Here is a 72,089-nt window from a genome sequence, read left to right on the forward strand (position 1 = left end):
TATTATATATATATATATTTGATTTAATATTTTATTAATATATACATATAATAAGTATTTATTTATTTTTATGAAATTATAAAATATTAGGACCAATAAATAATTTAGGTACATATATAATAGAAACTATGTTAAAAAGTAAATAAATATATATTATTTACATATATGTATTTTCAAATATATATGTATATACATATATATATAGGATATTGTGAGATGAAAAGAAAATTATAAATATTTAATGTATTAAAGTTTGATATTATTATACTAAATTAATTACAAGATCATGTTAGAGATAAATTGAAAACTTTGTGTATTTTTTGTCAAACTATAAAGTCATGTTATATTGCGATTAAATTGAAAATTGATGTATTTTCTGGTCAAATTATAAAGTCATGTTATAAACCAGAAAATTGACAAACTACATGTATTTTCCGACAATAACCCCAATATTAAAACACAATTAAAATATAAGCAAGTGTAATTTAAAAATAAAATACATCAATCACTTGGTAAAGAACACAATATGAAAACACATAATTTTCCAACTTTATAGTATAAAACATAAAGAAAATTGACATACACATTAATTAATATATATATATAAAAGCTGAACATCCATGTTTGGCCAATTTCCTGCCAACACAGACTCATGTTTTGTTCATCATGTAATGCAATGTATCAAGTTAATATTTGTCCAATGTGTAACTCAAAAAGTGAAATCTGATTTACAAAAATCTATTACGACTTGGAGCCCAAGCTTAGCATCCAAACAATCTACTGGGTAAATAGCTTAGCATCCAAACAATCTATTGGGTAAACAGATAATTTGATGGTGAATACTAAATACTACTCCCTCCTCCGTCCAAAGATTATGGCACAATTACTATATCGGGCGTCCGCCAAGATTATGTTACTTTCCTTTTATGGCAATGGTCCCACCATTTACTTTTATATTTTATCATTACAAACACTCTTTATTTACAAAAAACCCACCTTAAATTCAATCTCAACCACACATCTCATAAAAGTGGTGGGACCCTTCCCCCACTACATCAAAATCATCATTAATTTTATTAAATGTCGTGCCCAAACAATTTGTCATAATCTTAGCGGACGGAGGGAGTAAGATCTAGAACTTGGATCCCAAATTTGACTAGATGCTTAGCCTCCAAGTTTTGCTCCTATAAATATTAATGTTGTCTCACCCCTACCTTTCAAACTTCCATAAGCTATTTCACAAACACATCCCCATTTGAATTTCTTCTTCTACATCGGCTTGACGCGCTGCCGAAAAGAGGTTTGTGATTTACCTGTAGTTGGCCGTTGGGCTAGGGGCGGCTTTGGCATATGCTGCTTCAACGGAGGTGCCGAGGCCGAAAGTGTAGTAGGGTGGCGCAGGCTACTGTCGAGGAGATTCTGAATTGAAGCGGGACGAGCAACGAGCGACGGGAAACAGAGAGAGGTTGCAGGCGAGACAGAGAGCGAGAGCGAGAGCGTGAGAAAAAGAAGGAAATGAGTGTTTTAGAGTTGAGTAAAGAAACGATGACGAAAACAGGAAAAGATGAGAAAGGAGAAGCAACGACACAGTGTCTGTAGTGACCCGCTCTTTTATATATTTTAAATCCAGTAATGAGTGTTTATTTTTGTTCATCAGTGAATGAAAACGGTTTTTATCCTAATATGAATTCAGCTTATGATCCTGAATTTATATTGTTAAAGCAGTTAATGATATTATTTCAGAGTTATAACTGACTTAGCAAAGTCACGTTATTTATTTAAGCGAGATGAAATTTGATTTTATTTTTACTCAGATCGTGAATTATTTCCGACTCAGGAAGTTAATTAAATCTGCGGATTTAATTTAGATATCAGAACAACGAACGAATTAAATCTACGGATTTAATTTAGATTCATTTTATAATTTATCGGTTTTAGTGAGAAATCACATGTCGAAATACGAGATTTATTTAAATAAACAGTATCAAGCATATACGAGCACACGATCCATCTTACAGTTACAGAATCACCGAGACAGAGAAAATACATCAATAATTCTCCTCTACATTTTTTTTTCCTTTCTTTTTCTTCTCTTTTTCTTTCCATTAATTTTGTTCCCCACTCCATCAACTCCACTACCCTATGCTCCCCACCATCTCCACTACCTTTGCTCCCCATCAACTCCAACACTTCACCCATTCCTTCCATTTCGCACCAGCAATCACAAAGAGAAGGAAGACTTGGCTTAACTACTTTGCCAAGATTTCAAGCTGCTCCAGTCCAGTAGTACCCCAACACTCGAAGCTAGAGTTTATTGGGTGAAAAACCGTGCATGAGGTAAGGCAGCGAATCTGCCATAAGCACACTGCTCCGGCAGTGTTTTGCAAGGCGATTCCAGCCATCCAAACGGTTCCCAAAAATTCCCAAATTAATTGTGTATCATCTTTCATACATTTTCTATATTTTGGTAAAATTTCAGAATATTTAGAGCTCGCATGATTTATTTATGAATTTGTAAACATCACTGCCCATCTGGAATACATTTTTGGTAAACAATCTTTGGGAGATCATAAGTAAAGTTTCACTCGGTGAAAACCTTTGAAACTTGAATATGTCACTCTAGACTCCCGTATCTTTCTTTTGACATCGGCCTCACCATTTTTGAGTAAGGGAAACAACCGGTATAAATTCTTGAAATCTAGTTCTTATTCCATGTACCATCCAGTAGATTTTACAAACCTACGACTTTGAGGTGGAAAAGGCCGACTTAAATATTTGATTCTCAAGCCTATCTTTCTACTGAATATTCACTGACATGTTGGGAACTTACTTGTTCAGTTTTAGAATTTTTGGTGAAGCTTAAAGTGGTTTTTCCGATTTATGTTCTGAATCTGCCAAACTTGAACTCTTTTTGTGCACTGAACTTTAGATAGTCATATCTTCTAAACCATGAAGGTTCTTAGAGTAAATCCAACTGGAGAGTGTTATGATCTCTTCCCTAGTTTCCAGATTGACCTTTGGGGTTCCCAGTGGAGTTTTGTAAAGGGAGATATGAATTTTTAAAGAAAGCCCACTGACTTGGTTGTAATCTGGAAATATGAAATTTACAGATTTTTGCTTGTTAAATACCCATCTTTGAGAGGGCATATCTTGCTCGTTTGAATTGTTTTTCATTCGATTCAAATTGGAGAATGATCCTTGAAATGTCTAGTTTCCAGAATGTCTTTTGGAGCCTCATTTGGAGATCCGAGGTAGATTTGGTGTCTGTTGTAAAACAACCCCTTAAGAGCTCAAGTTGTTGAATTATTTTCTATGTATCAAAGTTTATTTTAAAGGATGTTTCGTGAAAGATTTAGTATATGTGCGTAACAAGTTTGGGACTATTTATTTTAAATGAGATCCGTTCTTTATTTAAATTAGGATGGACTTTTAATGAATGTTTTTGGGATTAAACTATTATTTCTTGATTTATATAAATTATTTTTAAGGACTTATAAATATGAATTTCGTAGGCCTACTGACCTACTGTGATCGACGGTTTGTCGATGTCTAACAGCTTTGAAAATTTTATAGCAAGTCCCTACATGAGTCTTGAGTACCCTGGTAAAATTTCAAGCCATTCCAACTTCGTATGATACTTCTTTAAAATGTAAAACCTAAACTGCACATTACTACTGAGAATTTCAGAGAACAGAGAAAAGAGTCATTTATTTCAGTAGCTTCCTGGGTGATCTAGCTTTCCAAATTTTTATGGTATTAACCTTATTGTGTTATTTAGATATCCACCAAAGTTGAGCCCAGTTTGACAACGTTTACTATTTTTCAAAAATACAAGTTTTCGATTGTTCAAAACTGCCGAACATGGTAGATCGTGGTAAAAACGTCATATCTCTCAAACCACTTGGAGTTTTCGACTCTATTTTTTTTATATGAAACTAGACTCGAAGATCTTTCTTTCGGTATGAGTCTCGAGTCCAGGAGATGTCGGAGTCAGAACAGATTAAATTTTGAAGTTGAGTCAGTGTAAAAGCAGAGCATGTTTTGATGATGTTTGATTGTGATTCTTATGTGCCTTATGTTGAGCCTTTTTATTTTATTTTTTTTTTTAATTTTATAACATTACTTGTTCTTATTTATTAAGCCCGATTAATTATGAGATTATAAAGCGAATAAGTTGAAGTATTTATTTTCTATTGACTACGAGGAGCGGGGTTTATTTAATTGACGGATTAGAACACCCCGAAGAGAACGGATTAATTTTTGTTAATTATCCGGCTTCATGAGACGAGACTTAGCTTTTGTTTAAATCCGATAGCCTGGATTAACAATAGAAATTCCCTGATTATTATCTCAGAATAATAGTTCATGCATACGAGATTCATGCATAGTTTAATTACGCATTCTCATTTAATTGAGAATTTTCCCTCGATTTAAAGTCTTACGTTATTTTCTCGGATTAAAGGTCGAGCGCAAGAATAAGAGCTCGTCAAGGAGTCACTAATATGTAGCAAAGCTTTGCTATCAGGTGGGTTACTTTCATATATATATCAAATGAGTTTAATGTTATGTTTGAACAGTTATTTCATTGCAAAATCATTGAACTGAAAATTATTTCAACTGTTGTCTTGCCATAAATGTTTCAATGTTTGGTATGATATCTATCTGATGTGGCTTTGCCAGTTATGTAATCGAATTCGGGTCCTGAGCAGTTGATAGCTATCCTGCCAGGGCTAGTGTACACCAGTGACCGTGAGTCATCTAGCGGGTTGGCCGGTCAAGTGACCGTGAGAGGTGGCCACCTCTCCGGCACAAAGTTCCAGATATGATAGATTACAAGAGAACTTAGTCTGCAGACGAACTTTAAGAATCACAAATGAATTTAGTAAGCTTGGGCCTTTTAGCGAAAAACTCCCTTGCTGTACTGTTTATGATGGCATGACAATTTACAATTTTACGAAGCATGTTATATTTCATAGTAGGCATATGTGCCCACTGAGTACTTTTGTACTCAGCCCTGCATGTATTTTAAATGTGCAGGTTGAGCAGCTGCCGATGGTGATGAAGTGACGAGCGGGACTCTTTTGTCTTATTATGTATTAATGAACTCTAGGGTTACATGTCTTCATACATGTAATCAGAACCTTATTCCGCTGCGTACTCAGAAGTTTTATGTTATTTTGGATAAGTCGGAGTTATCCGAACTTGTTAGTTATTTGAGTCTATACGACAAAAAAACTCTGTTATATTATAGATATCTATGTTGTTAACAATGATGAAATACGATCCTTTCTTGTTTGATTATTCCCCTTTCTACCCCGCTTCTAATCTCCCTCCATTAGCCACGATTTCCCGGCTTAATTATCCTTAATTAGGACCGGTCGTGACAGAGTGGTATCAGAGCAGTTCATTTGCTCTGAACCCTAGAGTTAGCCCATTTTTCTAGTATGATCACTAGTATATATGAGTCAGTCAACCAAAGCTCATCACTTCATCACATCGTCATGCTCAGCAAGATAGAATGTGGTAATGATTTTAAAATATTGAGAAGTTCACGTTTTATATGAATGTACTGATGCTTACATTCAAGTTTTATACTTTATTGATTGATTAGATATCTCAATGAACTTAGATGCGTTAAGAATGCATGATCACTGTTACGAGCAGAACAATAGAAGCTAGAAACTCAGTTATATTTCACTATAGCCATGGTGAAGAGCTAAGAAAGAGGAAGAGAATCCAATGAAAGCAGTGCAAGCAGAGTGCCACGCACGAATCACTGAAGCAGGCATAGTTCTTTATTCAGGTTGTTCACGCGTGACAGAACACCGAATCGACTATTGCCTTATTTGATGATAGATCACGTGAGTCATTGCTCGTAGCGACGAGTGTGACTTATCTAATCAGCTAGCTATCGCATAATGAGCTAAGACTCATTACTAACTCTCGATTATCACCAGTTATGGCATGAAGAGAACCTTCATGATTTATGTTTGAACTTCAGAGTCGGATTCATATGCAGTTATAACACTTTGTGTATGATGTTATAGCATCGCGATTAGAACTGCCAGCTTACAGTTTCAGATATTCAGAACCTTTATGATTACAATTACCTATTATATTACACGTGAGCATGATTTAGAATCCCTATTGATTACGATCACCTGCTACAAATCGAAAGGAGGATAGGTGCCATGGGTAACTAGAAGTTACCAACCATTATGATTGACTAGAAAAATCTATACAAGTGCGTAAGACGGGAGGAGTTCCTGAAGATGGTTTGGAGTTTAACAAGAGCTAGAAATATCGACAATGGTTCGATGTTAAAGTTAAGAGATTGAGATTATGATGAGAGACTAAGCAGGTTAAGTATGCATACCTTAGTCGATCAGAGACATTCCCCAGTTAGAACATTTTAGACTAAACATTCACTTTAGTAGCCAGAATGCAAGCATTGACTAAGGTCATTCCATGACTTAGAATTACACATGGGGACACATATCCTATAAAGGTACTCAGATGAGCAAAAGCTATTTCCTTATTGAATGCGTGATGATTCAGAAGGTCTTTTGCAATAACACGGAAGAGTGCTTCAAATTATATGGTTGCATTTCAAGAGCTATGTGAAGGAACACTAAGTACTAGAAGTACTACAGTAAGATCATATAGAGGAACATTGTTGAGTAAGGTCGAGCCTACCTTATTTCACCTATAGAAGATGTTAAGGATTGCATTAAACTAGGAGGCAGACTCCAAGTTTGAGAAGCTCTAGAATATTCTCAAGGACATGTTCAAGATATTAAGAAGAAAGTAGTGATTTTAGACCAAATATACCTTTTGCAGCCAAGGAATAAGAGTTTCCAAGTTCGGAAAAGTATTTCCGAGTGAGAGAGAAGTAGTTATGTCGGACCTGGCCAGTCCACATGGCCAAAATCTCAGTAGTCGTCATATATGGGTCTTTAAACCTATATATTTTAAACCTTCATCTGAAAAGCCAAACGGGTTCAGACTATTAGGTCATTTCGTTTCGACCTTTCAGTCAATTCATTTCTACCCTATGGTTATTCATTTTCAATTATTTGGCAAATTATTGAAACACTTTGCCTAATTGCCATTTGTGATTTGAATCATTGCGATATACTAGCTATTGGTAGATTTTCTGTGACCCAAGGACAAGCAGATACTCATCAGATTAAATCAGTCAAACACGTATGCTTCAATCCAAGGGTCAAGCACGTAATGCATACAGACATTCTCTTGTGCATTTAGTAGGACGTTATTTGTGTATTTCAAAAACGATGATCATTTCGATGCTTTTGTATGCCCCTATGTTGGCTTAGTTATTTTGATAAGTATTAGTACGAAAATGATGGTTCATAGGGCATTTCGGAACTGAGCTCTTTCATGATGACCTTGCTAGATAGCTAGTTCATCGTGTATAATGCTTGGATAGATCACCAGATCTATATTCAATTGTTGATGAAATAGTCCTCATTGATACTAATTTCCCATGTCTATGTAGCGACCCTATCAGTCTTTTGCGGCAAGTCACTTCCGCTATGTTATTTATATACTTTCATGAGGAAGAGTATGAGCGAGATTTGAGAATCAAGAAAACAATTTACAGAATCGATGATATGCATCTGTGTATTACATTGGTGACTATATGTCGACTCATCGGAATGCCAACAAAGTAAAGGCGTCCGAGAGAAGTTGGATAGAACAATAGTATGCCTTGTGTTGTTGCATTAACAACTTGTGTTTTGACCTAATAGAATGCCACCAAAACGAGGACGACCAAGAGGAGGGGGCAGGATTCCCCGAAATGAAAGAAGAGACCCAGAAACAGGGCCAGAACCAGAAACCGAAATAGTTCAACCACCTGTTCAGCCAAAACGATCGATTGAAGAATTATTCTTGCGACAGAACCCACCTACCTTCAACGGGACAGGAGACCCGGCAGAAGCTGAAACTTGGGTTCGCGCTATTGAAGCGCATTTTCAACTTCCTGCGTTGCACCGACCAAGAGCGTCTGACTTGTATGTCCTTTCAGTTGACTGGGTCAGCTGATTTCTGGTGGGAAGCAAGGATGAAAACGATGACAGCAGAGCAGTTAGAAAACCTGACTTGGGAACAATTCAAAGCCGGTATATATGACAAGTATATACCCAAGAGCTACCGCAAGAAAAAGGAGGCTGAATTTTACAATCTGAAACAAGGGAAGATGTCGGTAACTCAATACGACAGAATGTTCTGCGATATGTCTAGATATGCGCCGGAACAAGTTGACACATATAAAAGATGGCTGAAAAGTTTTGTGCCGGTCTGAGGCACGAAATTAGGATGGCTTTGGCAAGCCACGGAGGATTGTCTTACACTGAGTCGCTCAGCCGAGCGTTAGACATTGAGGCAGCCATGCCTGGAGAAAGACTTGCAATTGTACCTGCGCCAGCACCTCCACAGGATCAAAGTCATAATCAGAATTTAAAGGGAAAAGGAGATGGGACAACAGTAAACCGAACCAAGGCGAGAAGAGGCCATGGCAGGGACGGGTCTTCCAGTCACAGGGCTATGGAGGCCAGAGTGCACCGAAACAGATGGGAAATAACCAACAGAGAGCCCCACATTGCCCCAAATGTAACGAAAATCATGTGGGAATCTGTAAGGCCGGCAGTGATAGTTGCTATATCTGTAACCAGAAGGGGCACTATGCAAACCGGTGCCCGAATAAGCAAACATGGAACGGGTTCAAGACCAAACCCACCTATCCAGGCTCCACCTCTGCGAGCAATTCAAGCTCTGCCCCAACCATGCCCAAGGCAGCAACCACAGTATCAGCAGCCACAGCAGCACCAACAGCTACCGTACCAACCACAACCTCAACAACCGTATCAGCAACAGGCCCGCCAACAACAGCAGCGACAACAGAAACAACATGAAAAGCCTCGTCGTGCTAAAGCCTATGCTATGAGGCAGAAGCAGCCCGAGAACAACCAGGGAAACCTGGCAGGTATGGGCATGCTACTTAATACCCATGTCGTACTTCTGTTTGATACGGGCGCATCGCATACTTTCATTTCAAGTACATGTGTCGACACCTTAAAACTTAAAATGGAAAGAGCTGACCAGGAGTTGAGTATATCATCACCTATAGGAGGGATGACGATAGTCAAACATGTGTGCTTGAACTTAGAATTGAACATAGGATCACTCAAGATGGTGGTGCACAACTCATATGTTATACCGATGAGAGACGTGGACATAATTCTAGGAATGGACTGGCTGGCTGAAAATTACGCCACCATCCTATGTAATGAAAGACGGATATCATTTCGACCCCAGGAAGGGAGCCGTCACATTTCCACGGAATTAGCATGGGAAGAAGAAAGATGATCACCTCCGCTCTACAAGCAACGAGAATGATGAAGAAGGGATACCCAGCTTACCTCGTATACTTGCACGGAGAACCGGGAACTGAAAGGAGCATAGAAGATGTAGCAATTGTACGGGATTTTTCAGATGTATTTCCAGAGATTCTACCAGGGCCACCACCGGACAGACCAATTGAGTTTACCATTGATTTGGAGCCCGAGGCAGCTCCCATTTCGAAGGCACCATACCGAATGGCTCCTAAAGAGTTGGAAGAACTCAAGATACAACTGCAAGAACTTTTGGAACTTGGATTCATTAGGCCAAGTGTATCACCTTGGGGTGCACCCGTACTTTTCGTGAAGAAAAAGGATGGCACATTGCGAATGTGCATAGACTATAGGGAACTGAACAAAGTGACACTGAAGAACAAATATCCTTTACCAAGGATAGATGACCTTTTCGACCAGCTCAAGGGAGTAAGCGTGTTCTCGAAGATTGATTTGCGGTCTGGTTATCACCAGCTGAAAGATTCGACCAGAAGACGTACCTAAGACGGCATTTCGAACTAGGTATGGCCACTATGAATTTGTAGTTGTGCCATTCGGGACTAACTAATGCGCCATCCTGTATTCATGGACCTCATGAATCGAGTGTTTCATCCGTACTTAGATAAATTTGTCTTGGTGTTTATAGATGACATCCTGATCTACTCGAAGAACGAGAAAGACCATGAGGAACATCTGAGAATTGTTCTAGAAACGTTGAGGACGGAGCGCCTTTATGCCAAATTCAGCAAGTGCGAGTTTTGACTCAGCGAAGTCACGTTTTTAGGACATATTGTGTCATCAGAAGGGATTAAAGTGGACCCTGAAAAAGTGCAAGCAGGTGCGCGAATGGAGATCGCCTACTAACCCTAATTGAGATAAGAAGTTTCTTAGGATTGGCAGGTTACTATCGGAGGTTTATGGAAGGATTTTCCAAAATTGCAAGGCCAATGACGCAACTACTCAGGAAGGGAATAAAATTTTCTTGGACAGAGGAGTGCGAGAAGAGCTTCCAAGAACTCAAGGAAAAGTTGACTACGGCACCAGTGTTAGCCGTCCCAACAGCTGATAAGGAATACTGTGATCTACACAGACGAGTCCAAAAATGGACTTGGTTGCTGTACTAATGCAAGAAGGAAGAGTGATAGCATATGCGTCACGATAGCTTAGGCCACATGAACTGAATTACCCGACTCATGATCTGGAGTTAGCTGCAGTGGTGCATGCGCTGAAGATTTGGAGACACCACCTATATGGAGTTAGGTGTGAGAATATTCACAGACCACAAAAGTCTGAAGTACTTTTTTCGAGCAAAAGGACCTTAATATGAGACAAAGGAGATGGCTCGAACTAGTGAAAGATTATGACTGTGGTATTAACTACCACCCAGGGTAAGGCCAACGTAGTGGCTGATGCATTGAGTCGTAAGACTCAATCTAAATTGGGAGCTCTCATCACTCGAGAGACGGTGCTCATAAGGAAATTTAGCAAAATGAGCATAGAAGTGGTTAAACCACCAGGGACGATAGCAAGCGTTGTGGCAACGGTACCTAACTTGAGGAAGACGATCGTAGAAGCACAAAGAAAAGACGGGAAGATGGAAAAACTACGGGAAACAGTAAGGAAAGGAGGCGTCAAGAATTATCAAGAAGCATCAGATAATGCTATCCTCTTTGAGGGAAGGATATGCATCCCCCACGATGATGAGCTTAAGGATAAAATCATGAGTGAGGCTCACGATACCCTTATACTGCCCACCCAGGGAGTACTAAGATGTATCAGGACCTAAAGAAACACTTTTAGTGGGAAGGCATGAAGAGAGACATAGCGTCATTTGTGGAGAAATGCCTGGCATGCCAACAGGTGAAGGCCTTACACCAAAGGCCATATGGAAAACTACAATCGTTGGAAATTCCAGAATGGAAGTGGGAGCACATCGCAATGGATTTTGTGACCAGTTTGCCCAAAACAAAGAGAGGAAACACTGCTATTTGGGTAATAGTGGATCGACTCACAAAATGTGCTCATTTTATACCAATACCGATCACACACGGGTCAGACAAGCTAGCTCAGTTGTATGTTCGAGAGATTGTACGCTTATACGGTGTACCCGTGTCAATCACTTCAGACCGAGACTCAAAATTTACTTCTAGATTTTGGATGAGCTTACAAAAGGAGTTAGGCACGAGGCTAAATTTCAGCACCGCCTTCCACCCGCAGACAGATGGGCAGTCTGAAAGGACAATTCAGACCCTCGAAGATATGTTGAGAACAGTGGTGTTAGACAGGGGTGGAAGTTGGGAAACAGTGCTGCCATTGATTGAATTTGCCTATAATAACAGTTACCAGGCGACTATCGATATGGCACCATATGAGGCATTATATGGAAGAAAATGTAGATCACCGCTTTATTGGGATGAAGTGGGTGAGAGAAAAGTTTTAGGACCAGACATAGTCAATGAGATGGTTGAGATAGTCCGCCAGATCAGAGGGCGAATAAAGGAGGCACAAGATAGACAGAAATCTTACGCTGATGCACGTCGAACTGAGTTACATTTTGAAATAGGAGACAAGGTCTTCCTAAAGGTATCTCCTACCAAGGGGATAACTAGGTTTGGTGTCAAGGGAAAACTTAGGCCCCGATTTGTAGGACCTTATGAGATTTTGGAGAGAATAGGCCCAGTAGCCTATAGGTTGGCGTTACCGCCAAGCTTTGGAAACGTTCACAATGTTTTCCACGTATCACAACTCAGAAAATACGTTTTCGATCCAAAGCACATAATCCACCAAGAAGAGATCATCATTTGCCCAGACTTGAGCTATGAAGAGAGACCAGAGGTCATTCTAGATCGAAAAGTACAACAACTCAGGAATAAGGCAATCACATCAGTGAAAGTCTTATGGAGACACCACGGACAAGAGGAAGCCACGTGGGAGCTTGAAGACAAAATGAAGGAGAAATACCCCGAACTGTTTTAGAAGAAATATGCAAATTTCGGGACGAAATTTTTGTTAAGAGGGGTAGTATGTAGTGACCCGCTCTTTTATATATTTTAAATCCAGTAATGAGTGTTTATTTTTGTTCATCAGTGAATGAAAACGGTTTTTATCCTAATATGAATTCAGCTTATGATCCTGAATTTATATTGTTAAAGCAGTTAATGATATTATTTCAGAGTTATAACTGACTTAGCAAAGTCACGTTATTTATTTAAGCGAGATGAAATTTGATTTTATTTTTACTCAGATCGTGAATTATTTCCGACTCAGGAAGTTAATTAAATCTGCGGATTTAATTTAGATATCAGAACAACGAACGAATTAAATCTACGGATTTAATTTAGATTCATTTTATAATTTATCGGTTTTAGTGAGAAATCACATGTCGAAATACGAGATTTATTTAAATAAACAGTATCAAGCATATACGAGCACACGATCCATCTTACAGTTACAGAATCACCGAGACAGAGAAAATACATCAATAATTCTCCTCTACATTTTTTTTTCCTTTCTTTTTCTTCTCTTTTTCTTTCCATTAATTTTGTTCCCCACTCCATCAACTCCACTACCCTATGCTCCCCACCATCTCCACTACCTTTGCTCCCCATCAACTCCAACACTTCACCCATTCCTTCCATTTCGCACCAGCAATCACAAAGAGAAGGAAGACTTGGCTTAACTACTTTGCCAAGATTTCAAGCTGCTCCAGTCCAGTAGTACCCCAACACTCGAAGCTAGAGTTTATTGGGTGAAAAACCGTGCATGAGGTAAGGCAGCGAATCTGCCATAAGCACACTGCTCCGGCAGTGTTTTGCAAGGCGATTCCAGCCATCCAAACGGTTCCCAAAAATTCCCAAATTAATTGTGTATCATCTTTCATACATTTTATATATTTTGGTAAAATTTCAGAATATTTAGAGCTCGCATGATTTATTTATGAATTTGTAAACATCACTGCCCATCTGGAATACATTTTTGGTAAACAATCTTTGGGAGATCATAAGTAAAGTTTCACTCGGTGAAAACCTTTGAAACTTGAATATGTCACTCTAGACTCCCGTATCTTTCTTTTGACATCGGCCTCACCATTTTTGAGTAAGGGAAACAACCGGTATAAATTCTTGAAATCTAGTTCTTATTCCATGTACCATCCAGTAGATTTTACAAACCTACGACTTTGAGGTGGAAAAGGCCGACTTAAATATTTGATTCTCAAGCCTATCTTTCTACTGAATATTCACTGACATGTTGGGAACTTACTTGTTCAGTTTTAGAATTTTTGGTGAAGCTTAAAGTGGTTTTTCCGATTTATGTTCTGAATCTGCCAAACTTGAACTCTTTTTGTGCACTGAACTTTAGATAGTCATATCTTCTAAACCATGAAGGTTCTTAGAGTAAATCCAACTGGAGAGTGTTATGATCTCTTCCCTAGTTTCCAGATTGACCTTTGGGGTTCCCAGTGGAGTTTTGTAAAGGGAGATATGAATTTTTAAAGAAAGCCCACTGACTTGGTTGTAATCTGGAAATATGAAATTTACAGATTTTTGCTTGTTAAATACCCATCTTTGAGAGGGCATATCTTGCTCGTTTGAATTGTTTTTCATTCGATTCAAATTGGAGAATGATCCTTGAAATGTCTAGTTTCCAGAATGTCTTTTGGAGCCTCATTTGGAGATCCGAGGTAGATTTGGTGTCTGTTGTAAAACAACCCCTTAAGAGCTCAAGTTGTTGAATTATTTTCTATGTATCAAAGTTTATTTTAAAGGATGTTTCGTGAAAGATTTAGTATATGTGCGTAACAAGTTTGGGACTATTTATTTTAAATGAGATCCGTTCTTTATTTAAATTAGGATGGACTTTTAATGAATGTTTTTGGGATTAAACTATTATTTCTTGATTTATATAAATTATTTTTAAGGACTTATAAATATGAATTTCGTAGGCCTACTGACCTACTGTGATCGACGGTTTGTCGATGTCTAACAGCTTTGAAAATTTTATAGCAAGTCCCTACATGAGTCTTGAGTACCCTGGTAAAATTTCAAGCCATTCCAACTTCGTATGATACTTCTTCAAAATGTAAACCCTAAACTGCACATTACTACTGAGAATTTCAGAGAACAGAGAAAAGAGTCATTTATTTCAGTAGCTTCCTGGGTGATCTAGCTTTCCAAATTTTTATGGTATTAACCTTATTGTGTTATTTAGATATCCACCAAAGTTGAGCCCAGTTTGACAACGTTTACTATTTTTCAAAAATACAAGTTTTCGATTGTTCAAAACTGCCGAACATGGTAGATCGTGGTAAAAACGTCATATCTCTCAAACCACTTGGAGTTTTCGACTCTATTTTTTTTATATGAAACTAGACTCGAAGATCTTTCTTTCGGTATGAGTCTCGAGTCCAGGAGATGTCTGAGTCAGAACAGATTAAATTTTGAAGTTGAGTCAGTGTAAAAGCAGAGCATGTTTTGATGATGTTTGATTGTGATTCTTATGTGCCTTATGTTGAGCCTTTTTATTTTATTTTTTTTTTTAATTTTATAACATTACTTGTTCTTATTTATTAAGCCCGATTAATTATGAGATTATAAAGCGAATAAGTTGAAGTATTTATTTTCTATTGACTACGAGGAGCGGGGTTTATTTAATTGACGGATTAGAACACCCCGAAGAGAACGGATTAATTTTTGTTAATTATCCGGCTTCATGAGACGAGACTTAGCTTTTGTTTAAATCCGATAGCCTGGATTAACAATAGAAATTCCCTGATTATTATCTCAGAATAATAGTTCATGCATACGAGATTCATGCATAGTTTAATTACGCATTCTCATTTAATTGAGAATTTTCCCTCGATTTAAAGTCTTACGTTATTTTCTCGGATTAAAGGTCGAGCGCAAGAATAAGAGCTCGTCAAGGAGTCACTAATATGTAGCAAAGCTTTGCTATCAGGTGGGTTACTTTCATATATATATCAAATGAGTTTAATGTTATGTTTGAACAGTTATTTCATTGCAAAATCATTGAACTGAAAATTATTTCAAATGTTGTCTTGCCATAAATGTTTCAATGTTTGGTATGATATCTATCTGATGTGGCTTTGCCAGTTATTATGCAATCGAATTCGGGTCCTGAGCAGTTGATAGCTATCCTGCCAGGGCTAGTGTACACCAGTGACCGTGAGTCATCTAGCGGGTTGGCCGGTCAAGTGTCCGTGAGAGGTGGCCACCTCTCCGGCACACAGTTCCAGATATGATAGATTACAAGAGAACTTAGTCTGCAGACGAACTTTAAGAATCACAAATGAATTTAGTAAGCTTGGGCTTTTTAGCGAAAAACTCCCTTGCTGTACTGTTTATGATGGCATGACAATTTACAACTTTACGAAGCATGTTATATTTCATAGTAGGCATATGTGCCCACTGAGTACTTTTGTACTCAGCCCTGCATATATTTCTAAATGTGCAGGTTGAGCAACTGCCGATGGTGATGAAGTGACGAGCGGGACTCTTTTGTCTTATTATGTATTAATGAACTTTAGGGTTACATGTCTTCATACATGTAATCAGAACCTTATTCCGCTGCGTACTCAGAAGTTTTATGTTATTTTGGATAAGTCGGAGTTATCCGAACTTGTTAGTTATTTGAGTCTATACGACAAAAACTCTGTTATATTATAGATATCCATGTTGTTAACAATGATGAAATACGATCCTTTCTTGTTTGATTATTCCCCTTTCTACCCCGCTTCTAATCTCCCTCCATTAGCCACGATTTCCCGGCTTAATTATCCTTAATTAGGACCGGTCGTGACAAAAACCTATTCCACTATCTCACCTCACCCATTCCCACCTCTGCTGCAAGTTTCACCCCAACACATTATAAGGTAATAGAGTGAAGATTATTCATCTCATTCAATTCTTCTTCACAATAATTCTAACTTATGTGATATATCAATTCTGCAGAGACAAGCAACATTCACCACCAATCCAAGGTTTTCCCCTATTTCACTTTTACAGAGAACCAACAATCACCAATACGTTTACACATGTATTTTGAAACTGAAATTACATGAAGGATTAATTTACATGAATGAATGTTTGTGTACAATTTACAATTGATCATTTACAGTATTTGATTTATGCTCAAATCCTATTTGCCAAGTGTTCGACTGAACTGTGGCTTGAACCCTGCTGTGTGTGTGAGTCGAGGTCAGGGGACGGCAGCCGCGGTGGCTGCCGATGGTCAACGGAAGGCAGCGGAGCCTTGGCTCTGTTCTGCTAGAAAGGGGAAAGAGGAGAGGGTTTCAGCTTTTAATTAAAATGAAGAAGATGAGGAAAATAAAAAGGAAAAGAGAACAGGGAGTTAGGGTTTACCGATTTCAGGTGAGGCGGAGGTGGCTCCGACTGAGAAGAAGGATCAGGCGGCGGCGCACCACGGTGGGACGTCTGCTGTCTTGTTTCCGGCGGCGGCGCGGCTTACGCCGAGTCCGTGCGCGTATGAGAGTGTAGAAAGGGATAGAGTCAGGGCGTGTAGAGAGAGAAATAGAAGAGATGGAGATGGAGATGGAGATGGCGGCCGTGTCGCCGGAGAGGAGAACCAGGCGGCGGCGCATCGTGGAAGGTGGCTGTCTGCCGCCTTGTTCCGGCTGTCTTGAGATAGAGAGATGAGCGATAGAGGCGAGAGGGATAGAGGAGAAGAGAGGGGGAGAGTTCAGGGAGAGATGAGAGGAGCCGACGCCGGCCTCCGTCCGGATGGCACCGCCATTGAACGGCGGCGGCGGCGGACAGATCGTCCGAGAGAGAGAGGGAGGGATGATAGCGCAGCTTTGTGTGTGTGTTTGAATGTGAAATGGTGTGTGTAGATAGGTTAAAGGATGAAGGATGGGATTGGGCCATTCTTTAATTAAAATTGAATTTGGGCTTTGATTTAAATGCTTGGGCCTAAAAAAAAATAATCTGATGGGCTTCTTTAATTAAACTGTTGGGCCATATGATTTAATTGTTTTATAAAATGTTTGGACCTTAATTATTTTGGGCTTATATCTATTTAAATTATTTGAGTCTTTATTTATTTAATTTAAATTGGACTTGATTAATTTATTTATATATGACCTTTAAATTAATTATTTCAATAGAGTTCTTTTATTTCAAGTATTTTTATAAGTGGTTTTAAAATAAAATATTTTGAGTTAAACTCTTATTTGATGAATTCCTTTCAAAAGGCTTATTAATATAGTTTATTTGAAAAGGATTAAATTGTTTTATGTATGAGAAAGCATGATCTATGATGATATGATTTGTCTATGTGATATTAAATGACAGAATATTTGACTTGATGACATGAATAGAACGAATTATGATTGATGCGCATGTTGATGTTCGAATAAACGGTTTCGAACCTAAATGTTAGTTATGTGATAAATGTTTTGAGTTTAAGGTTTTGAACGAGACAAGATTAATATGGATGCTAGAACCCTAAAATCATTAAAAAGGAGATAGTTTAGTTTAGAGACCTATCTTCCTTTCTTTCACGACTTCTTCTCGAACTTATCGATTCTTCGTCAATAAAGGTCCAGGCGGGAAGTGATAGCTAAAGAGGGAAGTAACTCTACGCTCGTTGTGGGAACGAATAAGGTGGGCTTTCTTAAAACACGTATATAGAGATCCCCTGCATACAGGCCTCTTATACGAAATGAAATGAATGACATGATATAACTGTGATATTTTAAAGGGTAAATGGTTCTTATTAAATGAAATGTTTATGGAAATGATTAAATGGTTCTTATGAAAGGAAAGGAAATGTTTATGAAATGATTGTCTGCCAAAAATGTTTATGTTTTATGTATGTATCCTATCTGTGTTGGTTCGCCAACTATAAAGGAAATCGAATTCGGACCCTACGCTAGACGAAGGTTTGCTAGTAAGGGTTAACGTGTACACTCATGGAGACTGTGTGTCGCTTGCGACCGGTCTTGGCGTCCGTGGAAGGAGGCCTCCTTCCCGGCGTGTAAAAGGAACAGATATGGATCATATAGACTGAAAATGGGATGCGCATCCAACTTTATGAAATGAAAGAAAATGTTTAGTAAGCACAGGTCCTTCAAGTAAAACCCTGTGTGTTACTGTTGGCAGTACAATAAATGATATAAAATGTGATGTTTCCGGCATATGTTCACTGAATATTTTTACTCAGCCCTGCATGTTGTTTTTCCTAATGTGCAGGTTGAGCAGGTGATGGAATGGAGTGGAGTTGAGCGGATGTACCTTTTGACATAAAATAATAATGTAACCTTGAGTATACATCTTCATATGTATAACTCACACGTATTTCCGCTGCAAGATACTCTGATTATGCTAATGTTTTATATTAAGTATGATACTCTTTTGTTGGGTAATCCACTTCGACGAGCCTTCCCAAACGAACGTCTTGTTTTTGTCCAAGTGATCAGTTATGATCCTAGTGTTATATAATAAATGTCTCTTTTCGTAAAATGTTTGATTGTTAAGTAAATGCCCCTTTCTTTCCCCGCTTCTTAATCCCCTTCCCGAGTCATAACCCCGGTTAAGCCATTCTTAGGGATTGCGGGCTTTTACAGTGGAACATGAAGCAGGGCAAGGAATTTTCTGTCACCAAATCAGACAGCAGACGAATTTACTTCAAACGCAAGCATTCAGATACGTGCCCCTTCAAGCTCCATGCATCGTCACAAGATGGAGCCATTTGGGGAGTGTATAAGTTCACCAATGAGCACTCATGCGACGGTGAGCTAGGGCGCGTAGCGCGAATAAAGGTCCCCCGCAAAAGTCATCGCAGCATATTTAGCACAGAAAATACACGACGACTGCGAGATCTTGAAGCCGAAGGCCATCCAGCTGGAGTTGCGACGTGAGTTTGGCGTACAGATCAAGTACGATGTTGCATTGCGAGCCCGTAATCGAGCGACTGAGATGGTTTATGGTCGACATGATCAGTCCTTCGAGATGCTGCCCAAGTACTTATACATGTTGAGACAATCCAATCCCGGTTCGATGGTGGAGTGAGAAGTTGACGATGATGGCCGATTCAAACACTTATTTGTTGCTCTTACAGCTTCGGCTACCCCTTTCATGTTCAGCTTACGGCCAGTGATTGTCGTTGACGGCACACACTTGAAGGGCAAGAATAGGGGTATTTTGTTTGTTGCAGTGACGAAGGACGACAACGAGAGTTTGTTCCCACTCGCGTATGGTGTTGGCCCGAAAGAGAACGATGAATCGTGGACTTATTTCATGTCACGCATTCGACGTGTTTATGGCCAAGCCAATCCACTTTTGATTGTCTCTGATCAACATATCTCCATTGCCAATGCTATCAGGAATGAGTTACCAAATGCCACCCACGGCCTATGCTACTACCATTTGCAAAATAACCTGAAGCATTACAGTAAGGCAGTGGTCGAGGTGTATCGACAAGCTGCATTTGCGTACGAGAAGTCCGACTTCACTAGGGCTATGAACGCCCTGAAGGTTATGAAGAGAGCCGCGTACGATAAACTAATGGGGATTGGGTCGGAAAAGTGGGCTCGTTCGATGTGTCCTATGCCTGTGCGACGCTACCGTTTTATGACATCAAATGCTGCTGAAGCTTTTAATTTCAGATTGTTGTGGGCAAGAAGACTTCCTATCTGCTCGATGTTAGAGGCAATCAGAATTGTTATTGAGAAATGGTTCAGCGAGCGACTAAGGGCTGCACAACAAATCGAGCAAGGCTTGACTGCTGAGGCCGGTAAAAGGGTAGCTATTGAAGTCCAAAAAAGTCATCGATACACTGCACAAAGGTTGAGTGGCATGAAGTATAAGGTGCAAACTGCGAGGGTGCGCTGTTGGATCACCGCTAGATGCTACCACCATCTGTCTGAGGCCCGGGACGCGCTCCAATGCCCAGACATATAAAGCCCACGAAGGACCGTAGAAGTGATACTTCTCGCCGGTTCCTATCTCTGTCGTATAATGGCATAACATCTTATACGAATACGCGCCCCAGGGGAATCTATCAAATGCAGCGAGATCATCCACCAACACCCAAAGCCACGGCTGTACCCGTGCATCCAACCCAAGAACAAGGGTGTGAGCCACACACACGAGGATAGCACGAAGGTACAGGCTCCCATCCTCATCATCCACTCGACGATCCAAATTGCACACGCGTTTGATGAGCGCCCGTATTGTCATGGTTCGCCCACCGCAGAATCGTCAGTATGCCTCCACGCGATTGCAGTCGTGCTGTAAAGTCGCATCGAACATCGATCCCCCGAAATTGAGCCCAATCACTAATGCGTAGTCCGCAGGGGAAAATCTGACTCGTGCTCCGCACAGAAAGAAGCACATCTCATCGGTTTCTGACACAATCTGCCTCGATACAATCTGGTGTAATGTTCTATTGCTCTTCGGGGGGCCTCCAATCAGTGAAATGCCCAAAACATGATGCTCTAAATCTTCCCAATAACCCTTCATTGCACCGTTCGCCGACCACATTTAAAGTTTCAACCAGCTCCGGAAAATGCGAAGATATGGGACATTCGCCTATTCATTGGTCAATAGTGTCGGGACGAAGATATGGGACATGCGCCTATTCATTTACAAAATGAAAACCATATTAAATTCAGTAAAATATTAAAAAATAATACAAATAGACATAATTAAAAAACTGCAATTTAATTAATACCAAGTAATACCAAGCAATTTAATTAAACTGCAATTTAATATTAAATTCAGTAAAATTCAGTAATATTAAACTGCAATTAAATTCTGTAAAATATTAAAATTCAGTAATTCAGTAAAATAGTAAAATTCGAGTAAAATAGTAAAATTCAATAAAATATTAAAATAGTAATTCGAGTAATATTAAAATTCAGTAAAATTCATTAATATTAAACTGCAATTAAATTCAGTAAAATTCAGCAGTTTAATATTAAATTCAGTAAAATTCGAGTAATTCAGCAATTTAATATTAAATTCAGTAAAATATTAAACTGCAATTAATACCAAGCAATTTAATTAAATTCAGTAAAATATTAAAAAAACAGCAATTTAATTAATACCAAGCAATAATAGTTTCAATAATTAATAATTAAACAATTATAATTAAATTAAATTCAGTAAAATAGTAATAATTAACGTAAACATACAGATAGATTTAATAAAGTATTTTATGCCTAAAGAGCAACTATCCGGCCGGTGAAGTGTCCGGTAAAATGTATCCGACCGGGTACATTTCAGATTGAAACTGTTCCGGCCGGACGCATTATTCCGGGCATAGTACCGGCCGGATAGTTGCTCTATAGGCATAAAATACTTTATTTTATTAAATTGCACAAAACACACATAAACAATGCAATGTAATACCCAGCAAAACTCGCAATAATAATTCAATAATGATTACTTAAACAAATATAATTAAATTAAATTCAGTAAATTACTAATAATTAATATAAACATACAACTAATTAAAATGGAATAGTCTATGCTAAAAAACGATCGGTCCGGCCGGTGAAGTTCCCGGAAAAATCAATCCGGCCGTATGTTTCATTTAAATAATGTACTCGGCCGGACCAATTTATCCGGCCACTTCACCGGCCGGACCGATCGTTTTTTAGCATAAATTATTCTATTCTATTCAATTTCATGAAAATTAAAAATAAAAACCTGTGAAGAAGATGCCATGGATGATGAAGAAGCTTGTGTCCGACGTGCTTCAATATTTTGAACTCTCTCGGTGGGTAAAAAAAAGTGAAGAAGCCCATATGTATATATTGGTGAGGAAAAAACCCTAGTGAAGGAAGGTAAATATAGTGTTAAATAGAGATAAGATATATGGACGAAAAAAAAGTGATTGAAGCCGATTGTATCGGCTTTATGTCTATCAAAAGATAATCAAATTTTTTAGAAAGATATTTTTGTCCTTTATGTATCGGTTCTTGCATAATTCACTTGGTAACATGCATGATTTTTTTGGGTAACAAGCATGCATTTATTTGGGACGGATTTTGAGTATATATATATATATATATATATATATATATATATATATATTATATAGGGTTGGGTTCCGGTGGATCCCTATGCTTATAATAGATCCGTAGATCCAAATCTAGACCACACATTTATGACATGTGGCGCATCAAGATGGTGACACGTGGCCATCAAAATCCCCCCCAAAAATTTTATTTTCTCAAAAACTGATTTTCTGACCACTGACCCCCCCCCCCCCCAAAATTTTTTTTTTTTGAAAAATCAGTTTTTAAAAAAAAAAAAAAATAAAATTTTTTTTGGGGGGGGGGGGGTGGGGGTGGGGGGTCGGTGGGTGGGGGGGCCAGCAATTAGAAAATCAGTTTTTGAAAAAAAAAAAAAAAAATTTGGGGGGGGGGGTGGGGGTGGGGGGGGGGGGGGGTGGGGGGGGGGGGGGCAGGGGTGGGTGGCGAAACTACCAGATTTATTAAAATGAAATGCATTTTTTGTATAATTTAATGCATTTTTATGTGAAAACTTTATGCATTTTTGTTTGATTTTATATGCATGTGAAACATGCATATTTTTGGGGGGTGGTAATGGGGAGGGTTGGGGGGTGGTGTGGGCTGGATTGGGGGGTGGTATGGGGTGGGGTGGTGAAAATACCAAAACTGGAAAAATTAAATGCATTTTTCTGTTCAAAGTTATGCATTTCATGTGAAAACTTTATGCATCTTTGTGTGAAACTATATGCATCTAAAATATATCTATTTTGAGAAAATCTAAAAAAAATATATTTTTTTAATTATTAAATCCGAAAATTACATTCCAATTTTACCCCTCCAGATTTTGCCTTGGAATCCTTGCCACGTGTCACCATCTTGATGCGCCACATGTCATAAATGTGTGGTCAAGATTTGGATCTAGGGATCTATTATAAGCATTGGGATCTATATGATCCCATTCCTATATATATATATATATATATATATATATATATATATATATATTGTGTTATTCTTGAATGTTGATATATAGTATAGTATAGTATATAACACTATATATATCGTGTTAATTAATCCATATCTTTAAATTTAAAATATATATAGGGTGCGGTTATAGTGAGAACCACAATTATCGTGAGAACATAAGAACCAATAAAATTACTGCATCTGCTATACAAATTAATGCATCCGCTATTAAATTTAATGCATCCGAAAAAAATAATTTTTTTGCTCCCTTCAGGATTCGAACCCAGCACCTGCATCCACCCACCAAGATGATGCATCCACCGTAGATCTTGATGATCGAATGGCTTAAAATGGTTCTCCGTTCTTATTTTATTAGTGGTTCTTATTTGAACCTCTCCCTATATATATATATATATATATATATATATATATATATACAAATAATTTCAAAGATTATATGTATTGAAATTAAGATATTAAAGGGAAATAAAATAAAAAAATTAAGATAGATACGCATGGATATATATTATTAGCTTCTTGACCTTTTTTTTTTTATGAAATTGAATAACATAGAATATTTTATGCCTAAATAATATCTATCCGGCCGGTAATTTTCAAGGACAAATGTGTCCGGCCGGGTCATTGTTTACCTGAAATGTACCCGGTCCGATTCATTTCTCTGGCCATTTCACCGGCCGGATCGATGCTATATCGACATAAAAGTTTTTATTCTATCTATTTGTATCTTTATATTAATTTTTACTATTTTGCTGAATTTAATTTAATATATTGTTTAAGTGTTAATTAATGTCCGATCGATAATATTTACAATTGGGAAAAGGTGCAAATAAGCCCTCCTAGGTGTAGCCCTTATAGCCTATACCTCCCCTTACTCTATGTGAGTGCAACTAAACCCCCAAACTCAAAAAAAAAAACGGAGCAAATAAGCCCCTCACCCTAGACGCCGTCTTCTCACCGTCAGTCAATCTATTTTTTTTTTTAATTTGCTGTGGCTCGATTTTGGGCGTTTGGTAGATCCACCGGTGCCAGGAACGCCTCCAGTGACGGTGAACTCCGCCGCCTCAGCGACGAGAATATCGCCGCGGATGCCATGAATTTAAAATCAAGAACAGTTTTTTTTTCAATGTACAGATGAAATTCAATAAATTGAATTCTGGGGTATGCTTATGGTGATTGTATCGTTGAATTTCAGAATCGTATAAAACGGAAAAAAGGAAAGAAAGGGAAAAACTGTGGATTCTGAAGCCGCGTGCAGAGAAAATAGGAAGAAAGGGAGAAAATGGAAATGAAGGTTTTTTGGCTTATTAGTAAGATTTTGATTAATGGCGAATTGACTGAAATTTCAATAGGGTAAAATAGTTTTATTGCAGGATACAATCAATATTATCCGACGACAGCGCCTTCCCCAATCCAATTAGGTCACCTTGCAGCACCGATGCCACCAGAGCCCCCGCCTGGCTGCAGTTCTACACGTGGTTCGACATAGAAACCTCCGGCGGCAGCGCCGCCCTCATCTTCTTCGTTGGGGCTTCGAATTCCGGATTCACCAGCACGAAATATAGACTCTTCTCTTAGGGGAATTTCAGACGCCGAATGAGCGGGAGAAGCCGGCACCAGAGCCTTTCTGGCCCTGCGGCTGGTGCTTGCCGGAGCTCGGCGTGGAGGCGTCAGGCTGGGTCTTCGTTTGAGCTGGCGATTTCTGCAATCCCATTGCCGTTTTAACTTTTTCGGCGACCATTTGTGTTGATTCTGGTCCTCAAAAATTGGATGAGAATTTGGGTGGGCCCCACAGCAAATTAAAAAAAAAAAATAGGTTGACTGACGGTGAGAAGACGGCGTCTAGGGTGAGGGGCTTATTTGCTCCGTTTTTTTTTAGTTTGGGGGTTTAGTTGCACTCACATAGAGTAAGGGGAGGTATACGCTATAAGGGCTACACCTAGGAGGGTGTATTTGCACCTTTTCCCTTTACAATTTAAAGATATGAACACTATATATATACAGTGTAAAAAAAATTATTGCATGCACTCAATGTAATCATTTCGGTCAACATCACAAATTATTGTAAAAAAATGCATTGAAATTAAAAAATGTGTAAGATGTGTAAGACTGCCGAAATGATTACAAAAGATGTTGACCCACTTAAGGGTTATTTAGTAATTTAGGGCATGGATAGCTTTGCATGATAAGGGTGGGCATTTTTCAAAATATGAATAAGGAATGAGGCACTTTTGTCTATTAACACTATATATTATATTGTTCATATTTGACACGTGATTGAAAATTAATTATATATATACTTTTGTTGGCGTATTAGATATTTTACTAGAAAACTTAATACCAAACATGTGATGCCAATTGAATTGTCAATGCACTAATTGAACTCTTCATCCAAACATGTCCTAAATCGATATTTGAGAAAAATGTGGAAAAAGGATGGAAGAAACGCAGTTATGTGAGTATTTTATTAGTGACATGGATGGAAGAAAGAGAGAGAAGGAGGAAATATGAAATATGCGGAGGCTATGTGAAAAGAAACAAGACGTAGGAGTAATATTTTGGTTAAAATAAAGGGCCGGTCTTGCATGCGGCGGTCACACTCCAGTGCGACGGGTCCGCTCCGACCCGACCCATGGCCAGAGCCAAAATCCTGAATCCTAAATTATTACATTTGTTTATAATAATTATTACTTTTAATAAGCATGAAATATACATTTATTCGCACAAATGTATACTTATATAAATATAGGTATTTACCTTCATTTAATATAAAGTATTATATTTTCTAAACCCTAAATTCTATAAACTAAACCCTAAACCCTGTAAACTAAACCCTAAGCCTGAAGACTAAACCCCTGAACTCCGAGAAAAGGGTGCAAATTCCCCCCTCTGACTAACGGCTGTTAACGACGTTAGGTCAGAGGGGGGAATTTGCACCATTTTCTCGGAGTTCAGGGGTTTAGTTGCACACACAGTGACTAAGGGGGGTTTTACGCTACAGGGGCTACTACTTCAGGGGCTAATCTGCACATTTTCCCTTTTTTTTAAAAAAAATTATCTATCATCTCTCTTTTCTCTCAAAAAGTAACGCACAAAAAAACAGGGAGCCCTCCTCCTCCAAAATCTGATCGCCGCAGCCGCTGATTCAAGCTCCGGCGAGGCCAGGCGAGGCTGGCCGAGGGCGCTGCCCCTTTCCCTCTCTCCTGGGCCCTAAACCCCGGAGCTCTCTCGGCTGCACACGCTCAAACGTCAAGGGCAAGCCCTAGTTCCCCCCTTCCGTCCAAAATCGCCGCCGCGATATCCGGCGAACCGGCCGCCTACCGCCAATGACACCCACCCCATGCTCTCTATCTCAATCTGTGACAGATCGCGAGCCCTAGCTTTTCTCGAAGATGAGTCACCTCTTTCTCTCAAATACAGCGAAATCGCCGCCACCGCTGCTAAAAAGCCGGCAAGCAGCCAATCCATGGCTCCAGTGCAGCCGCACCCGACCGGAGAGCCGCCTCCTGCTCGATTCTCCTATGAAGAGGACGAAGGATTGAACCTTAGCACCGGCCTGCCTCCACCGCTCGAATTTCAAACGAAGAGCGCCGCGCACGCTCCCCACCACCACCGGCTGCTCTCTCTCAAACTTGCGGTCGTCCTCTGTGCTTTGCTTCAACAAAAGACAGCGCGAAGTTCGCCCTCAAATCACGCCGCAGATGCAAGCCAGCCGCCTCGAAGCTTCGCGAGTTTGTGATGTTTGGCAAGGCGTCGGCGCCATCGCCAAATTTGACGCCTCTCACAATGTAACGATCATAACCTCTTTATTTTCGCTATTTCTATATAATGTCGATTTGATTGGAATTGGAATTGGAATTGGAATTGGAATTGGAATTGGATTAATCGTTTGTGTTGCTGATAAAAGATGATCCAACAACTTGGTGATTCAACCACCGTTAGCGGCGGTACAATGGCCGAGAGAGAAAGAGGGCTGAGTGAGAGAGATGAGAGTTAATTAAAAAACGGAAAAGGTGCAGATTAGCCCCTAAAGTAGTTGCCCCTATAGCGTAAAACCCCCCTTAGTCACTGTGTGTGCAACTAAACCCCTGAACTCCGAGAAAATGATGCAAATTCCCCCCTCTGACCTAACGTCGTTAACAGCCGTTAGTCAGAGGGGGGAATTTGCACCATTTTCTCGGAGTTCAGGGGTTTAGTTGCACACACAGTGAGTAAGAGGGGCTATACGCTATAGGGGCTACTACTTCGGGGGCCAATTTGCACCTTTTCCCTTTTTAAAATTACTAGGATATTTTCGTAATTTTATATTAAAAATAAAAAATATATAATTTTATCTACATCATTATCTTGTTGAGCTATTTTATACTGCAATTGATATGTAAGCTTTTGATGAGGAGTAATATGTGTAGAATAGAGAAAGGATACAAATCAGAGGAATCATCTTCACTAGAAGAATCATACTGGTCAAAAGGATCATTCTTACCAGAGGGATTTCATCCATCAGAGACAACTCATCCACTAGAGGAATGGCTTTTGTCAGAGAAATCATCATCGGCAGAGAAGTCATCATCGCCAGAGAAATCCTCATCGCCAGAGAAATCATCCTTCGCCAGAGAAGTCATCATCGCCAGAGAAATCCTCATCGCCGGAGAAATCATCCTTCGCCAGAGAAGTCATCATCGCCAGAGGAATCACGTTCGCCAGAGAAATCATCCTTCGCCAGAGAAGTCATCGTCGCCAGAGGAATCACGTTCGTCAGAGAAGTCATCCACGCCAGAGAGATCACCTCCATCAGTGGGATCGTCAGAAACGCGGGAGACTTCCCGCGTAAAGGCAAAATTACTTCTCTACCCTTCGACCACGCAAGGAGCATGCGTGGGCATTGATTTTACCTTTTTACCCTCAATTGTAATCTATAAATAGACCTCAGCTCGTGTATTACAATTACGCTATCTTATACTTTTGAATATAACAGCTATTTTCTCTCTAGTGCAAAGTTTCCATCATTCACTTCGTCTTCTTCAGTCAATCGCACTAGGTATAGTTTATGATTTCACTTTGTAGTTTTAGGTGTTGGTTTCATAAAACACCAACTGGCGCCGTCTGTGGGAAGGCTACTGAGCTAAGATGTGAGATAACGGTCGCCGGCGTACGCAGATCTGAAATCCCAATCGGATTTGCGGGCGTTGGCACCAATCGAGCCGATAATTCAGACACCCAGCTGTTTTTGATCGGTTAATTGCGTCTTCCGGGTTAATATGCTATTATTCTGCTATGATTTGCGTTGATTTATGTTTTTGTGCATGGGAAAAGGTGGCGACGTGCATAAGTCATGAATCGGGGAATTCTACGTTTATTTACCGTTTGTTTGGGTTAGTTGTTTACGGATGAAGGGTTTCCTTGTAGAATTGATGTTTTCTTCACTGATCTAATGTTTTATATGGGAAAATTGTGGTGTGAGGCTCTGTTTTGATTATGTTGGGTGCTTTTTTCTTACGGATCTAGTGTTTCGCATCGATGAATGGTGGATTGACCTTTTGTCTTTGATATCTTGAGTTTATGCTGTTAGTATACGGGTGTTTTATGTATAAACGTGATAGTTGTAGATGATCTTCATGTTTTCTCCGATAATCTTAGAATTATGCTTGTGTGCTGTTGAGTATTACTCTGTTTTTGGGAGGATGTGGGGTTTTGTTGTTGATTAAGGGCTTCACACTGATGAAAGATTGTTTAGCACTTTGTCTCTTCCTTCATGAACCTTTTTGCTGTTAATTCACGGGTTTTATTAATACATCGGTTAATGCTTTGTTGTGGTTATAATGGGGTTTTGTGCCGCTGATGGGTGGATAATTTGTGTTTAAAAGGAATAATTACTGATGTCCTTCATGCTTGCTTAAATTAACTTTCGTCCTATGCTTTGAATATTGCCTTACGCTGCTAATTCGGTTGATTGCCGCGGTAATCCTGTTGTTTATAGGCCTTGTGGTTATTATAGGACATGATCATGTTAATTTTGGGTTATGATGTTCGTTTCCTTACATAGCTCTTGTTTATCTATCATTTCTAACGAATTACGCTGACAAGCCTTTTGATGGTTGTTCTGGTTTTCTTGGTGCTCTGTTTTTTCCGTCGGTTCTTAATGCGGTTTCACCGGGGAAAAACTCCGTTACGCGGGTTCTGTTCTTTAGATTTATGCCCTGGGTTTATTTCCCAGTGCATAAGCGTTACTTTGAGGGGAATTTCTTGACGGTCTCTGTACCGGTATCGGGGATTTCTTATTGGATTTCTTATATCGGGACTTCAATCCATGAATGGGGGATTTATGCTTTCGTCGCTGGGATTTTTCTCTCACTCTGTTTATATGCAGGTACCATGGGATCCTCTGATGCTCATCGGAACTTGGAGAAGGAGTTTGACTCCGCTGCTGTCACTACCGAGGTGCCTACCTCGTTGTTCACTGGCCTTCAGGGCAATCCTACTTTCACAGTGCCACCGGGATTCCAGGCTATCTCAGCCTCGCCGACAACAGGGCTGAATGTCAGCGCACAGAGGTTTGCTTTGGTCACACCGGGTTCTGATCTGCCGAATCTAGCTCCCGCGTCTGGAGGAGGATCGATCAACTTTGGGCTGGCAGAGCAAATGATGGCCTTGCTTAGTTATGCCAACATGCGGCAGGCATTGGGAACTCCCATGATGTCCGTCATCCCTACTGTAGCTACCCCAGTGGGAGCAGCCAACCTGCAGGGCACTGAGGCCCCACCTCCCGCTGTTCAGGAGGCAAATATACTGGCAATCAACAAACAGGCCGTGATGCCTGGAGAAGGACAAGGGGATGCTGTTGACAGAGAGTTAGTCATACCAGAGGGGAGCCGTGTTAGGCTCAATAGTGTGGTCAGAAGAGAGCGGGTTGACGAGTCTGACAGTCAATCCGTCTCCCTGCTGTTTGAAGAGGAGAGACCGAAGGAAAAAGCAAGGTTGAAAAAGCAAGTATCGCAATTGAAACATCAGCTTGAAAATCTGGAAGAATCACTGAGGGAGAAATCCCGGAGGGAAGACAAGGAACAGAGATCTGAACGGTCCTACAGAGTAGAGAAGTCTCATCGCCTGGAAAAATCGCGGTACACCGAAAAGGGAGAAGAAAGGGAGCTGGAGTTTTCCTCTGGCAGGCCAGAGCATCGGGCTCACAAACGTCATGATCGAGATATGCCAAGAGACAGAAGGGAGCAGGGAAGATATAAGGAAGACAAGAGAGCTAAGACGTCAAGGTTTCACCCGATCAACAACCGCAGTCCTTTCTCGGACGATATCTTGGCAGACACCTTACCTAGAAGCTACAAGCCCATCTCACTGGATTATGATGGCACTACCGATCCGGAGGTGCACCTCAATCGGTTTGAAGGGTTGGTTACGCTGCACATGTACACGGAGGGCATCAAGTGCCGAATTTTCTCAACCACTTTGACTGGACCAGCTCAGTTGTGGTTTGGAATGCTTCCGCCGAATTCTATTTACTCTTTTGAAGATTTACAGACTCGCTTCCTGCGACAGTTTGCGAGTTCGCGGAGGGTAGGAAAGTCAGCCCTTTCGCTGATGGATATCAAACAGGATCAAGGTGAGACGCTGCGGGAGTATACAGCAAGATTTAACCTCGCTGCTCTGGAAGTGCCGGAGGCAGAATCACAAATAAAAAATTGCGCCTATGTCAGAGGACTCAGGCCGGGGATCTTCTTTGACGAATTGCAAATCTGACCAGCAAGGGATTTTGATGACATTATGGCAAGGCTGCCAGGTTACCTGCAGTTGGAGGATGCCAAGATGGCGAGAAAGGTGGAAAATGATAAGCATAGGGTCAAGAAAGCTGAGGAAGCACCTGAGAGACAGAGACACCAAGATAGGGCCCCATTCAGAGGGTTGCCTCCGAGGGTATTGCCACCTCAGGGAGGAATGCCATCTCAACAACGCACTGTAAATGAGGTTACGCGGTTTACTGAGTACACGCCCTTAAATAAGCCACAAGAGGAAATTTTCCATTTGATAAAAGACCAACCGTTCTTTCGGGCACCGGGAACCTACCGGAATGGGCCGCCACAGGAAGGGTCCAATAACAAGTTATGTGAGTACCACAATGCCTTCGGTCACCTTACAAAATATTGCGGACATCTCAAGCACCAACTGGAGTTGTTGGTGCGCCAGGGATATCTCGACCAGTTCGTTGATAGAGGAAATGAGGGGCAGAGGCGGACTGATCAGAGGAATCAGCGAGATCAGAGGGATCAGAGGGATCAGCGAGATCAGAGGGATCAAAGAAATAACCGGGATCAGCGACAAGAGCAGGGGAACAACAGAGATCGCAGGCCTGATGACAACCGGGATAATCGCAGAGAAGGGGCAGAGAGGCAAGTCCCTCCTCCACCATATAGAAGAGAAGTGCACATGATTTGCGGAGAGAGCGGGACGCCCACATCAAATCGGGCCAAAAAGCAAGTCATCAGAGCAGTAAAAACAGGGTATTATCATAAAAGGGTCATGGAAATCACGGGTGCGGCAGAGGAGCCGGCGATTACTTTTGGAGCAGAGGATATACGTACATTAATGTACCCGCATGATGATGCGCTGGTCATCACGGCGGATATAGCAGGCTGCATGGTTCACCGTGTCTTCGTCGATTCAGGGAGCGCCGTGAATATTTTATACAAGGAATGCCTCCAAAACATGGGAATAGAAGTGCACATTGAACCCACAAACGCTCCCTTGTTTGGGTTCGGGGGAGAGATGGTTATGCCGTTAGGGTATGTGGAGTTGCCGTTGATCCTTGGCAGTGCAGCCAACAGCAACAGAGCAAGGATGGTACGATTTTTAGTTGTGGACATGCCCAAACCTGCGTACAATGTCATACTCGGACGACCTGCCTTGACGGCATTCAGGGCAGTAAACTCTATGTTCCATTTGAAAATGAAATTCCCAGTCGAGGGGGGAAGAGTAGGAGAAGTTTGTGGGGATCAAACAGCGTCAAAAGCATGTCACGTCCAAATGCTTGCACACTCATCGGGCCAGAAGAGGGAAAGAATGACAGAGGGATCAGATACACGGAAGAGGGGAAATGTGGGCGAGGTGCATGCCTTAGTAGAGGAACGCCAAGAGTTAGCGGATTTATTAAAAGACAGAGATAGCACAGAAAAAACCGCGCTGGTGTCCACCAGTGATGTCTGCAACATGATAGAATTGTTTCCAGGAAGAGAGGGTTTCCAGACAAAGATTGGGTCTGCCATGAGTGATCAGGTCAGAGAGGAACTCATTGGTTGTCTTCGAAGAAATGCAGACGTATTTGCATTCAGTACCACCGACTTAAAGGGGATTGACAGAAGGTTGGCAGAGCATTGTCTCAACGTGGACCTTAAGGTGAAGCCGGTAAAGCAGAGAACAAGAAATTTTGGGGCAGAGAAGGACGCGGCAATAAGGGAACAGGTCCACAGATTGTTGGAAGCAGGGCATATTGTGGAAGTGCAATACCCAGAGTGGATTTCAAACGCAGTGATGGTACCCAAGAAAACCAATACCTGGAGGATGTGTGTGGATTTCAGAGATCTAAATGCTGCCTGCCCAAAGGACCACTATCCTCTGCCGAGGATCGATCAGCTGGTGGATACCACTTCAGGGTGTGCTTTATTGTCCATGATGGATGCATACCAGGGATACCATCAGGTCAGGATGAATAAGGGAGACATCGCCAAAACAGCATTTGCCGTCTGTTGCGGAGTATATGGATGGAGAAGTATGCCTTTCGGCTTAAAAAATGCGGGAGCTACATATCAGCGGATGATGGAGAAAATTTTCAAAGAGAAATTGGCAAAGAACATTTCGGTTTACGTGGATGATATGCTTGTGCGGAGTGTCAGGGCAGAAGATCATGTTTCCGATCTGGAAGAAATCTTCACGGTGGTCAGAGATCATCGGCTTATGCTGAACCCAGCGAAATGCACCTTTGGGGTCACAACAGGGAAGTTTTTGGGATATAAGGTCACGCCTGCAGGGATTGAGGTTAATGCAGAAAAGGTCAAAGCTATTATGGACATGACGCCGCCCAGAGGAATCAAAGAAGTGCAGACTCTGAATGGGCGCATCACTGCTCTGAGCAGATTTATATCACGCTCGGCAGAACGTAGCATGCCGTTTTTCAAAGTACTGAGGAAAGGAACTAAGTTTTTGTGGACAGAGGAATGCAGAGCGGCGTTTGAGGATCTTAAAATCTATCTAGCCAAGTTATCGACTCTGACCAAGCCGGTGCCGGGTGAGACCTTGTATCTGTATATAGCGGTGGGGGAGGATGCGATCAGCTCTGTGCTTATCAGAGAAGAGGGAAGCCACCAGAAGCCCATCTATTTTGTCAGCAGAATCATACAAGGGCCTGAACAGAATTATACAGAGATTGAGAAGGCTGCTCTGGCAGTCATGGTTACGGCCAGAAAGTTGAGACCCTATTTCCTCTCACACCGAGTGATAGTACGCACATCTCTTCCCTTCAAACAAGTTTTGGGGCGCCCGGATTTGTCGGGCAGAATGGTTAAATGGGCTGTGGACTTAGGGGAGTATGACGTAGAGTATGAACCGAGAACAGCGATCAAAGCGCAAGCATTGGCAGACTTCATACAAGAAACAACTCGTCGTCCTGTACCAGAGTTTTGGGTGGCCTTTGTGGACGGATCCGTGATGAAAGAGGGATGTGGGATCGGGGTTTATATCACTTCACCGGGTTATGGGACATACCAGTTCGCCATCAAATTCACTTGTCGGCTGTCCAACAATGAAGCGGAATATGAGGCCGTGGTCAGAGGGGCTCACATCTTGTCCGAGCTCAAAGCCGAGTGTGTCATCATAAAGACAGATTCTCAGTTGGTTGCCCAACAGTTTTCAGGGACTTACAGTATCAAGGATCAGAGGATGAGGGCATACCATTCCAAAATCAGTGAAATGAAAGAAAAGTTCATGGAATTCAGGATCAAGAAAATCGCCAGAGAGGAAAATACGAAAGCAAACTTATTGGCGCGCATGGCTAGTGCGGTGGAGCAAACTTGGAATGATGAAATTATTTTACTCTGTGATACCAGAGAGATGGAGACTTCGCAGGTTTTCTCGGTAGAGATCAGGGACGATTGGCGGGCTCCGATTATACACTTTCTGAAGACAGGGGAACGGCTAAGCAGAGAATCAAATCAGAGGGCTCGCTATGAGAATTACTGCTTAATCAACGATCAACTCTTCAAACGATCTTTTACTCAGCCTTTACTAAAATGCTTATCTCCAGAAGAGGCTAATTTTGCTCTGAAAGAAATTCATGCAGGTTGCTGTGGTGGGCATACGGGATTTCGGGATCTTGTACGCAAAATTATCCGGGCAGGGTTCTATTGGCCTCACATCAATCAGGAAGCCAGATAGTTCGTCCGCAAGTGCGAAGCTTGCCAGAGACATGACGGGCGAATCAACGTACCAGGGGAGCCTATGGGTGTCATGTACGCGGCATGTCCGTTTGACAAATGGGGCATTGATATAGTCGGAAAGTTGCCCACAGCACCGGGGGGAAAATGCTTTCTTATCGTGGCAGTAGATTATTTTTCTAAATGGGTTGAGGCTGAGGCTGTGGGCAAGATAGATGAAGTGACAGTGGAACGTTTCATTGGAGGAACATTTGTTGCAGATTCGGTGTACCGAGAATCATTGTGTCTGACAATGGGACTCAGTTTACAGGGCAGAGGATAGCAGATTTCTATGATCGAATGGACATCACTCAGCGCTTCGTCTCAGTGGCTCATCCACAAGCAAATGGCCAAGTAGAGTTAGCCAACAGAACAATCTGTGAAGGGATTAAAAAGAGGCTGAACCAGAGTCGAGGGAAATGGGTGGAGGAGTTGGACACCGTTCTCTAGGCCTACCGAACTAGCCCAAAGACGGCCACAGGCGAGGCACCTTTCACGCTGGTCTATGGGTCCAATGCAGTGATCCCAGCGGAGGCCAGACTGGAATCATACCGCATCATCACTTATGATACAGAGCATAACGCCGACCTTCGAAGAACTGAGCTCGACTTGGCGGAAGCACAGCAGGAAGAAGCGCAAATCAGAGCAGCAAAATATAAAGTGTCATCAAAGCAGGGTACGACAAAAGGGTCAGAGCAAGAAAGCTGGTCAAGGGCGATCTAGTATTGAAAAGAGCAGACGCATTAAAGGCAGTGGGCAAGTTTGAAGCAAATTGGGAAGGACCATTTATCGTTACAGAGGTCTTGGGTGGCGGAGCGTACACATTGTCGGATTCAGACGGCAGAGCTCTCCCCAGGCCATGGAATATAAACACACTCAAAAAGTTCTATGTATAACTGCTACTTAGCAGGAGTAATCACTTGTAGACCGGATACTCTTTTTCCCCACAGGGGTTTTAACGAGGTCCGGGGCCATGATATCAATAAAACAGATATGTGGTTCTAGGAAATTCCCTGGTGTTGTGTTTGTTTATTTCAATCATTGCTTTCTTACATTACATATGCTATTTAACATGTTCATGCAGAGCATTGCACATGTCACCAGAGGGGGGAGTAGGGTGGATACCCATAATCCCCAATTTTCAAATTCAAAATACAAACTGCTTCTTAGCAGGATAAGGGAGAAACAAATACAAAAACTGCTTCTTAGCAGGTCAAAGGGAAAGCAAAACATCAAGAGCTGACGACTTCGCCTCTATATGTCAACACTTCAAGTTTTTCTCCTCCATCGGGGGATACTCACGCCAGATCTACCTCAGATCCACCCCGGATCTACCCCACACCTGCAGGATATCAAGAAAAACAACAAGTCAAAATGCCAAAAAGAAAGAATACAGAGGAAAAGACCAACCAACGTCCAGATCTCGGGAAACCGGTAATAATGCTCTCAAGTAGGGGAAGTCCACTCTTTACAACCACAAAGCTAGAGGCCTGCACCGGAAGCACAGAGGGAAAAGCAAAACCTTCAAGGATGCGAATGTTCTGAGGGGAACTTCCCTTACTTGAGTGCCTTACAACCAAGCTAAGAACGGTTCAGGGGGGAAACTTTCTTCAGGAACCCTGGAGATAAAACTCTCAAGCGGGGGAGAGTCCTGTCTTTTCAGTATACAACCTCTTAACAGGACTCGCTCCCCCGATTGAGAGCTTTACAACCAAGATGGGGAAAGATACAGGAAAGGAGAGGCAAGGGAAGGAAGATCTAGGGTCTGAGAGGAAGTCGGAAAAGGGCAACGAGGGAGCTTCCTGTAAGAATCTTGGAGATAAAACCCTCAGGCGGGGGGGAGTCCTGTTTTTTCAATCACCAACGGGCGCCGGCGTACTTTCGCAAAAGGACTCACTCCCCCGACTGAGGGCGTTACAACCAAGATAAGAATGCATTTTGAGCCAAAAAGACGGGAGATCTAGGGTTTGAGAGGAGAGCAGTTGGGGGCGGCGGAAAGAAAATAAGGGATTCTGAGCTAGGTCATGAAGGATGGAGGGGTATATATAGAGACGGTAGTGGGCCTAAGAAAGGGGTCAAGGAGTAATGGGCTCACGCGAGTCTATGGGCCGGTAGTGGAACAAGAAGTAATTGGGCCAACATGTTCATAACAGAGTATTGCACATGTCACCAGAGGGGGGAGTAGGGTGTATACCCGTAGGTCCCAATTTTTAAATTCTAAAATTTCTTCTCAAGAAAAGCAGAGGAATCACGCTCCCGCAGCGCAGAGGAATCACGCTCCCGCAGAGCAGAGCAATCACGCTCCAGCAGCGCAGAGGAATCACGCTCCAGTAGCGTAGAGAGAGGGCTACTACTTAATCGTAAGCCGCGAAAGTTGGTCGTGCCATCCAGGCCTTCCATGCTCCGCGCAGAGGTTGCACATAATCGTAAGCCACGAAAGTTGGTTGTATCCCCCCTGGGTCCTCCATGCTCCGTGCAGAGGTTGCACTTAATCGTAAGCCACGGAAGCTGGTCACACCCCCCGGGTTTTCCATGCTCCGTGCAAGGGGTTACTATTTAATCGTAAGCCGCGAAAGTTGGTCGTGCCATCCGGGCCTTCCATGCTCCGCGCAGAGGTTGCACATAATCGTAAGCCACGAAAGTTGGTTGTACTCCCCCTGGGTCCTCCATGCTCCGTGCAGAGGTTGCACTTAACCGTAAGCCACGGAAGCTGGTCACACCCCCCGGGTTTTCCATGCTCCATGCAGGGGGTTACTACTTAATCGTAAGCCGCGAAAGTTGGTCGTGCCATCCGGGCCTTCCATGCTCCGCGCAGAGATTGCACATAATCGTAAGCCACGAAAGTTGGTTGTACCCCCCCTGGGTCCTCCATGCTCCGTGCAGAGCTTGCATTTAACCGTAAGCCACGGAAGTTGGTCGCACCCCCCGGGTTTTCCATGCTCCGTGCAAGGGGTTACTATTTAATCGTAAGCCGCAAAAGTTGGTCGTGCCATCCGGGCCTTCCATGCTCCGCGCAGAGGGTTACTATTTAATCGTAAGCCGCGAAAGTTGGTCGTGCCATCCGGGCCTTCCATGCTCCGCGCAGAGGGTTACTATTTAATCGTAAGCCGCGAAAGTTGGTCGTGCCATCCGGGCCTTCCATGCTCCGCGCAGAGGGTTACTATTTAATCGTAAGCCGCGAAAGTTGGTCGTGCCATCCGGGCCTTCCATGCTCCGCGCAGAGGGTTACTATTTAATCGTAAGCCGCAAAAGTTGGTCGTGCCATCCGGGCCTTCCATGCTCCGCGCAGAGGGTTACTATTTAATCGTAAGCCGCGAAAGTTGGTCGTGCCATCAGGGCCTTCCATGCTCCGCGCAGAGGGTTACTATTTAATCGTAAGCCGCGAAAGTTGGTCGTGCCATCCGGGCCTTCCATGCTCCGCGCAAAGGGTTACTATTTAATCGTAAGCCGCGAAAGTTGGTTGCACCCCCCGGGTCCTCCATGCTCCGCGCAAAGTGCTCAAGCTGGGATGGGAAGCAGCTCGGATAGGAAGCAGCTTAGGTGGGAAGTAGCAAAGGAGCACTTGGATGAAAAGCAATCACGAAATCTCTGGCAGAGAAGTTAACCAAATCCTCGTAAGAGGAGGCGGCAAAATCTCTGGCAGAGAAGCCAACCAAATCCTCGCCAGAGGAGTCATCAAAATCCTCGCTAGAGGAATCATCAAAATCCTCGCCAGAGGAGTCATCAAAATCCTCGCCAGAGGAGTCATCAGAATCCTCACCAGAGGAGTCATCAAAATCCTCGCCAGAAGAGTCATCAGAATCCTCACCAGAGGAGTCATCAGAGCCCTCGACAGATGAGTCATCAGAACCCTCGCTAAGAAGGGTCATCAAAATCAAATCAAATCAGCAGAGGAGATGCGAGAATATAAACTCAGCATGAACAAGCAACAAAAAACAACACAAAGAACAAAGGGAAAAAAGCGACATAAGCGGAAAAGAAGTTTCATAAAAACGTGCCAAGGAGGCACAGATGTACACCAAAAATCGGAGGTAAATATTCAGTCTGTACAAAATAAAGAGTTACAGAAATTGTTATCAAATTAGGCAGGAGGGATGGAGGCATCTTCAGGGGAAGTAGAGGAAGTAGGAGCAGAGGCAGAGGATACTGGAGGAGGAACACCACTGGCAGGGATCTGGCTAGCAGAGGTTCCCCCTGTAAACACTGGCAGCATGCCAGCTTCTTTCACCTCGGGAAGACGGACTCCCAAGTCCAGCAATTTCACAGCTTCTTGTACAAACGTTTTCTCATCTCGATACAGGGAGAAAAGCTGATCCATGGCAGAGGAGGAGGAAGCGGAATCTTCCGAAACGGAGGCCGCCAAATCAGAGGGCAGAGGGGGCACCACACCATACTGGGAAAAACTTCGGGTACTTTTGTTGGTGGGATCCCGCAGCCGGTTCACAAAGCCCGCCAGGGAGGCAGAGAAAGCAGGCGCATACAACGGAGCGGAGGGCACTGAAGCAGACCCAACCCCAAAGGCGAAATAGGGAATGGCCCTCTCCAGCACTGGATACCACCATTCTGGTTTCTTCGGAGAATCCGCAGGGATCCCCATCAGCTTATTTATTTCCTCATCATTGAGGTTATCCATCAGGGCATGCAAATCCAGGGTAGCGAGCTGCTCCGAGGTCGCCCCCGCCATCTCTAACGCCTTGGAGGCGGACTGCTGTATCACATAGGCAAAGAGGGGTCCGAAATCCTCCAGGTATTCTTGAGTCCGCTTGAAGGCCGCCAAGGTGCCTTCCAGCATCAACCCCAGAAAGTGTTGACCCTGCGGAGACAAGAAATACTCCAGGCGTTGATCTCGCGCCCCCAGGACATAGGGGCCTACTACTTCGGGGGCCAATTTGCACCTTTTCCCTTTTTAAAATTACTAGGATATTTTCGTAATTTTATATTAAAAATAAGAAATATATAATTTTATCTACATCATTATCTTGTTGAGCTATTTTATACTGCAATTGATATGTAAGCTTTAGAGTTAAGATGTTTAGAATAAGTAAACACATAATTAATTTATGCATATCATGCTTGGATTTGATTCTAGATATTTATTTTTTGAATTTGTTATTGAAAGTTACATTGCCTTACAAAGTTTCATGGGAGTTTGGAAAATTAAATCACGAACTATTTTGAATTTGCAATTTTAATGTCTTTTGAGTGTGGCGAATTAAATCACAATTTTTTCAAGTTTTGCAATTTCGTCTCCCAATTTTTTTCGATTGCTAGAGTGTTGAGCTTACGTGGATTAGTAAAGACGAAGACGTTTTTGTGAGGCCTAAACGACATCGTTTTGTACCATTTCAATTAAAAATTTTTCCAAATTAGAAAGAGATTGTATCCTATATTTGCACTATATATAATATTCAATATTTAGTAATTTTATTGCAAAATACTCCCTCCATCCCACGAATTTTGACACATTTGATTTCGACACGGGAATTAAGGAGTTGTAGATTAGTGTTTTAAGTGTGTAGTTAATAAAGTATAAAAGTGATAAAGTAGGAGAGAGAAAGTAATAAAAGTGATAAAGTATGAGAGAGAAAGTAATAATTATTACCTTATTTGGAAATGTGTCAAGATTCGTGGGACGGCCCTAAAAGGAAAACGTGTCAAGATTCGTGGGAGGGAGTATATCGTCACATGAATATGAGCTTGAAAATCTGTTAAAATGTGTTTTTTGTAATTTAAATAATATTATATTTGTGTTATTGATTATCATTTATTTTTAATTTAATTTAATTTAATTTATTTTTTTATTTTTTAATTTAATTATTAATTTTCTTTAAAAAAAATTGAACCCCCCTGAATCGAAAGTCTGGCCCCGCCCCTGACTGTGAATATAAAATGTCAGTGATACCGTATTAATTGTGCATTTATGAAAAATAGAGATCATATATACTCCCTCCGTTTTTTTATAAGTGTGCCATTTAACTTATTTTTTTCTTTCTCAATAAGTGTCCCATTTCAAAATGTGAGAGTATATTTATGATATTTTCCCTATTTTATTCTTATTTAATACTTGTATGAATGTAATAATTAGTTGTATAATTATGACAATTACTAAGGTTACAAATATAAAATATCTTATTTTATTGGTATGTGTATTTTGACGGTTGGGGACACTTAATAAAAAACGGAGGGAGTAATCTTTTTGGTGTGAAATGACTTTAGTTTATGGTTAAGTAGCTAATACATTCTTAGTGAAAAGTAAATACGTCTTTAATATTATGTTTTGTACGTACAATAAAGCTTATAACATTTATAAATCGGAGGTTTCTTAGCCTTCAGAAATTGGGATAGATAAGTCCTTAAGTCTCTATTGATCGAGAATGTTATGACTTATTTGGTATTCAATGTAAATGTTAAGGACGTTTTGCTGCTTAACTATTTTTTTTTTATATCTAAATTCTCGATTTATGCCTTTTAATTTCATGTCATATTCTTTCGTTCCTTTTCTAAGTTTTTAATTTATGTCTTATTAATTTCATATTATATTTTTAATAATTTTATGACTAAATTATTGCATTAAACTTTATTTGTTCATTTATATAAAAATTATATATAATACGACTAATGATTCGAGCTATTTCTTTTATTTGGAGTCCTACATGGAATATCCCATATCCTCTCTTAAAATTATTATTTTATGCATTTTCAATTAATATAATTTTAAAAATATTAAAGTCCACATCAATTTTTTAGTGGTCATCACCAACAAAGAATCTATAAAAAAATATTAGATATAATATGAAAATATAATTCAATCATTTATCTTACATGACATTCTCATATTTTTCATCATCTATTTAATCTCTCTATATTTTAGACATTTAATTTTTTTTTTAAATTATAAATTATCTATTAGGAAATTATATAGCATAACTTCAGTATTTATGTAGATTAATGATACAAATACATATATTTAGGCAATGGACTTATTTGCCCACTTTGTGAACGTTAAGAATGTATTTACCTTAATTTATGAACCTTAGGAACCTAATTATACAAAACATAGAGTTAAAAATTTACTTTTTTTTTACTATAAATATGGGTTAAGTACCAAATACCCCCTATTGATGGTGTCCCTATCGCACTTAGTATCCTATAGACAGGATAAACGCTGTTTGCTACCCCAATGTGGCAAAATCGAACCAATTTCACCCCCCCCGCCACTTAATGGATGTTAACACCATTAGAATAAATAATTTTTTTTAATTAAAGTGAGCCCCATCTCGCCTCAGCAACGAAGGCTGCCGCTGCCTCTGGCCCTGGTCTCCCTCTCCCTTCGTTCGGCAGGATAGTAGCTTCGAGCTACTGCCGATCGCCGCGTCCTAGCTACCTCCATATCTCGCACCGCCTTTTCTCTCCTCTGTGTCCTTGACCTGGCAGCAGCGGGCGGAGCCGCCATGCCGCACCCTCCCTCTGTCTTCGACGGACAGCAGCAGATAGGCGCCGCCGCCGTGCACTAACCATTGCTTCGATTAGAGAGAGAGAGATAGGGCTTTGGGCGGTGGCTGGCTCCGCTGGCCACTGCAGTCGCCGGAATGAGAGAGGGAGGTGGCGGCGTCTTGCCGTCGCCAAGGAAGGAGACGACGCAGGGTTCATGCCTGTAGGTGAGGGTCTTGCATCTGGGGTCGAGTCGAGGAGAAGAGGGTGACCGGTGGCGGCGCTTCTCGCCGGGGCGATAGAGCAGCGACAGTGACTGAGCTGTGTCGAGCTGAGTCGGGGAGAAGAGAATGACCGGTAACAAATGCCCCCCTGTCGTAATTGAAAGAGAGAATGCGAGTTGGGGCCCACCTTAATAATAATAATAATAATAATAATAATAATAATAATAATAATAATAATAATAATAATAATAATAATAATAATAATAATAATAATAATAATAATAATAATAATAATAATAATAATAATAATAATAATAATAATAATAATAATAATAATAATAATATTTCTAACGGTGTTAAGCTCTGTTAAGTGGCAGGGGGAAATTGGTTCGATTTTGCCACGTTGACGTAGCAAACAACACTTATTCTAACTATACGGTCCTGAGCGCGATAGGGACGCTATCGATAGCGGAATATTTGGTATTTAATTCTATAAATATTAGGGGTCTTAACCTTCCCCCGGTTTCTTCCAACTTTGCTGTTCGAACTAAACCTGATCTCTCCCATGGTATGCGTCTGCCTCCCAGGGGGTCGGGTACTGATTCCGACGCGGTTGCCGTCGGAATGCGATCTTCTGGTAATTCTTCAAATCTGACAGATAAGCAATCCACCCAGATTCTCACTTATTCTGACATCGTTAGCATCTCCCCTAAGAATGACGATAGAGTTTCTTATGCGGAGGCTACCGGCAAAAAGCCGGTGAAAATACAGGATTTGGCTGCTCACATTTTTCATGATCTGCGGCCTACTAAGGAGGGCGATCAGTTCTCCCTCAAAATACCGAAGGATCTATATCTTAAGGAGATTAAGGCCTTTGAATTTGCTTTGACAGGACGTTTGTTTCTTCAGAAAGGAGACAAACCGAGATCAACTATGGAACTAAAGTGGGAGCTTCAGAGATTATGGAGTTTAGCCTCTGATTGGCAACTAATTCCTTTGGGAAAAGGTTATTTCACTCTCCGATTTACTACAGCTGAAGATAAGGCTACAGCAAAGGGAAAGGCAGTTTGGGAGCTCTCAAAAGGGCTCCTCCGACTCCGTGAATGGACTCGAAATTTTGATCCTTTCAAAGAGAATTCCCCTTTGGCGGACGTTTGGGTTCGCATACACTATCTGCCGATAGAATACTGGAACCCACAGGTTATTTCTGGAATTGGCAGATATTTGGGTCACCCCTTAAAGATCGATGGAGCGTCGGCACGACGTGACTTCGGACAATTCGCTAGAATCCTTGTGGAAATCGATATGTCGCAAAATCTACCTTCTACTCTCTTAATTGATGGTGAGGATACATCATTCCATGTTGAATTTGTCTTTGAAAATTTGCCTCTTTACTGTCGTCGTTGCAAAATAACTGGGCATTCTCAAGAAACATGTCGAAAAAAGCGACGTGTGGAGCCGGTAGCTATTCAGGAAAATCTGACGGCTGCTCCTAACAATCAGTCTGGTGTGGTGACTCATAAACAATGGCACATTGTGGAGCAGGGCAAGAAGGATGTTGTCCCAATCGTGCAAACAACGGGGGAACAGCAGAACACTTCTAGTTTTAGCCATTTGGCGACGGGGGTGCAGCAGCATTATTTCCAGAATAAAGGCCATGAGATGGCTGGCAGTAACCTAGTTCTGGATTCCAAGAGGGTTGACGATCATGGCTCTGAGGAGAGAGCGTTATACGAGCCGGAGGCAGCGGTGTTGGTTTCGGTTGATCAGGAGCTTCATAAGACGACTGGTAGTGAGGACGAGGTGGACGAGGAAATTGAGATGGAGACGCCGGCTGGGGATCCGACTGAGATTGTTACAGCTGCTGCTGATTTGGATGAAGCTCGCAATTCTGAGCAAGCTGGAGAGTTGGTTGGTCACCAGGCTAAAAACCTGGATGGTGATTTAGGTGGGCAAAGCAAAGACTCGCACACTACTGCTCCAGAAGATATTGATAGTCGTATCAGTCGGTTAGAGGCGCAGGTTAGCCAAGGAATGCAAATGCTTGTTGAGCAAGCACCGCCTAAGCGACGGGGACGTCCTCCAAAAGGTATGGAACGTCCGCGCGTTCCACAGAATCAGGAAGATAGCATTAAAAGCCGCCTCAGAAATGCGGAGGAAATGGGTCAGAAGCCGAGGGACTTCGTCATTGATCATAGCGGAAGTGCTAGTTTGCGTGTTATGAATAATATCGCCACAGGCCGTTGGTCGGACGAAATGGAGGTGGACGATTTTTTGAATGGTTTTTAAATCGCTTATTGCTTTGTTTTCTGTTTGACGAGCTCCTTTCCGAGTCTCGAGCCTCTAGTCTGCATTACTGTGCTTTCAAAGGCTTTTTTCTTTTTCTTTTTATAAAAAACCTCTATTTAAAAAAGGGTGTATTTACTACTTAACATATTTATAAGGGTGTATTTGCTATTTAACAATTTAATTTATTAAAAGAACGTCGACGTCGTTTGCAGAAGATATGTATTTTCCAAATAAGATCCTGTATTATATGTACTAAAATATGTTGTACCCTAACATAATATGCGCACATGCAACGAATTAATTAAATAAAAATAAAAAGTAAATAATGTAGATATTAATAATGACTCTTGTAGACAGCATTTCCATGGCGACAAATCCAAAGCGAATTGCAATGTGACAAGAAAAACAATTCTTACAATAATAAAAAAGGAACAGAAAAGTACCATATGCGCCCTCCGTCTTATTACAAATGTTTCACTTTTCATAATAAAATATTTCATTACATATATCTCATTCTTTTTTTTTTTTTGACAATATAATTTTTCTTTATATCTAATATTTAAATAATTTTCAACAATCCACTTTATTTACTTTCTACATATTTTTTAATTTTCGTACTAAAAAATAATAGAATATTTATGATGGGAAGAAGGGAGTATTTGTTAAAATGATTCGAACTTTAAAATGTAAAACATTGTCTTGATTTTTGAAATTATTTATAAAAATAGTTCAAATTTTAAATTGGGTATTGAGTATACCTAATTACCCAATTTTTTAAAATTCTTTTTATATTTTGTTTAGAGTTTACTTTAGGGAAATTCAACTGAGTTGAATCAATTTTTATTCTTAAAATTAATTTTGTCCCCCGCTCCCCCGTAATTAGAATTCTCACCTTATTTTTTAGTCAATTATAGATTTTCTATGTCATAGTTCGAATCAGAAAATATAAGTTCAAGCCATTTTTAAAAGGGGCAAAATGATATATACCCATTTTAAAAGATAAAACATAAAAAAAACTCATCTTTTGTAAAAGGGTTAATTGCGTGTAATTTTTTTGATCGGGAAAAAATTATATTCAAGAAATAAAAGGGAGCGGCACCAGTGGTGCCAAAAATCCAAGAGAGAACACAACAAACCAACAAAAGTCGCTCTACACAAAAACAACAGCATCCCTCCCTCAAACATAGGAAACCCGTTGAGAACAAGAGGGAAAAAACAGCAGAAAACCAGCAAAACCAGCACCACTCCAGAGGTCATTCAACCAACGAATCCACCAAACGTTCCAGCTTGAAAGGGACATCTCCACCTCAGAAAGTGATCGCCATGCCGCCTATGGCAAGAAACAGTCAGCCAAAGAGAAACTCTTAGAGCACCAGACATCGAAACTCACCCCCACATCAACCACCTTAAAAATTTTAGCCCAACTCCATGCTCTACCCTTCACCTCTAAAACCAATCTGTCAACATCCCATACAATACCTTCAAACCTACTCTTGTTTCTTTTTTCCCACATGAGCCAAATGGTAGCAGCCCAGAGCATCTGTAGGAACTTACGGCATTTCTTCCCACTTCCAAGGTAACAGAACGTCGAAAAATGCATCACCACGGTCCTCGGTCGAACAGTATAAACACCAATCCAGTTTTGAATGTTGTTCCAGATCATCTCAGCTTTCGGGCAGCAAAGGAAGAGATGGTCCACCGTTTCTTCCGTTGAAATGCAAGCATTGCACCACGTCTCTTCCACATTCAGCTTCATGTTTCTCCTTAGGAGGTTGTCGCATGTTGCAAGCCTAATCGATTCAAACAAATTCAAACTTTCAAACAAATTCATTTTCTCCACAATCTTTAAAAAATTCACAAATTATCAAATACTTTTAAAATTGTTCAAACTCCCCATGTCAACTTTTATGATAATTACAAACCTACACCGCATTCATACAAAATTATAGAAAGAGCCCCACATCTGTTCAATATTTGTTCAAAATTATAAAAGAACCCCAATATGATATTATATCGATTCAATATTAACTTTAACGTAAACCAACTTTACACCTTTAGTCGAACTGTTTCTGGGATCTGCTTCGTTGCGTTTTACAGACTTTTCGCCCTTCTGGGGTACGTCCAACCACACTCGCAAGAGATGGTTGCAACACTCCTCCTTTAGAAGCAACTGTGAATTACCCAGAGCCTATCACTCTTGTTTTACGAAGAAAAAAAAATCCAACAACGCAGACGCATCAGATGGTTAAGCGATGATTTTCTCTAAGAATTCTCAGTCTCGACGTATAATACTTAGTTGGTAAACAAAATAAAATAGTTACTCAACCAGAAAGTTGAGCAAATCAAAGCTTTTATTGAGGAATTGTATAATATTTAATACATTTAAATAATATCTCATTTAGGGAGGAGACAAACTTGTTTAGCTACTCATTAGGTAGCTAAGATAAAATTAAATAAATTAAATATAATATAATTTCTCAATAAAAACTCGCTTTGATACCATTTTAGGCGAGAGCGTGAGAATGTGTGATGCGTATGTTTTATAATTATAAAAGAGCAAATTCATAGGGTATGTTGATATAAAAGTTCAAAAGGTGGAGTTGTTGTGTAATTTATTTTGTGAAGGGGTAAATTCTTAATATTCCAAATTTAATGAGGTTAGTTTTGAATAATCAAGAATTAAATCATGGGTAATTTGAATAGATATCAAAGTATATGATATAATTTGGATTTTTTAAAGTTCATGGGGAAAATGAATTTTTAGCAAAGTTTGTGATATTTGTCACAGATCGGAGTACCAGGGGTGTTTATGTGAACAGATCTATTGATTTTACGTAGGAAAGTTGCAATCTTTAATGAAACAGTAAGAATACAGAGGTAAGTGAGATAGGAGGCAAGATAGAGGAGAAGATAGGAGACAGTTGATAGTTCATTGCTAGGTTAAAAATCCTCATGCAAATACATATAAATACTGGTCCCCCACACGTACCAGCCTTGAAAATAAAAAAGAAACATAATTATAAAAGAGTAAAATTTTGAAGTAGCCAAAATGAAGCATAAAACACAATTTATGGCCACACATTGAAAAAACACAAATTTTGGCTATTTTTATTGATTTGGACGTTTTTACCCTTAATGAGGCGGACCGGGTAGGATCAAGCACGCGGGTCGTGTGCCGGGTCGGGTTAGGCACTATTAGGCACTTATGGCACTATTAGGCACTTATGGCACTATTAGTGCCATAAGTGCCAAGATTTTACTTTGGTTTTATTTTGGATTTCCGTTGGCACTTATGGCACTAATAGTACCATAAGTGCCAACGGAAATCCAAAATAAAACCAAGTAAAATAATCATTTTGGGCACTTATGGCACTAATAGTGCCATAAGTGCCATACGTGCAGCACAAATACAGAAACAACAACATCATTTAAACCCTAAATGGAACATCTAAACAACTCTAAATGGAACATCTAAACCTCAAATGGATAATCTAAACCCTAAATGGAATATTTAAACCCTAGGGGAAAGTGTGCACTTATGGCACTAATGGCACTAATAGTGCCATAAGTTCCATACGTGCAGCACACAGATCAGATCAGATCTGCCATGGCTGAAATCGAAGGAGGCGGCCGATGGAGGAGGCGGCGCAATGATCAGATCAGATCCACCGCCGTCGCCTCATCAGACCAGATCTGCCGCCGCCGCGCGCTGGAGAGAGAGTGAGTGAGATGAGAAAGAGAGAGCAGAGAGCGGCAGCCGCTGGAGAGAGAGAAATGGAGGATCTCCTCCACCATCGCCGCGAGAGCTCCGACGAATTCTCCAAGCTCGGCGCCGCTGCCGCGCAGCCGCTGGAGAGAGAGAGAGAGAGAGAGAGAGAGAGGGAGATGAGAAAGAGAGAGGAGCCGCTGGAGAGAGAGAAGGAGATGAGAAAGAGAGAGGAGAGATGAGAGAGAGAGAAGGGTAGAATAGTCATGACATACAAAAAATGGCCAAAATTTATGTTTTTTCAAATGGTGGACAAAATTTGATGTTGTATGTTGAATAGGGCCATTCGGCCCTATTGTTTCATTATAAAAATGCTACTATAAGAAATGCGTTTTTCCCCTCTCTCTCAGCCACTTTTTGAAATATAATCTCTCTCTCCAGAATTCCTTTATCTGCCACCCTCTCCAACGGCTACCGAAGCTTCATCTTCTTCTTCGCTCTTCAATGTCGTGACAATACCTCCCCCATTTTCAGATCCTCGTCCTCGAGGATCCAACTCTGGAAGTTTGCGGAGAAGAGGTTTAGAGTCTTCCCAGCTGGAAATGTCAACTCCATCCTTAGACCATTGGACCAAGAATTGCAGAACGTCTTGCCCATTTCGGGTGATCAAGTGCTCTTCTAGCACTGCAACCGGGGCGAGCTTGAAATGACCAGCAACGTCGATGTCGGGCAGCTCAGTAGACGGTACGACATTTTTACTCAAACATTTCTTGAGAAGAGAGACATGAAAAATAGGGTGGATTTTGGATGTCTTAGGTAGGCCCAATCTGTAGGCGACGGTTCCCACCTTCTGCAAGATCTCATAGGGCCCATAATACTTGACTGCCAACTTCAAATTTCAGCGTAAAGATACAGAATTATGCCGGAACGGTTGAAGCTTGAGGTAAACAAATTTGCCCACTTCAAATATCCTTTCACTCCTCTTCTTGTCCGCGAAGAACTTCATTCTTGCCTGCGCTTGCTTGAGATTTTCTTTTAAAATATGGACTGCGTCCTGTCTTTGGTTTAGCCATTCTCTGACCTCTTGATTGTCGGAGCTCAAATAAGCTCCTAAACCGGTGTGTGGTGGAGGCTGCCCGTATAGAGCTTGATAGGGGGAACACTTCAGGCCGCTATGGTAGTTAGTGTTGTACCAATATTCGGCTAGTGATAACCACTTAGCCCACTGCTTAGGACTGAAACTCGTCATGCACCGTAAATAAATCTCCAAACACTGGTTCACCCGTTCAGTTTGGCCATCAGATTGTGGGTGATAGGCCGTGGAAAATTCCAGTTGAGTACCCATGATCTTGAACAATTCCTTCCAAAAGTTGCTGGTAAAAATCTTGTCCCTGTCGGATACAATGCTAACCAGTGGGCCGTGTAGCTTGTAAACATGGTCCATGAACAGCCTAGTCACTCGTTGGGCAGTAAAGGGGTGAGCGAGAGCAATGAAATGGGAATACTTGCTCAGTCGATCCACCACTACTAGAATAACATTCTTCCCTACAGATTTGGGGAGGCCCTCTATGAAATCCATAGTAATGTGAGTCCAGAATTTATTAGGAATGGGCAGGGGTTGAAGGAGACCAGGGTAGCTTGATAAATCTGGTTTGCTCCGCTGACACACATCGCATTCCCTCACCCAACCTTCGACATCCTTCCTCATGTGAGGCCAAAAGAAAAATATTTTGAGTCTTAGTAAGTACCATGAATCCCAGAATGCCCACCAAAGGTTGAGTTGTGCACCTCGGATAGAATCAGTCTCCTCAAATTTGCAGATGAGCCAATCGCAATCCTACCCTTGAATTTAATAAGGCCAGCTTTCACTTGAAATTTTGGGTGCGTGGATGAATCCACCAGCTTAGCAGTTAGTATTTATGTAAAGTAAGAGTCACCTTCATAACTATTCTGAACTTGTAGCATCCAAGTAGGTGATACTGAAGAAATCTCAAAAGCATGATTGTCAGCCACAGGATACCTAGATAAAGCATTAGCAGCTTTGTTTTCAGCACCTTTATTATACTGGATCTCATAATCAAAGCCAAGTAGCTTGGTCAACCACTTTTGTTGTATTGGGTTCATCGTCTTTTGATCCAACAAATGTTGGAGAGCCTGTTGATCTGTCTTGATTATGAACTTGTGTCCTTGCAGATAGGATCGCCACTTCTGCACGGAAAATATTACAGCTAAAAACTCCCTCTCATACACCGGCATAGCTTGGTTTTTAGGGCATAAAGACTTACTCATATAAGCTATTGACCTTTTATCTTGGAGTAGGACAGCTCCTACCCCAGTTCCACTGGCATCAGTTTCCAAAACAAATGTCTTTGTGAAATCTAGAAGAGCTAGAACAGGAGCAGTGGACATAGCAACCTTAAGAGCAGAGAAAGTTGCCCCTGCTTCTGGAGACCACCTAAAGCAGTCCTTCTTCAGTAGTTCTGTGAGTGGCTTACTTATCAATCCATAGTGTTTGATGAACTTCCTGTAATAACCCGTGAGCCCAAGAAAACCCCACAATTGTTTGACATTCATTGGTGTAGGCAATTGACCATGCTCCCTATTTTGCTTGGGTCAGTTGCAACTCCTTCACCAGATATAATGTGCCCTAAGTATTCAATTTCACTCCTATGAAACTGGCATTTACTCCCTTTAGCAAACAATGATTGTTCTCTCATAACAGTTAAGACATGCCTGAGATGAAGTAGATGCTCCCCCTCGGTTTTACTGTATACAATTATATCATCAAAGAATGCCAAGACGAACCTTCTCAAATAAGGTTGAAAAACCTGGTTCATTAGAGACTGAAAAGTAGCTGGAGCGTTGCATAAACCAAATAGCATGACTAGAAACTCAAAATGTCCATGGTGTGTACTGAAGGCTGTGAGATATCTATCTGTTTCTTTCACTCTTATCTGGAAATACCCGATCTTCGATCAAGTTTTGAGAAAAACTTAGCCCCGTGAAGCTCATCCAATAACTCATCAATGAGAGGAATGGGGAAGTCATGCTTCACAGTGAGAGAATTTAGATACCTATAATCAACACACATCCTCCATGACCCATCCTCCTTTTTCTTTACTAAAATCACTAGAGAAGCGAATGGACTTTTACTATGTTGGATAATCCCTGCTTCAAACATTGCTTGAACAATTTTTTCAATCTCATTTTTGTTGCTGTGGGAAGTCCTATAAGGATACTGATGCTTTGGGACACTCCTTGATTTGAGTAGGATCTGATGTTCAGTACTTCTTACAGGTGGAAGGCCCTGAGGTTCTGCAAAGATATCATGAAACTCCCTCAGAAGATGCTCTAGTTCAGGGGTAATGTTGGATTTCCCAACTAATGCCTGCTGACAATCCACCAGGTAAATCTCTTCCACCTCATCTAGATGGTAATGCATCATGTGGTACAAACTATGTGATAAGACATCCTTAAATCTGGCTTGGTCAGTTTTTGCCCTTAGTTTAATCCTCTGTGAACCTTGATGCACTGTAAAGGTCATACCCTTGTAATCCAAGGTGATAGGAGAGCAGTACTCCAGCCAGTCACTCCCCAGTATTAGATCATACCCATCACTGGCCAACACCCTAGGTGAGTAAGTAAATCGATGTCCCTGTACTTCCCAAGATAAGTCAGCCGCCCTCTTTTTGCTAATCAACTTCTGCCCATTAGCAACTTTGATTAAGATAGGAGAAACAGGCTCCAGCTTAACACCAATCATCTTAGCAAATTTCTCTTGTAAAAAGCTCAATGTACTACCAGTGTCTAGAAGTATTCTGATTGGGGAATCTCCAATTTTTCCAATGACCCTCATTGTTTTAGAACTGACACCTCCCACCATAGAGTGCAAATTAACATGCACCTCCTCCATAGGTTCATTCTCATCAATTTGCACTTCCACAGTATCTTCTTCATGTTGTAAGTAGGCTAGCTCCTGTGCCTCAGTCATTTCCATATAAAATGATTTGTGCTTGCATTTATGCCCTGCAAAGAACTTCTCATCATAGTTAAAACAGAGCCCCTTCTCCCTCCTAACTGCCATCTCTGCAGCAGTGAGTATCTTGACAGGTGTTTTACTGTTTCCTTGGTTATTAAGCTTGTTTGTTGTCCCACCCCTTTCAGGCCTCTTGTAGCTGGTAACCTGATTTGTGAAATTCCTAGGAGCAGGTTATACTCTTTTTGCAATAGCATCAAGAGTAGAGATCTGTTTATACCCTATCTCTATGGCTTCAATCAAAGTCTTAGGTTTAAACAGTAACATTAGCCCTTGTAACTCCTCTAATATACCACTAATAAAACTTGCACTGGAGTATTCTTCAGAATAAGTCATGCGATTGCTCAACAGTAAACATGCCCTTAGTTCTTCAAATTTCTCAACATATTCTTCATAGGTACCAACCTGCTTAAGGTTCTTAAATTCCATCACTATCATTCCTTCATTTAGATCTTCAAATCTAGCCGCAACAACATCCATAAATTGTTCCCAAGTGATAGAAAATAAATTCTCACAGCCAAAATTCTGTAGCCATTGTAAAGCCTTACCCTCAAAATTATGAACAGAGAGTTGGATCATATTTTCATCAGGCATGGCCGCAGTTAGTTTGAAATAAGTGTTGCATTTGAGAATCCACCCTCTGGGATTGGTACCATTGAACTTTGGAAAATCTATTCGGTGCACAGTGTTTCCAGAATTGAAACTAGATGGGGAGGAATAATCACTCCTAATTTTAGAGGTAAATGCGGTGTTTCTAGCATGGTTACCTTCCTTCCTGATAGATCCAGGACTTGGCCCCAAAATAGACCCGGAACTCTCCTTGTTCGGCCCTATAGCTTGGAGTTGTCGCCTAATGTCTCCCATGATGTTAGATAGCTGATCATATTTCGCATCAACCTTTTGATCAAGGCCCGCGATCAATTCTTTCATTCTTTCCTCAGTGACTGTCCTTTGTAGTAACTCAGCTTGTAACAACTGATCCATTTTCTTTTGTGCCTCGTGCAGCTCCTTCAAACGCGTGCTATCAGCCATGATCGAACAAGCTTTGCTAAAGAACAACAAAGAAACCTTGCTCTGATATACCAAATGTCACTAATCAGAGTACCAGGGGTGTTTATGTGAACAGATCTATTTATTTTACGTAGGAAAGTTGCAATCTTTAATGAAACAGTAAGAATATAGAGGTAAGTGAGATAGGAGGCAAGATAGAGAAGAAGATAGGAGAAAGTTGATAGTTCATTGCTAGGTTAAAAATCCTCATGCAAATATATATAGATACTGGTCCCCCACACGTACCAGCCTTGAAAATAAAAAAGAAACATTATAAAAACGCTACTATAAGAAATGCGTTTTTCCCCTCTCTCTCAGCCACTTTTTGAAATATAATCTCCCTCTCCAGAATTCCTTTCTCTGCCACCCTCTTCAACGGCTACTGAAGCTTCATCTCTTTCCTCGCTCTTCAATGTCGTGACAATATTACACGCAATTAACCCTTTATAAAATATATAAATATACTCATTTAGGATATTTTTGTCCTTGCATGTATCGAGTATTAGTGTATTTTGCACTGGTGCTTGACTTGTAATCGATAAATGTTGAGCATTAATGTATTTTCTAATAGTGCTCTACTTACAGATGCTCGATTGCTCAACTCGCAATGGCTGAGCATGTCGAGCATTGGAGTATTTATCACTATTGCTAAACTCGCAGAAGTCGAGCATGTCAAGCATTAACATATTTATCACAAATACGCAATGCTTGACATGCTCAACTAATGCATGTCGAGCATATCGAGCATTAGTGTATTTACCACTGATGCTCGACATGCATTAGTCGAGCATGTCGAGCAAAGTTTGCGATTTCAGCATTTCTTATGAATTAAGTAAGGGTAGCTTTGTCATTTCAAACTTAAAATGGGTAATTTTTTTAATTTTCTTTTATAGTGGGTATGTTTTGTTTTTTGTCTTTGAGAATGGGTAAAAATAACCACTAAAACTTTCATGAAAGTTTTTTTGTAATTTTTATAGTTCAATAATTTCAAAATTCATAGTATTACTTTTTTAAAGTTTAAGCTTATATTGTTTGAAACTTAATTAGATAATTTTATAAATAACTTCAAAATGTAGACATAAAATACTGTTAATCTATAGTATTACATACACAAACTGGCCTAGGGCAATCCGATATGGTCCTTGATTTAAACTCCTCAAAAAATCTTTTAAAAAGAATCTTTCAAGAATTCCAAAATATTAAATAACAATCATTCTTCATTTACAATTCTCAAACACGCTATCATTGAAATTATCGAAAGAAACATGTCAAATGATAGTGGAAACATGAGCATGCCGATGCCAATGCCAATGCCGTCGCCGCCGTCAGCGTACAACAACCAAAGCACTATGTACATGCACGAAATGCCCATGATGCAGATGAGCTTCTTCTGGGGCAAAGACGTGGTGGTCCTTTTCTCTGGCTGGCCGGGCTCCGGCCGCCTTGGAATGTACATACTAGCACTGGCCGCGGTGTTTCTGTTGGCGGTCGCCACCGAGGTTTTTTCGGTGGCTCCGAATTTCAAGCCGCCGGCTGTTCGCCCCGCCGTTGGGGCAGCTGTTTACGCTGCCGTGTACGCTGTTCGCATGACTCTAGCGTATTTTGTTATGCTCTCTGTCATGTCATTCAACGTCGGAGTGTTCCTGGTGGCGGTTGCCGGCCATGCCGCCGGCCGCTTCGCCGTAAAGTACCGAGCGCTAACGGCAGTGGCGCGAGCGTCGGCGGAGGACCCCTAAAATTTGTGGAATATGGCATGGTTTGTATCGTCTTCATTTTCTTCTGATTTTTTATAAATAATAATATATTTATCAAATTTATTTTGAATTATAAGGAGGCCTCGTGCGATGTTCACACAGTGGAGATCATTCATATATTTTAATTGAACATTTATAAGTGTTTTATTAGATAATCTTATAGGACATATGTAAGTGTTATATTTGAATATGTGAGTGATCCGCAGCGTATGGACGACGACACCGAAGAATTTATGTCGAATTATTATGCTCACAATTTATATGTGCTTAGTGTGATTTAATTAGATTATATATAAGGAAAATAATTATAAGAAATAACATATTTACTTTGTTAATTAAAATAATCATGTAAAGATAATGATTTTTTTTTTCTAATTATAAGATTGCATGAAATCGAATATACTATCTTTCACGCATAAAATAATCTATTCTCTATAATTATGCTTTTACGTATGTCAAAGGATGCCTTCTCCATATTTGTGCTTTATATATATATATATGTTTTCGGTTGTGAATAATATTCGTTATTAATCTATAGTATGCTAGATGTACATGTGAGTTTCGTATGAATGCTAAAATAAGAACGTTATTCCATGATAGATTTTACTTTCATTTTACGGTATTAATATATTGGAGAATTTTTTATTTTTATTATTGCCAAAATATTTTGGGGAAATTAATTTAGAACATTTTGATAAACATTTAATTAAGAAGATGATGTTGTACCATGAGAATTGTGTAGGGAATATTTGTGTCGTTTTCATGAAGAAAGATTTTTTATCTTGTTAGAATAAAATTTATCGGATGAGAATGGGAGTGGCGATTGAAAGTTTGCTTTCTTAGCTAGTGGGGTTATTTTCCCGTATTTTTATGTCATTTCATTTTCTTCTATATATATTAACTTTGTTTTCATATTATTTTAACTACGAGGAATATTTGTGAATGTAATATAAGAGTAATTTTCTTTAAATACACGATTTTTACTTATTTTTAATTTTACATACGAATTTAAAATGAATTATACTCTTAAATATATGAATTTTCAATTTTCTCAATTTTCACAATACTTGGAAAAATTGCAAGGGATGTGGGAATCAAAACACGATGATTTAAAAAACAATATACTCGCATGACCATTTTGAAAAAAGGAAACATAATATTTGGTCACTAATTGAAAAAACACAAAAATCTGGCCATTTTTTTACGTTTTATGATTGTTTTGCCTTTAAATCTTAAATTAGGGCGGACTAGATTCAGGTCGAATTTAGGTTTGCGCGCGGGTTAGGCTCACATGGCACTATTAATGTCATATACTCAGTGTTGCATGAATGGTACTTATGGTCATAATAGTGTCATACGAATGGTACTTTTGGCCATATTAGTGTCATATACTTGTGTGCTGATATTATTTAGATGAATACAGTTATATGACCATTTTGAACACTTCCTCATAGGGTTTAGATTACCCATTTAGGGTTTAGATTATCATTTAGGGTTTAAATTCACCATTTAGGGTTTAGATTATCCATTTAGGGTTTAGATTCTCCATTTAGTGTGTTGCACGAATGTTACTTATGGTTATATTAGTGTCATTAACGCCATATACTATCTTATGTAGTGTTGCACGAATAGTACTTATGGCCATATTAGTGCCATTAGTGCCATATGCTTAATTTTTTTTTTTTTTTGGTTGGCACATATGGCACTAATAGTGCTATATGTGCCTAACCCGGGCGCAAACCCAAATTCGATCTGATGAGGAGTAATATGTGCAGAGTAGAGCAATCGACCTCACCAGAGGAGCGAATATGTCAGGGAAATCAATTCCTGATCAGAGAAATGGCTCTTGCCAGAGAAGTCATTTATACCAGAGAAGTCACATATGCCAGAGAAGTCGTTGAAGAGTAGAGGAACCGCCCGCATGGGGCGCAAAATTACCACTATGCCCTTGACCATGCGGGAAGCATGCTTCGAAGGCGGGATTACTATTTTACCCCTAGCGTGTACTCTATAAATAGTCGCACATACACACTTTGTAACCGGACGCTTTCAATACTTTTACTATTGCAACAATATTCTCTCGTGCTCTTAGCAATTTAGCAATCTCCTTTCACTTTTCCGATCAATTTCTAGGTAAAATCCATGATTCACCGATAATTCACAAAACAAACGATCACCGTTCATTTATGCTTTACCACGACCCGAATTCGGTCCGCCCTAATTAAGGGAAAAAGTATTTACACGTAATAAATTGCCAGATTTTATATTTTTTTCAATTAGTGGCCAAATATTGTGTTTCCTTCTTCAAAACGGCTATTTCAAAAGCGCTATCATGATTTAATTGCCACATAAAATAAAAATACACATCATCACTTAGAACTCACTCATTTTCTACTCTCTCATCTTCTCTCTCCATTAAATTTAAATTTTATTAAATTTAATAAAATTTTATTCAATTGAATCCTCAAAATCTTTTTCTGTTGAATCGAATGTTGGACTCTTTACATTCAAGAAAAGGGAAAATAGATTAATGTAATATAATGACAACTCTTATAAACTCATTAAGAAGTAAAAATAAAAATTTGAAATACACAATAAAAAGATATGCATTGTGCCTATAAACACAATAACTATTGTTATATCTATAAGAAATCATCAAAATAGTGATCACTCCCTTTCTGTTGCATTTACCAGTTTACCATGAAGCATTCCAAAATTTTTCTATTTATTTTTTAGGTTGAAATAGATGTTTATTTGATAGAATGAATGAATTCTTTTGTCTTTAATTTATGTTATTGTTTTGATGTTGTGTTGACATTGGTCTTTTTGTTGCATGGGCAGCCAAAGAAGAAAATTAGGCGCGATGATGAATTATTCCTTTTGAGATTTTGCTTTTACAATGGGAGTTTGTCAGTGGGCTAGATTTCGTGATTTTAAACAAAAGGTTTCAAGATAGTAATTACCTCTCGGTGTTTTTGCTCAGTTGAATTAAATTTGGCTCAATTGTTGAATGGCTTCATTTTAGTGACTGATTGTTCTTATGTTGTATGAAAATTTTTCTTGGGAAGATTCGCTATCTTAAATTCTGATAGTTGTATCTTTTTCTGGAAGCTCCCCGCTCAAATATCTAAGGGAATTTCTAGTCAATTTCTCCGATAAATTGTAAATACTCTTGTGGCTTCTAATCAGATAAACTCCAATCTAGTGTTTGACCCCCTACGAAAAACCGCAACAAAGAAGCATTTATAAATAAATCTTAAACACTAGTCCAGTGATATGTTATACCTAGATAGAACAGGTCTGGAGAAAGTGCATGGGATTTAGGTTCAGTGTACCACGACTTCTAAAATGGGCACGACATCAAATTACAGACAATTCGGCACCCATGGATACAGATTCTAATTCATCTTCCAAATTTTTATTACCATATTTATTTCACTCATGTCTATGTCGCTTTAGGTGAAATCTAATATAGATCGGGATGAAATGCCGTATGATAATGTTCATCGCACTGAATTTTAGAAATTCATTAGATTGAGAAAACAAAGTGAGTGAGTATAGTTAGGAAGACTCATTAGCTCTTGTCTCACTTCTTTCAATTATCATCTATGGAGTTGAATATTTCTCTATTCACGTAATAACTTGATATTGTCCAAATATACATGATATCAAGTTGACATGTCTTCTCCTGAATTATAAATGTTATCAATTAAATATAATTTTTCACTTTTTTTATCTAGTTCCATTATCTTTGTTTGAGGTGTTTCTGTAACAGCCCGGATCCAAACTTGATGGCTATCCCCACAGACCAACACGAGTCTTTTCTAGCGTGTTTTGTCCTCACTCGCACGCTCCCTGAGAAACTTCCCAGGGGGTCACCCATCATGGAATTGCTCCAAGCCAAGCACGTTTAACCTTGGAGTTTCTTCCATGTGGGCACCAGAAAATAAGATGCATCTTGTTGATATGAGTAGCACTTATCAAATCATTTAAGCTCTCCTCGAATATGCAGTCTCATACCTGCATATTCTTGGAATCCCTCTCGTTCGGGTATATTCCGGTTCATCCCTGCACCCTTCCGCTTGGAAGTCTTAATCGAAGCCGCTCCTTGTCCATGCCTCTTTGCACCGGCGATCACTCCGCACTTCGTCCCCTAGGCGTCGCAGTTTCTAATGCTCAGAAATTATTCAAAGGAAAAATTCCCTTAAGTCTACTAGTGTTGCAAATAATTGAATATCAATGATGTTCCTTTTAGATGCATATTTATAAGGACTGGTCTATCTTCTTTCTTTTATCATCTTATCTCCAGATATATGGAGATATATTTGGTTATTCTAATACTAAAAGGAAAAATTTTCACTAGGCCATATTGTATGATCATCGTCCTCATCAATTGAATCAAGATGATTATGAAAGAGTCTGCCATGTTCCCAAGTTCAAGGTTGCAGATACTTTGTTTGTTTATAAATATTAACGGTTGGAATTGATTTGTCCAGTGGAACTTCATTGGTGCTTCTGTGCAGCTTTTTATGGTTATGATGATTTCATGACTACATGGAGCTAACTTCAGAAACTTACCCATTGTAATAATTGGACCGGATAGAGTCATAAAACACAATAAATCTATCGAGAAACCTCGATACAAGTCAGGCAAACCTCCGATATTTTCATCATTGCAAAACTATTTGATCTTCTTGGGACCTTTTGAAGCTCATTCTACGGTTAACTCATGTTATGTGCAACCATGTACCTGATTATGCCTTAAGTTTTGAAGATGAAAAAAATCTTGCAAGTAAGATTTTGTGATTCGTTGTGTCCTTGGCCATTTTCTACGCTGCACTATCTAACCCTGAAACTGTTGATCGACTAGAATGGATGACATCGTGCCTACAGTAGTTACAAGGCCTGAATCCTATAACAAGGTTCTCATTATGATAGATAGTCAATACTGAGAAATGTGTTCAATATTAACTACTTAAAATTCATTTCATTTTTCTTAATAGGTTTTCATGTATCCAAGTCAAGATAGAGTGCTCTTTGTCCTTGAAAATGCAAGGCTACAACGGTTTTCGTGAATTTCTGACTTCTACTGAATATAATATTAATTTAGTTGATTATTTATGGGATTAACTTAACTTTCCCTTTATCGTACTATTTTTGCATATCATGATTTTAGATAGATAAAATTATTTTCACATAGTTTAGTATGAGAGATTGGCTATGTCTTTCTTGGGTGTGGAGATTATTTTATTTTGTATGTTTGAAGAAGTTGTTGTTAGGTCGATGGTAGTAGCATTAAGAAGAAGAAGGGCTAAAGTCGAAAACGAGGATGACAAGCTGCCCACGCAATGAAAGTCGACAAAAAAGGTTATTGTTATTAGAGATTGGAGATTACATTTGAGATTTTTTTAGTAGATGATTCAAAATTTAGTTAGAGACAACACATTATGGATGTTATGTCTTTTAATGACATGCCAAATAGGATGTTTGACTTTTATGATATTAATCGAGTTTTTATATATAGATTTTGATTATTTTTAAGTTGTTTGATTCTTAAGTATTTTAATTTTGTCATATATTTTGGTATTACAAAACAGGGGATGTGAATAATATAAAAAATATATTTTATATTATGTCATAGAATAGACACCAAGTTGCATAACATGTTGTCTTTATTTCCACTCTCTAGCTATTTTAAAGTAGACTACGCACATAACCATTTTTTGTCTATATCATTATAGATAACGGATATTAATTGTTGTCTATCACTATTCGCATGTTGTCTATATCATTATAGACAACCGGTATTAACTGTTGTCTATCAGCACCCGCTTGTTGCCTATGTTGATATAGATAACAAACAATACTTGTTTTTTATAAGCGTCCTAGAATAGACAACACGGGCCTTAACGATCGGCGTTTTCCACAACGACAACGCCAAATGCATGTTTTCCCTTAACGAAATTCTTGTAGTGATGCTTTAAGTTGAAGATAAACCCTTGAGATGCTCATAAGGTATATTGTACTAGAAACTCGGTCGGTTGAAATTAATTGCAAATACAATAATAATGTTGGATAAGTTAAAACCCTTGAATAATATATTAATTAATTAAAATTATTAATTAACTTTAATTAATTAATGCATATGTGCTATCTTAAACACAAAAAATAACTAAATGAAAATGAGTCATATTCGTAATAAATACATAGTACAATATTGATTCTTTAATGTAATGAATTAATATTGATAGACTTAAATTTAAGTTCTAATTAACTTATAGTTATTTAAGCCTATTAAGAGGTCTTATCATAATTCTCCTAGGAATCTCTAGCTTCGCTCATCTAAACCTATAAATAGAAGAGAAGGGATAATACAATTACATCGCATACATAGAAGCAAAATTCCCCCATCCCCTCTACTATATGGTTTGTTCCAAATACGATAAGATTTTTCTACTTTTCTTCCTGATATTAGGCTTGTCATATCATTATCCATCCAGCGTTAAACCCATATGAGAGAATAAGTTAGAAGATTTAGATGTTGAATCCGGAGCTGTTAAAATTCAACAAGGTAAAATTCAAATCCTATGATTTGTAGTATTTTGTTTTATTATATTTGTAGGTTCATTTCTTAATAGCTATTGATAATTAATATGCATTCTTATTTAAATTACATCATAGATAGGGTCAGAACAACTATTAAGCCACCTGACAGATTTGAGCATTCAAATTTAGTATGTAATGCTCTTGCTATTGCTGAAGAGAATAGTTACCATAAGCCAAGTGTTGGTCCCGAGGTGAGTATGTACTGGTGAATGAGGGGGAACACCCGAGTTACCATTTTTCGCTCATTTTTCAACTTGAGTGTTCTAAGGTAGGCTAGCTGATAATGAGTCCGCTATGTGACACAGATACCATTTTTCGCTCATTTTTTAACTTGAGTGTTCTAAGGCAGGCTAGCTGATAATGAGTCCGCTATGTGACACAGATCAATAAACTGATGTTAGTTGATTGACGTTCAAATAAATCCTACCAAACAGAGTGATCAGTTAGCAACCCTACTAACTGCTCATTAGCTGGTTAGTTGGACTAGAAATTGAAGTGTATGCAGAATATTGTGGTATGTTTTGACTCGCTTATAAAATCTTTCAAGTTATCTTTTCAGATTAGACAGAGTTTAGTTTAAAGATCAATTACTTGAGTCAAATTTATTAATAGTAAAAATCAGTTTTATGTTTCTGTTGAATGCGATGCTTATGGTCAGTATGTTGAAGGTTTTAGCAGTTAAGGCAACACTGAACAAAAGTGTTGATTGTAAAACACAATTAGTTTTGAGGAGTTTGCTTATGGTCAGTTTGTAAGGTAGTTTAAGCAAATACAATAAAGTTGAGGTAAAGACTGAAAGTACAAACACAAGCAGTTTTATGTTATTCGGAGAATACTCCCACATCCACGATCCTGATATATAGGAGAATCCATTAACCTTAGATTCCTTGTTTTATATCTGCAAGTCAGCTTGATCAGTCAATTCCGTTAGACTGATCACACGAGTTATGGTGGTCGTGATCGTAATTGACAATTTACACGAATTGCCACTTTATGTTATTTCCCGATAGCACCCATTGCTTTGCCAACTTTTAGACTTTGAACTTGAAACTTACTTGTCAACTTATTTCTTACTTCTACACCTATCTTTTGCAATGGGTGGGAGGTCAAGAAATAAGGGTTCTCCAACTAAGTGAATACACTGTAATAATGAAGAACACTAGGGTGTATTTAGTGTGTGGTGAAACATAATCGAGTGGGTATCTATTTAATCGGTGGATTGTGATGGAATGATGAAATATACCTAGTGTTGCTTGAAGACTGAAAGAAGAGAATGAGATTGAAAGCTTGAGAGGAAAAATGCTGTTGTATTTCGAAAGTAAAGATCATGTGTCATTACAAGGAGCACGTATGCCGCTATTTATAGATTACATGTAGAGGGTAAAATGGTAAAATCAGCACTGGAGCATGCGTCTTGCGTGGTCAGGGGCATAATAGTAAAATCGTCTTCACGCAGGAGATTTCCCCGCGTTTCTGGTGATCCCTCTGGTGAAGACCATTCCTCTGGCGAGAGCGGCTTCTCTGGTGTAAGTTGTTCCTCTGGTAAGGTCCATCCCTCTGACTCTTCTGCGAGAGCCCGTTCCTCTGATGAAGTTCGTTTCTCTAGCGAAGGTGGTTCCTCTGACAAAGGTGATTCCTCTGGCAAGTATGATTCCTCTGGCGAGTATGATTCCTCTGGCGAGTGTGATTCCTCTGGCGAGTATGATTCATCTGGCGAGTGTGATTCCTCTGGCGAAAGCTATCTCGTTGCTCCCCGTGATTCCCCTGGTAAAGTCATTCCTCTGTTCCGCATATATTACTCCTCATCAACCACTCCCCCCTCTGGTCTGACTAGTTTGCTCTGGAACAAAGTAACCTAGTCAGAGCGTTCATCCGCGTGGCTGACGTCATCCGCATTAAATGCCCGCCCCTTTTACAGTGTCCTATTCCATTTTTCGAGGTTACTTTTTAACCTTTGCGTCCTTTCGTCTCTCCGTAGGAATTCCCAGCCGTTGATTATTTTCTGTATGCTACGTGTCGTTCATCCCGCATGTTGGTAGTTGCCCGCGTACACTTTTCTTAATCGATTCGAATTTTTACTTCCCACTATTCATCTTCTCCAGTTTTTCCGAATTCCTTCGTCTGCGATTTTCGGCGATCATCTCCCTGTTCCGGCGTATTTCCTGCGACCCTTCCGTTCCAGTCTTTACCGTCGATCTTTCTTTGGCTTACGTAACTCGCGTATCCTCCTCTCCCGATATTTGTGTTTAGTATAAAGTGGTTTTGAGATTTGTTGGTGCTCTGATTGAGCGTGAAAACCCTAGGACTCCTTAGATTTTTTCGATAATGGCTTCCTCCTCCGCCTCTGTTGCCCAGCCTGACTTTTTTCCCTCCCCTTCTCCCTCTCCCGTACCCTCTTCGGTTGATTCTCCCCCTCCTCCGAACCCTAGTTCTCCCCAGGCTTCTCCATCGGCCTCTGGATCTTCTCTCCCCACTTCCGAAACCCCTAAAACCTCTAAAGGCAAGAAGAAAGCCCCTAGGTCGCCCAAATCCATACCTGAATCCCGATTAAGCGTGGCGAACATGCACAAGATGTGTGACTTATGTAGGCGGCCTGCGGGTTTGGAATTCGAATCCCAATCCAAAGCTCTAATGCCTGCTTTCGACAAACTGAACATGAATATGGTGGTCATCTGGCGAGCCCAGATAGATGCCGGTCTGAGGCTTCCCCCTCCTCCACTTCTAGTAAGTGTAGCCAACCACTTCAAAATCCCCTTCTATCAAATAGCTCCCTCCGCCATTCGGAGGTTATACTGTTTTCATATCCTTTGCACCACCCATGGTGTTGTAGATACTTTCAAATTGTTTGCCCAGACCCAATCCCTAAGATTGCAGGGGGGTCCCCTGTATAGTTTTGCTGCGCGTAAGAAATATCTCGCCCTTTTCCTGAATTCTCTGAGTTCCTATGATAAAGACTTTCTCCACTCCTACTGTTATGTGAAGACCACCTCCGGTACTTAGCACCAGTATGGCGCCCAAGAGCTGCGATGGCATACTTCCCGCACCAAATACCAGCCGGCCTCCCAAGGAATCCCCTGTGATCACGACCTGGGAGTGCTGAGCAACCTTAATGCCCTCCACAACCAAGAGCCATTCCCCTGCAAGGATCTCACTGAAAATCCCTCGGCTTTGGCAGCTAATGGCCTGTTTCCCCTGTATCCTCCTGGATCCATAGGTAAAATAGGCATTAGTAGTATATGTGAAAGTTATTTGTTACCTTGCTTTTGTTAATAAAGTTGTGTTTGTTTGCGGGGATGTCGTGGAGGAACAAATGCAGGTCCGAGCTTTCTGTCGACCGTCCCTCTGGCGAAGAGGGCCAGGGCTCTGGACAGCCCGCGGATGCCGGGGTGCACATCTCCGGGCTGATATCTGTGGGACCAGAGGAGACCACTCCCACGCAACATTTCCCTCCGGGCAAGGGGAAAGACATGGGCGTGCTACTTGCCTTCAGCCCGGACAGCCAGATGGCTAGAGTGGAGGGCAATCCACCATTCCTGTGGTGGATGTTGAGGACGTCGAGGACGAGATGCCCCTCATCTGATCACTCCGTACTATTCCCACTCCAGAGTCCCGCGCCATCCAAAAGAAAAGGAAGGCTGCCGCGGAAGCCCTTGCGGAGAAACGTCGCAAGACGCGCCTTGTGAAAGGCAGCAAGTTCGTGGACCCCGAGGTTGGGTCGGCAGGTGAAGCGGAGGCTGCCTCCGTGGGTGCTAAAAGAGGTAAGACAGTGGCCTTGCCCGAGAAAGAATCGGAGGGCCCTGGTCCCAAGCCAGTCTTGTCCCTAAAGGGGCGTGACTTCGTCAACACCCTTCTCTCCCGGATCCATCCCAAGGATAGGGAGGCCACGCAGAAGATGGCGAAAGCTGCGTTGGCGAATTCCCTTAGCCGCCTGGTGCTTCAAGTACCCTGCATCAATTAACATGTTTGCATATTTATGTTTCTGACCTTTTGATTTCTCTGTTTTAACTATTTCCCATCAATTCCCTGCAGCTGGAATCCCAGGTCGGGGAGGTGGTCCATTGCATCGACGATTACGGTGCTTTAGAGAAGGACTTGGAGGCGGAGAGGAAAAGGATGGTGGAGCGCGACGATCAAGTCGCTGGTACCGTGGAACGGTTCAGCCAAGCAGAGGCAGACGTGGCCGAGCTGAAGGCCAAGCTGGCCCAGGCAGAGGTGGAGAAGGCCTCATTGGTCTCTGAACTGGCCAGGGTCACGAAGGAGAGTCATGTGAGCCTAGCCAAATTTAAGGTGAGGTATGACGAGGAATACAAGGAGGCCAAACGTGGCTGGAGGACGACCTGCACGGATGTTCAGAACCGCGGCTATGTCATGGGGGCTCGGGACCAGCGTCTGGAGTACTTCTTGTCACCCCAGGGCCAGCATTTCCTGGGCATGATGCTGGAGGGCACCTTGGCAGCCTTCAAGCAGACTCCAGATTATCTGGAAGGCTTCGGGTCCATCTTCGCCTACGTGATAAAACAGACCGCAACAAAGGCGTTGGAGATGGCGGGGATGGCCCCAGAGCAGATTGTTGCCCTGGACCTGCCGGCCTTGATGGAGAACATCAAGGATGAGGACTTGAACCAACTGCTGGGGATCACTGAGGATTCCCCAAAGAAGCCGGAGTGGTGGTATCCGGTTTTGGAGAAGGCCCTTCCCTACTTTGCCTTTGGGGTCGGCTCTGACTCATTGCATGCTGCTCCGGTGTACCAGCCTACCTTCTGTGCTTCCCTGGTGGACTTCGTGAACCGGCTGCGAGGTCCAGCTGCTAGCAGCACCCGGGGATTTTCTCAGTACAGCATGGAGCCTCCCCTGCCCTCTGGTTTCAAGGCCTCAGCCTTCGAGGATTCTGCTTCCTCCTCCTCCGCGGTGGATCAGCTTTTTGCCCTATACAGAGATGAAACATCATATGTGCAAGAGGCTGTGAAGCTGCTGGCTGTGGAAGCCCGTCTCCCTAGGGTGAAGGATACTGGCCCGTTGCCGGTGTTTACAGAAGGGTCCTCCTCCGTTCCTGCTCAAGACTCTTCCGTTCCTCCCTCTTGATGGCCCTGATCTCCCTTTTTGACTTGATGAATATTTTTGTAACTTTTTAGTTTGTAAAAACTTAGTACTTATTTCTGGCTTTTGATGTATGGTCTGCCTCTTTGGTATTTATAAATGAAATTTCTTCACCGCTTGTCTCGCCTTTAGATTTCTGTGCTGGTCCTGCCTTCCTTCGCGCTTTATGTTATTTTGTTGCTTGTTGATGTTGAGCTTGCATTCCCGGACCTCAAACTATGATGTATGTTTTTGTAAAGTAGGGTACGATTTCTGCTTTTTGTTGAAGTCTTTATGATTCCTCTGGTCGAATTTTCCTCTGAGCAGCTTCCCTGACTGTGCTTCATGTTTGATGCTTCTGAATGAGCCCTCTGGATGATTCTTTTGACTTTCTCCACTGGGAACGTCTTTGGTTCGTCCCTCTGTGGTTGCTCTGAGCGTTTCTCCGTTTTTCCTTTTAGGACCTCTTTGACTCCTGTGTTGAGGATTTCTCTGACTCCTCTGGCAAGGATTTCGCTGACTCCTCTGGCAAGGATTTCGCTGACTCCTCTGGCGAGGATTTCGCTGATTTCTCTGGCGAGGATTTCGTTGACTCCTCTGGCGAGGATTTCGCTGACTCCTCTGGCGAGGACTTCACTGATTCCTCTGACGAGGATTTCGCTGCTCCTTCCCATCCAAGCGTTCCTTTGCTGCTTCCCATCCAAGCATTCCTTTGCTGCTTCCCATCCAAGCTGCTAGCTGGAACACTCTGCACGGAGCATGGAAGACCCGAGGGGTGCAACCAACTTTCGCGGCTTACGATTGAACAGTAACCCTCTGCGCGGAGTTTGGATGATCCGGGGGGATGTATCCGACTTTCGCGGCTTACGACTCTGCGCGGAGTTTGGATGATCCGGGGGGATGTATCCGACTTTCGCGGCCTACGATTGAACAGTAACCCTCTGCGCGGAGTTTGGATGATCCGGGGGGATGTATCCGACTTTTGCGGCTTACGACTCTGCGCGGAGTTTGGATGATCCGGGGGGATGTATCCGACTTTCGCGGCCTACGATTGAACAGTAACCCTCTGCGCGGAGTTTGGATGATCCGGGGGGATGTATCTGACTTTTGCGGTTTACGACTCTGCGCGGAGTTTGGATGATCCGGGGGGATGTATCCGACTTTCGCGGCCTATGATTGAACAGTAACCCTCTGCGCGGAGTTTGGATGATCCGGGGGGATGGATCCGACTTTCGCAGCTTACGACTCTGCGCGGAGTTTGGATGATCCGGGGGGATGTATCCGACTTTCACGGCTTACGACTCTGCGCGGAGTTTGGATGATCCGGGGGGATGTATCCGACTTTCGCGGCCTATGATTGAACAGTAACCCTCTGCGCGGAGTTTGGATGATCCTCTGGTCGAATTTTCCTCTGAGCAGCTTCCCTGACTGTGCTTCATGTTTGATGCTTCTGAATGAGCCCTCTGGATGATTCTTTTGACTTTCTCCACTGGGAACGTCTTTGGTTCGTCCCTCTGTGGTTGCTCTGAGCGTTTCTCCGTTTTTTCTTTTAGGACCTCTTTGACTCCTGTGTTGAGGATTTCTCTGACTCCTCTGGCAAGGATTTCGCTGACTCCTCTGGCAAGGATTTCGCTGACTCCTCTGGCGAGGATTTCGCTGATTTCTCTGGCGAGGATTTCGTTGACTCCTCTGGCGAGGATTTCGCTGACTCCTCTGGCGAGGACTTCACTGATTCCTCTGACGAGGATTTCGCTGCTCCTTCCCATCCAAGCGTTCCTTTGCTGCTTCCCATCCAAGCATTCCTTTGCTGCTTCCCATCCAAGCTGCTAGCTGGAACACTCTGCACGGAGCATGGAAGACCCGAGGGGTGCAACCAACTTTCGCGGCTTACGATTGAACAGTAACCCTCTGCGCGGAGTTTGGATGATCCGGGGGGATGTATCCGACTTTCGCGGCTTACGACTCTGCGCGGAGTTTGGATGATCCGGGGGGATGTATCCGACTTTCGCGGCCTACGATTGAACAGTAACCCTCTGCGCGGAGTTTGGATGATCCGGGGGGATGTATCCGACTTTTGCGGCTTACGACTCTGCGCGGAGTTTGGATGATCCGGGGGGATGTATCCGACTTTCGCGGCCTACGATTGAACAGTAACCCTCTGCGCGGAGTTTGGATGATCCGGGGGGATGTATCTGACTTTTGCGGTTTACGACTCTGCGCGGAGTTTGGATGATCCGGGGGGATGTATCCGACTTTCGCGGCCTATGATTGAACAGTAACCCTCTGCGCGGAGTTTGGATGATCCGGGGGGATGGATCCGACTTTCGCAGCTTACGACTCTGCGCGGAGTTTGGATGATCCGGGGGGATGTATCCGACTTTCACGGCTTACGACTCTGCGCGGAGTTTGGATGATCCGGGGGGACGTATCCGACTTTCGCGGCTTACGACTCTGCGCGGAGTTTGGATGATCCGGGGGGATGTATCCGACTTTTGCGGCCTACGATTGAACAGTAACCCTCTGCGCGGAGTTTGGATGATCCGGGGGGATGTATCCGACTTTCGCGGCTTACGATAGCAATGAGTCCTCTGCTTTTTCCTTGACTTGCTGAGAAGAAATTTTGAATTTGTTTTTCCCTTGACTTGCTAATCAGCAATTTTGAATTTGTAAATTGGGGACTATGGGTATACACCCTACTCCCCCCCTCTGGTGACATGTGCAATGCTCTGTATGAACATGTTAAGTAGGATGTGTAATATAAAAAATGATAATTAAAATAAACGTAACCCTCTGCTCTGGTGGCAGCATGATCCCTCTGCTCTGGTGGCAGCATGATCCCTCTGCTCAAGCGGCAGCATGATCCCTCTGCTCTTCCCCTTGTTCGAGCGTTGTCCCTAGCTGTTTATTTTTCCCCTGACTTGCTAAGCAGTAATTTTGAATTTGTAAATTATGGGCTATGGGTATACACCCTACTCCCCCCTCTGGTGACATGTGCAATGCTGTGCATGAACATGTTAAGTGAAGTATATATTTGTAACGAAATAGCATAAAGTAAATGAGCCGACACCAGAGAATTCCCTAGAACCACGTATCCGATTTTATTGATATCATGGCCCCGAACCTCGTTAAAACCCCTGTGGGGAAAAGGAGTATTCGGTCTACAATTTGTTATGTCAACGATTGTCTTCGGGTTTGCGGTCCCTGTTGTTTCCCTGATCCTGTCCTCGTTCGTTTCTATGTTCTGGCCTTTGATCTCGGCCTTCATTCCCTCTGGTAATAAATTGATCCAGATTACCCGTTCGTATTAAAAACTCCAGCTGGTGCTTCAGATGCCCACAGTGTTTGGTGAAATGCCCATAGGCATTGTGATACTTGCAGAGTTTGTTGTTGGGTCCCTGTTGGGGTTGCCCATCTCTGTAATTCCCCGGCGCCTTGAAAACGGTTGATTCTTAATCAGATGGAAGATCTCCTCCTGTGGCTTGTTCAAAGGGGTGTACTCGTCGAACCGAGTAACTTTATTCACAGTGCGCTGTTGGCGGTGTGGTCCCTCTGCTTGGGTGGGAGGTACCCTCGGGGGTAATCCTCTGAAAGGGGCCCTATCCTGATGTCGCTGCCTCTCTGGTGCTTCCTCAGCTCTTTTAGCCTTGTGTTTGTCATTTTCCGCTTTCCTTGCCATCCTGGCATCCTCCAACTGTAAGTACCCCGGTAGTCTAGACATGATGTCGTCGAAGTCCCTGGCCGATCTGATTTGCAGCTTATCGAAGAAGAGCTCCAGCTTTAGCCCTCTGACGTAGGCACAATTCTTGATCTGGGATTCTGCCTCTGGCACCTCCAGAGCAGCGAGATTGAACCTAGTCGTATACTCCCGCAGTGTCTCATTCTGGTCCTGTTTGATATCCATTAGGGAAAGAGCTGACTTCCCTACCCTTCGCGAGCTTGCGAACTGCCTCAGAAAACGCACTTGTAACTCCTCAAACGAGCGAATGGAATTTGGGGCGAACATCCCAAACCATAGCTGGGCGGGTCCAGTCAATGTGGTGGAAAAAATCCGACACTTGATGCCCTCAGTGTACATGTGCAAAGTAACCAGTCCCTCAAACCGGTTGAGGTGTACCTCCGGGTCAATGGTACCATCGTAGTCCAGAGAAATGGGTTTGTAGCTTCTTGGTAGAGTATCCGCCAGGATGTCGTCGGAAAAAGGACTACGGTTGTTGATGGGGTGGAACCTTGACGTCTTGGCCCTTTTGTTCTCCTTGTACCTCCCATGTTCCCGTCTTTCCTTCGGGGAGTCGTGAGCGTGGTGGCGCTTGTGACCCTTGTGCCCTGGCCTGCCAGAGGAATACTCCAGCTCCCGTCCCTCTGACTTCTCTGTATAATGTGATTTCTCTGAACGGCGGGATCTCTCTGACCGATACGACTTCTCTGCTCTGTTTGATTTCTCTGACCTTTGCCCTCTGTCGTCCCTCTGGGATTTCTCCCTCAGTGAATCTTCCAGATCCTTGAGCTGGTGTTTTAGTTGCGACACTTGGTTTTTCAGCCTGGTATTCTCCATCGGCCTTTCTTCCTCGAACACGGGAGAGATGGATTGACTATCAGACTCATCAAACCCCCTCATTCCTGACAATGCTATTAAGCCTGACTCGGCTCCCCTCTGGCCTTCTCTCCAGTGCCCTCTCAGCGGGGAGCTTCTGTATTTTCCCAGGTACCATAGCCTGTTTGTTGGCTGTCAGGTTGTTCACCTCCAGAGCAGCGGGAGGCGGGGCCTCAGTACCCTGTGGATTGATCGTTCCTACCAGGGGAGCTGCAGCGGGGACGGTGGACAGCAGAGGAGTCCCCAGTGCCTGACGCACGGCAGAATAATGGAGCAGGGCCATCATCTGCTCTGCTAACCCAAAGTTGAGCTGTCCACCACCAGACGTGGGGGCCAAGCCTGGCATGTCGGAACCCGGTGTTACCAGAGCAGATCTCTGGGTGTTAACACTCAACCCTGTCAGCGGGGTGGCTGGGATAGCCTGAAAACCTAGCGGCGTGGTGAAGGCGGTGCTGCCC

General features: G+C 41.4%; 3 protein-coding genes and 3 long non-coding RNA genes across 6 annotated transcripts; 4 read left to right on the forward strand and 2 right to left on the reverse strand.

Annotated features, from left to right (window-relative positions):
• The first annotated feature begins 1,621 nt into the window (after positions 1 to 1,621).
• LOC131016633 (uncharacterized) lies at positions 1,622 to 5,224 on the forward strand. The gene is made up of 3 exons (XR_009099147.1): positions 1,622 to 2,337; positions 4,463 to 4,525; positions 5,038 to 5,224. It is a non-coding gene; the product is annotated as an uncharacterized LOC131016633 (long non-coding RNA).
• Positions 5,225 to 11,956: 6,732 nt separating this feature from the next.
• On the forward strand, positions 11,957 to 16,149 carry LOC131016632 (uncharacterized). Its single transcript, XR_009099146.1, has 3 exons — positions 11,957 to 13,183; positions 15,309 to 15,371; positions 15,888 to 16,149. It is a non-coding gene; the product is annotated as an uncharacterized LOC131016632 (long non-coding RNA).
• Positions 16,150 to 16,256: 107 nt separating this feature from the next.
• Positions 16,257 to 18,955, forward strand: LOC131016638 (uncharacterized). Its single transcript, XR_009099152.1, has 4 exons — positions 16,257 to 16,305; positions 16,385 to 16,413; positions 17,992 to 18,055; positions 18,644 to 18,955. It is a non-coding gene; the product is annotated as an uncharacterized LOC131016638 (long non-coding RNA).
• A 32,133-nt stretch (positions 18,956 to 51,088) lies between these two features.
• On the reverse strand, positions 51,089 to 53,586 carry LOC131018771 (uncharacterized). The gene is made up of 3 exons (XM_057947476.1): positions 52,775 to 53,586; positions 51,483 to 52,717; positions 51,089 to 51,372 (listed from the first exon to the last, which is right to left on the reverse strand). The coding sequence occupies exons 1-3, from the start codon at positions 53,584 to 53,586 to the stop codon at positions 51,089 to 51,091; spliced, it is 2,331 nt and encodes a 776-aa protein (XP_057803459.1).
• Positions 53,587 to 54,710: 1,124 nt separating this feature from the next.
• LOC131016625 (copper transporter 6-like) lies at positions 54,711 to 55,525 on the forward strand. Its single transcript, XM_057945334.1, has one exon. The coding sequence runs from the start codon at positions 54,870 to 54,872 to the stop codon at positions 55,338 to 55,340; it is 471 nt and encodes a 156-aa protein (XP_057801317.1). The 5' UTR covers positions 54,711 to 54,869; the 3' UTR covers positions 55,341 to 55,525.
• Positions 55,526 to 70,365: 14,840 nt separating this feature from the next.
• Positions 70,366 to 71,592, reverse strand: LOC131018772 (uncharacterized). Its single transcript, XM_057947477.1, has one exon. The coding sequence runs from the start codon at positions 71,590 to 71,592 to the stop codon at positions 70,366 to 70,368; it is 1,227 nt and encodes a 408-aa protein (XP_057803460.1).
• Positions 71,593 to 72,089: the final 497 nt, after the last annotated feature.

Source organism: Salvia miltiorrhiza, chromosome 3 (genome assembly GCF_028751815.1).
Source record: "Salvia miltiorrhiza cultivar Shanhuang (shh) chromosome 3, IMPLAD_Smil_shh, whole genome shotgun sequence".
In the NCBI taxonomy this organism is placed as follows: Eukaryota; Viridiplantae; Streptophyta; class Magnoliopsida; order Lamiales; family Lamiaceae; genus Salvia; species Salvia miltiorrhiza.

Coding starts and splice junctions, on each gene's coding strand:
- LOC131018772 (XM_057947477.1), bottom strand. CDS start 71,592: ATGGAGAATACCAGGCTGAAAAACCAAGTGTCGCAACTAAAACACCAG.
- LOC131018771 (XM_057947476.1), bottom strand. CDS start 53,586: ATGGCTGATAGCACGCGTTTGAAGGAGCTGCACGAGGCACAAAAGAAA. Junction 52,718..52,774: donor ATTGAAGCCATAGAGATAGG/GTATAAACAGAT, acceptor ACCTGCTCCTAG/GAATTTCACAAATCAGGTTA. Junction 51,373..51,482: donor AAAACTTGATCGAAGATCGG/GTATTTCCAGAT, acceptor GCAACGCTCCAG/CTACTTTTCAGTCTCTAATG.
- LOC131016625 (XM_057945334.1), top strand. CDS start 54,870: ATGTCAAATGATAGTGGAAACATGAGCATGCCGATGCCAATGCCAATG.